The 70,161-nt window shown below is 35.5% G+C and overlaps 2 protein-coding genes across 2 annotated transcripts; one reads left to right on the top strand and one right to left on the bottom strand.

The window, feature by feature from the left end:
• Positions 1 to 11,865: 11,865 nt before the first annotated feature.
• On the bottom strand, positions 11,866 to 31,089 carry LOC145675027 (uncharacterized). The gene is made up of 4 exons (XM_081745393.1): positions 29,980 to 31,089; positions 22,549 to 22,638; positions 19,311 to 19,397; positions 11,866 to 13,768 (listed from the first exon to the last, which is right to left on the bottom strand). Exons 1-4 carry the CDS (start codon positions 30,372 to 30,374, stop codon positions 13,399 to 13,401), a joined length of 942 nt encoding a protein of 313 aa, XP_081601519.1. The 5' UTR covers positions 30,375 to 31,089; the 3' UTR covers positions 11,866 to 13,398.
• A 32,218-nt stretch (positions 31,090 to 63,307) lies between these two features.
• Positions 63,308 to 63,946, top strand: LOC145675378 (uncharacterized). The gene has a single exon (XM_081745779.1). It carries the CDS (start codon positions 63,308 to 63,310, stop codon positions 63,944 to 63,946), a length of 639 nt encoding a protein of 212 aa, XP_081601905.1.
• The last annotated feature ends 6,215 nt before the right edge of the window (positions 63,947 to 70,161 follow it).

Raw genomic sequence — 70,161 nt, 5'->3', positions numbered from 1 at the left:
ATAACTGCAGCTGTTCATCCATTTACTAGTTATTTTCCAAAATATTGGAAAATGTAGAATGTCTTCTGAAACCTATATACTGTAATTTATGTATGATAGTAATAAAATCTTTGTGCTTAAGTTAATGTTTTCAAAAATGTTTCAATCATATTTCTCTTTCATTCTTAAAGTTGTGTTTCATGAAATCCATGAACTCAGAAATATTCTTGATTTTTTTTTTTTTTCACTTAATGCACACAATGGGATTAAAGTGCTCCACAACACTTTTCAACTTAGTCCCCTGGGCGTGCCATCGTTTCAGTAGTGCCTAGATTCCACCGGGGACAGGGAAGGGGGTAATCTTGTGACTGACTGTGTAACTACTCGTGGACCAGGCTGGAAGTAGTAGACATAACATTCATTACTAGTGACTGTACGTGTCGGGAAGTCATCTCCTGCGACTTCATTATCACAGCAGTTCTAATCGACCAGAGTGCGTTGCATCATTCAGCATTGTCACTCCCCTTCTAAACTTTCTGTGCAACTCGTATACTTACTGGATTGACACACAGAGATCCCATGCTGCATCGTCATCCTCCGATGAATCTATTGGTTTTTCATTCTCAGTGATCAAAAACCTTATCATTGTTCTCTGCTCTCCTCTGGAGTATATCTTCATTAGGGTAGCTATCTTGCTGCAGTCCCTAATGTCTTACTTCAGATAGCATGTGTTAATAACAACAACAAAAGAGAATGAATAATTTACACATATTCGATATACAGCTGCCTACTACATCATTTTAATGTTGAGTAAAATATTAGGGGCATTTCTTGACTCTGCCTCGTATTTTTATTTGCGTTAATTTATACTTTTACTGTTGAAGATACATTAGAAGTAAGTTAAGTACGTGAATTTAGTAAAAACTTGTATTTGATGTTTCATAATACTTTCAGACGGAATTCTAAGTGTAATTGTGAAAATTGGAACATGATAAGGTAGAGAAAACGAACTATTTCAACTTATTTATGAAAGTAGTTTAAAATCATATTTTGTTTCTTTCTGCGTTTTGTGTCAATTACAGTTGTTGTCATGCTTCCAGAGAACGGTAAACTAGGGCATAACTTTAAACATTAACATTTGAGGAGGAGTACAAAGTCCTTTATTTAAATAGTTTTTTACATCGTTATAAAGTGATAGATTGAAAACATTATATATGGCGGAACTTTATTAAATGTATTGAAATATTTACATTGAGTACCACTGAAACTAAGATGTGTAACAAGATAAGTTACACTGAATACGGTGATCTTTGTTTCTCAGTTCTTTGTTATACTTTTTAGTTTGTAAAATACCAATTCAAATAAAAGTAAATAACATTACTTGCTCCATACAAAGTATGTTTTGCATAAGAGCAGTACTGTTTGTCTTGATATATATTTTTCTCTTGAATGTGAAAGCTGAAATTAATTGGTATCGTTAGATATATCTTCGAAACTTTGCTGACTGCTTACATTTTCTGTTGATTGTAAATATCCATTTTATTAACTTGAACTCGTGTTGCAGATGTTGAAGACATCAATTTTGATGATGACAATGAAGAAGAAGTGCAAGAAGGTCTGGACGGTGATAATTTAGATGATTATGCTCCAGTAGATGACAGAATAAATATTCATGGAGCAGCTGTGCGAGCACAATTTATAAGAAATCATTTTGCATAAATATCTCTCAGTAGAGGCACTCGGTCAAAAGTGTTAAAAGCTTTTTAAGACCAGCCATCCTGAATGGGGTTTTCCTGGGTTTTCCTCATTCACACCAGGTAAATGCCGGGATGGTACCTAACATATAGGTCCCAGGCCGCTTCCTTCCTTCCCCAATCCTTTCTTTCTTCCCTTTTTCTGGATAGTGCGATCGCCGAGGTACGTCATTCCTCAAACGTGACGGGCTAACATGAGCATATATGCCGAAAGCCCAGAAATCTAAATCCTGAAAATAACGAGTAGCTAACAAGTCATTTGGCAATTTGAACCAGCATTAGTTTTGTTTTTGTTTTATTACATTTTTAATGTTCTTTACGAAAATCGAATTTATTAAGTTAGTATAGAAATAACATTTTCTTCCTTTTGCGAAGCTGATCCAGTTTCAAAATTAGCTTCTTACATTGACATTTGTTGGCTCAAATTATGATGATGCCTAAGTTGTATTTATATATATAGTATTTACGGTAATTCTAGTTATATTTTTTTTTTCCTTGTGGTTGTAATATAACATATATTTTACAAATTAGTAATCGCGAGTGAAGCAGTGTTCAGACATATTCCATTATCGATTCTATATATTTTTCATTATCGAAGGTTCAACTCTTAAAACGTATCGGGCGTCGTCTTGTAAATAGAATTATGTGAGAAAATAGAATTTCTTTTGTCCTCTTTCGTACGTTGCATTGCAGTTTGAAAAATAATATTATATCTTATTTCCGTTTTTAAGGGAGAAGCCTGTTTTTGTTTGAAGTTCATCGGAAGATTAGAGTAAGGATCTAACCTTGGTGTGTATGGGTTCGTTTAAGTTTATTTGTAAATTCTGAAAAGATTTTTGTCACTGCTTCTCAGGAAACAAAGTTAGTTGGAAATCCTTTTTTGATGTTGCTGTTAATAGAAAATGTACCATCTCTTAGGGTTTTCTACTGTGTTTTGTTGCTTTCGTCGTCATTGGAGGCAAGGATCTTTGAAATGGTAGAGCGAGATATCTATTCATTTTTGCAGGCGTTAGGGTACTTAAGGTGAGTTTTATTTTTTTTTTCTGATTCTATATTTGTATATAGATTACAGAATTGCTAAAGTATATACAATTATTATATTTTTAATACTTATTGAGGTTACTTAACATTTGCTGCTAATTATTTATTTGTTAATTTCGTTACTATGGTAATATTTAGTATATTAGAACTATCTATATTTATTAATATTACTTTTTTCTAATCACCAATATTGAGTTCCATGGATATGATAGGCCGCTGGCTAATTTTCATTTTTGTTTATAAAGGGTGGCCCAAAAGTAGGCATACAAAACCATACTTATCAGCTCATTGCATTTTGTATCATTTCTTATTGTTATCCATCAGGTATACTAAGTTTCATTATTATTTGTTCTTAGTGTGTCTTTAAATCTTAAGCTCTGAAGAGCCGAAGCAAATAAACCCATAAACTAGAATGTTAATTGATCAATGCAGGTTTGTATACCTACTTTCTTTCGGCCACCCTGTATATTTACTGTTTATATATAATTATATACTGTTTTCTAATTGTATATATATATATATAATTAGTTTTCATTTTAAAAATGTACAGCGTGTTTATATCATTCTGTGATACTGTTTTTAGAAATTTTGAAGACTTCCTTTTAATTTTAAATGAAAATTGTCTGTTTCGTTACATGGGTAAATTGAGAGTTTTTAGGTATTCTGTATCTGCCACAATTCGTTAGGTGAGGCATGAGTTACTGTGCTGGTATGTAAAGTACTAAACTACTCAGTCCGCATCTTTGCCGGCCACATATTTCATTTTGTAGGTAAATGCTCAACCATTTGGATCACATGGACTGTATTACAGCTCTTGTGTTTGTACAGCCCATCATCTATATCAATGAACACCTATTCAGCTCAGGTATGTTATATAGACATCTAGTGAAAGAATGTTACCATACCTAATATATAAGACCACCTTTGGCATCCAACACCGGTCATATCCAGCTTGGAATTGAAGCATACAGATCCTGGATCATGGGTATGTTGAAGCACTTCATGCCAAACCTGCTGCAGTTCGTGGAGAGATTATGATGATGGAAAATATTACAACTCGAAGAAAACCAAAGTCAGTAGGATATCCTTTGTTGATGATGCTTGTAATAGAAAATGCACCATCTCTTAGGATTTTTTGCTGTGCTTTGTTATTGTCATCGTCGTCACTGAGCCAAGAATTTTTGAAATGGTAGAGATGTTCATTCATCATTGCAAACTGTAAGAAACTTACAGTTACTTATAGTACCTGATTCCAGTGAGGTTTATAGTACATGGTTCCATATTTCTATGTAGATTACATTACAAATTATCTTCTGGGAGCACTGTAGCTCAGCAGTAGTGCGTTCAGACCTGGTATTAATACGTATAAATGTACAGCAACTAGGTATTTGTAAATTTATTTGGCCATCAAGATTTGTTTCTATAGTATTTATAACTACGTATATTTTATTTTCAATATTTATTTTGTTAAATTATTGGTATTTAATTTTGTTATATACCACTTATTGGTATATTATTTAATTATATTTAGTATTCGTTTGTTAATTTCCCTACTATTCTTATATTTGGTATATTTCCAGTTCATGCATTTATTATTATCAGGTGATAATAACGTAATAGACAGCTGACTCTGATTATTATATTTTTAGTGGATGTATTTACTATGTACTTGCTTGTATATAATTGAACGTGTCATTTAAAGAAGGGACATATTCCGTTTAGACAATTTTGAGAAATTAAAAAGAAATTTTCTGATGCCCACAATATTTTTGTCCTTTCAATTTGTGTTATGCCATTGAAGACTTGTCAAAACCATGTTAGTGTAAAGTTTATTCTTCAATGCAATGGATGCGTCTTTTGAATGTGTAGGTATTGAGTATAAACCCTGATTTTAACAAATATTGGAATCTTTCGCTTCTTCAAGTAACACATTTAATTATTTTCTATTTTTTTTCAAATGTATGGTGTCTTTTGATCATTTTCTTGTACTTTGTTTTTAGAAATTTTAAGACTCCTGTTAATTTTAAATGAAAGTTATGCTGTTTGTTTCTTGATTAGAATGTATCGTCCCTTTCAGCAGTAAGACTCTATGAGACGCGGACCTACTGAGCCACATTAGTGAACGTTATGTAGTTTACGTTAAATAAGCAAATGGTAATTTGCTTAGACATTCGTATCTGCCACCATTTATTAAAGAAGACATTACTGAAATTCCAAGAACGAAAATGAACGATTGGACCAAGAATAGCCCGTCTTTCGTTTGTGTCGGTGCGTTATGTTCATACTACCCAGTCCACTTTTTGCCCAGCCACACGTGTTGCATTTTTTTGGTAGATGCTAAACCATTCAGACCATATGGTACCATTCGTAGTCTTGTACTTGTGCAGCCCGCTACCTATATTAGTGAACACTTATTCAGTTCACGAGGTTTGAACAGCTGATCACTGACCTCAAGAATGAAAATGTATGACTGGTTGGGGAGTGGACTGGGGAGCGTAGTAGTTAATGCACTGACATGGTAAACCTAAGACTTTTTTAAACGAATGAAATCGATTGCATACTTGAATTTCAATGCATCATGAACGTATTTTTAGACGTTTATAAAATTATAAAAAATGAGAAATGAAGCTAGCTTATTTTTCTCCACTACACAGTTTTCTGTATCCGTTTCAAATTACACTGTTAGTAAGTGTATGTTAACGAATATGGAACCGAATTATTTTGACAGAGTCGATTGAAAAATTCAAACGAAAATAATAGGTAGAGCAGTGTTGAAAACATCAATTGTTTTTCACTTCTTGAATTCTTTGTGCTGCGTAAGACTTACTGGATTTAGGCCTATGATAATACAATGTCAAAGTTGTTCTTATTTCTCGTCTTGCACCTCCCATCAGAATTTAAAGAATGACTTCAAAGTGAAAAGGTACTGGACATCCCAAAGCGGAGGAAGAGGGGGATAAAGACAGTTTAATCACTGCCGATATGACTTCCTTCTTATAAAACTCTGTATCTGCCATTGGATGAGAGGGAGTGAACAACCTTACTTTAACTGCTAGAAATCATTGAACGATACCTGGTACTCAATTTTTATATAAAGGAATGCTATTCACTTGCACGATTTCAATGCAAAGAGGGATAAAAATTGTTCCTCCTCATTTGTTTGACAGGTAGAAGATCCTTATTTGTTTGACAGGTAAATATACTAGTAATGATGGTTGAAATGTAGCGTTCCTTTTCTGTTACACCTACTATGAAATAGAGGTTACACTTACATCTTTAGATTATAAGACTGTAGATCTAGTTTGAATCATATATACAGAGTCCGACAGAAGAACGGGCAATATTTAACATGTAATATTTCATAAAGTTCAATTATATTTTTAAAAAACGTTTACTTATGGAGTGTAAGAGCAATAAGTAGTCCTGACGTTATACTTGCCAAACAAGAGATGTCCTAAATATAATGGTACGCAGGTGGTAACAATATCCCTCTACACATGTCTGTAACCTAGATGGTAAATTATCCATTATTGTGCAAGCATTTCAAGGAAATCTTCGCTATACCTCACTAGATTCTTTATTTCGGTAGTGGAATACCTCTTGGTTGTGGAGGACTAAACGGTTTCCTAAAGAAAATAGCCATAATCAGAAATATCCAGCGATCGCAATGTTTTGTTTTGCTGATTACCAGTAATTATTATATATAGACTATTAATAACTGTTTTGTGTTCTGATTGTTTCTTTTAGGTAGAGCTTTGTTTCGTACGATATATATCTTACATATCAAGAAGAAATCTAAGATCATTTGTCATGGATATTGAGGGCACGGTGGTTCAGTGTTGAGAGCGCATGTCTAGTGTGAGAGATCCCTGGTTCGACTCCAGGTCATATAAGTTCATGATAGACAACACCGTGTCCTTGGGTTTTAACGATGTTCTCACGTTTCGCTCCACATTTGCATTCCGCCAATTTGCATCACCATTCACTTTCATTAATCATCCGTCTTGTAGCTTATAGGACATATGCGTCGGACGTAAAACTAAAAACTAGGTCATGCGTATCGCTCTCACTTTTAATTTTGTGATGAAGTTAAATAATGCCTCAGATGTTAAAATAAATTGTAATATTGTGTTGGCGTAGCCAGGAGCGCAAACCCAGCTCAAGCCTCCCCTTAGTGCAGTGATATTGAAAATTGATTCTGCTTACATGCACTATGATCCCGATGTTACGGCGTTATGTTTTTGTGATTCAAGAAACACGCACACTGTGTGTTCCACTTCCACCTGCCAGGATGCAGTTATGTGGGCTACGTTCACAAAATTTGGAAAATCACGTTTGCCATCAGGAGTCTTGTCCTTGAAAAGCAAGTATGCTTCATTCAGGTTCATCAGGATCAGTCGTTTTCGCTCTAGGAGACTGCCCATCAGACCATTCTTAGTCACACTTTCCTGTACGCCAGCTGCTCTGGAACAGCGCCTACTTAGTTCCTTCCTGCACTTGTTTCACACCTTTCTCAGATCTGAGCTTTCAGTTGTGGAGCCAGTTCTGCCATCCACGCTTGCATCGGCCAAAGTGCAAGCCTAACCTTATTGCTATGACTGACAAATGGATTGGCACAGTAGAGGCGTGGCAATGCTGACATAATGGAATCACCTAAACAGCAATGCAGCTGTTGAATTGCAGTTACAGGTAATGCTGCACCTGGATCACGGGACTACCCATTACTGACACTCGGAAATCTGCTGTATAGCCACTGTGATCTCTCTGGCTATGCTTGAGCTTGCTAGACACTTGCAGCTAGACTTGTTGTCCAGTTTAGAGCTAAGAGCTCACTGGCATGCAGTGGCAATGTCTTCTGCTTTTATACAGATAGCAAACATTCCATAATGTTCCAGACGGTTCTAGAACTTTCCCAGAATGTTCTAGATGATTCTAGATCTTTCTAGGATGTTCCAGATCTAAAACTTTGTAGAATGTTTCAGATGATTCTAGACATTTCTAGCATGTTCCAGACGAATCTAGAACCGTTTAGAATGTTCACATATTTAGGTCAATACAATGTACTGCGATTGATAATGGAATGTTCCAAAGAGCCCGACATGATTCACATGATTACTGAATTACGGATTGCACCAGGAAAACATTACTGCTGGGTAAGTTACACGTTACTTCACCAATACTGACAAATTGGCACCCCAGGTGTCTCTCCCGACATGGTCACAAGAAAATCATTCTTGGCCCAAGTTGACATTTGACACACTTATGTCGAACATATTGGGCTACTTTCGTACCCAGTTTAAAGGAAATCAAATGGACACTTTCTGAGATATCACTGATCCAAAATTTTCCCGGAAAATTATATTTGATTTTCAAATAAACGTTCCTGACATATCTTGTAGCCTATTCTTTCCTCTTCACAATGGTATATTATTTTTCTTTCTAGCTCAATATTTACGGGAGATATGACCAATTGAAACTAACAAGATTCTACAAAAAAACATCAAATTCGTCCATTTTTTTACCACCCCGTATTCTGGAACTACAGGGGGTACAGGCTAAAATTTGTGCAAGATCCTCTTTTACTCATGTCCAAAATTATTGTCGCATTTCTATAAATATGTTGTTCCAGGAATATAATTTGATAACGAATTTGCTTGGTATTTCTTATGCTAGTATGTGAATAATCAGCAAAGATATGTACGGTATGTGACAAATTTCATGTCAAAAGAGCAGTAAATAAGAACAATAAAGCGAAAATAAAATTTTCTTGTCCATTTATTTTACTCATTATACTTTTCGTATTTATAATTCTTTTCTATGAAATTTACCGCAAATATACATTTCCCGATTATACACACAGTATCAGTATTCAAAGTACCCTGCAAAATCATTATCAAATTATATTCTTACAAGAAGACAGTTATAGATATGCGGCAATCATTTTGGACATGAGTGTACCTACATGTACACCAAGTTTCATCCAATTCTAAGACGACGAGGCATTTTTCCTGAAAATTTGGTTAATTTCACATGGAATGGCTCTCTAGTATAAACGTCATAATTTCCTATCTGCGGATGCGAACAGAAAGCCCCAAAAAGAAGGTAAATTCTTTGAGTTTTTAAAATTATTACTGTCCTGGCCGCTTAGTTTATATATTTGTTGCCACACAGATCTAATAAATGCAAATGTCTATCGCTAAACTAATATATTTGGTCTACAATGACGACCGAAAATTTCGCCTCCCTGTGTACAATATATATATATATATATACAGTGTGGTCCAAAAGGGTGGAAACAATTGTGGTAAACGCTGCAAAATATAAGCAAAGTTACAATGTAGGTAGGGAATAGGGATGAGGAAAAATGTTTCAGGACACATCATAGTGACGTCCGCCATCTGGAATTTTACACAATTTTCTTGGATGGAAACCAGGATGTGATATAACATTTTAACTGCAAATTTTTTGTGGAGATTGAATGGCACTGTTATTTTTGCTATAGCGCTAACCATTACGAAGTTGTGACGTGACACTATCATTGCAGGTTACTTACTAGCGGATGGCCTTGACATATACAGAGAGCATTGAGATTGTACTGATCTCTGGAGAAGCATAAGGATGATCGCACACGAATTTAACCGCCATAATCCGGGACGGACTCGCATCATCAATGTTACTGTGTTCAAAAGCCTGAAGAAAGTCTACGAAGCCAGATCTGTGGTAAATGGACCCAAGATTGACATACAACGGACGGCAACAGACGAGGGCAGTGCTGGCATCATTCAAATGTCCCAAAGTAGCACATCAATCATGTGTATTGCACCCTTATAAACTTCAACTGCAACACTTTACAGATGATGATCCAGATCGTCGTCTGCAATTTGCTCAATGAGCCACAGAGAAGCTAATCTCCACATTTGTATCTGACATATTGTTTATTGATGAGGCAAACTTCTGTGTCGGGCAAGCTCAAACAGAACATGCCGTACTGGTAGGCTAGTAATCCGGCTTCATGCATTTACAGGTGTTTCCGGCAAAGCGATGAGTGGTGTGGCGGGCTCGCGTTGCGGGTCCATTCTTCATCGACATACCCTAATAGCAATGGGTTATACATCTTTGTCATCACTGCTGTTGGAGGATGGGTCATTCTCTACGTTCTTCCAAGACAATGGTGCTCCACCTCATTATGACATCTATCTCCGTTGAATACCTTAATCAGCAATTTCCTAATGGCTGGATTGGTAGGCAAGGTGCGATGGAATGTCACCTCGTTCCCGTTGGAACTGGACCTGTGGGGCCATGTAAAGTATGTTACGTATGCGGTAACTTAGATATGTTCAGCATCTTAAGGAATGAATTGTGAACATGTTCAAACATTACAGACGACCTTGCACAAGGTTTTGTGTGACTGGGAACTCAGAATACACCTGAGAATCAACGACTGAGGAACAATTGGCCTGCCTTGGGCAGCGCTGTATACATTCGGGCAATTGTACGCACTATTTTCAAGGGGTTATATCCCTCTTCTTTAAGATGCACAAAACTCGAAAGGGAGGGCACAAAATGAATCCTAACGATTAATGTAGCTATTTCCGTAAACAGCGTTATGCGAGATTCAATATATGGAATACGCACGATTTTCCATCTCTGTTATGTAAGGTGTAAAACACTCGAGAGATGTTGCACAAAACTGCACAAAATTAGTATTAATATTTGACATAATTGCCGGCATTGTACGCACTTTGCTGCTGTCATGCGCACTATTTTCAAGTGACTATATTTCTGTTATTTGAGGAGCACAGAATTACACAAAATGAATGCTAACGATCGATGTAAGTCGTAAATGGCGTTAGGCGAACTCTAGTGTCTAGCATACGCACTATCTTTGTGAAGTGCACAAAACTCGGTCCAGACTGGTATATATTTTTCCAATTTTTCGGTTGGATGAACTCTCAGGCCTGGCCGATACTAATTGAAACATTTAAATTTGAAACTTTTTCGGTTTCATAAAGTGCACAAAGCTTATAAGTTTTGTTTGAATCGGTTTCTGACGAACTACTCTTACTGACGAATAATATGACCATAATATGCATTTCTAACTAGTAGGAACAAAGCTTGAAGAAATTGAACATTTGACTATTTTGAAAATATTTTATTTCGACAAAGTACTTAGATTAAGTATTCATATCGTCACATAGATTTGTTTTTTTAAATAGATGTAAATATCATATTAGCATTTCCAACAATTTGGTGTCTGAAACTGTGTCGGAGAAATGATGAACACTGGTATAGTTTGCAACACTCTTAAAATTATGTAATTTTAAGAACTTGTAATTACAAGTACCAAAGGTATTTCTGTTGTTATACAGAGGAAATCAAAGTTCGTTTTGACAATTTTTCACAACTACGTCATTTTAAGTAGTATCACAAAATTGACCAATGTTCATCACATCTTCGAACGGTTTGAGATACCATATTACTGTAAGCGCTCCATTACTGTAAGCATACGATCTTCACGTTGATTGATCATCTGTGTGATTGGATTTGATACCTATCAAATTACATTTTGAAATACCTTTTCACAAGAATCAAATTTGCAATGGTTTCTATTTTCTTTTTCCTATTTATTAGAAATATTTCATTTCATGGTCATATTTGACACTTAAATACTTTCGATATGCATTGTCACGTCTGTCCCTCTTGCGTTCTTACTATTGTAAAGGTTTTCATGATTTTAATGTTCGTGATGATGTAACGTACTTAGTTTGCAACACGAAATAATAAATGTGGTATTGTATATTTTGTTTAACATGCAGATTTGAAATGTGTAATAATCTGACGTAGTGTCCTTTGAAACAATACAATTTTATGTTAAGTGGTAGTATTATTAACTGTGTAGTACTGTAAAGCATTTTAAACAATGTTTCCCTGTCGATATTTGCATGTATGAACTTTCACTGATTTTTGTCTGTTAGTGTAAAAGTTACATGAGCGTTTGAAGATAAACGGTCCACCCTGCATATCACTCATGAGATTTATTATTTTAATATATTGAAGAGAGTGTGAATTCTCAGAAAATAAAACGTCAATGAAACATACAATTGGAATTTATTCAAAATTAGGGCACTAAATCATACAAATAAACAAAAACTGTAATACATTTGCAAACCTTTGCACTTATTTAGTTTATATTTCGTCTTGTTTTCCGAGAGACGAACTCTCTTTTGCTTCTGACATTAAATCAATTGACTACGAATCCCTTTTGGAGATACTTTGCACATGATCTACGTAATTACAATGTATAAGGATATTTATTGCATTATTCGAGTGAAAGATAACTGGTGCATCTTCTGAAGATGATATCCTGTATCGTTGAACATTGACAACATTTACAATAAGAATTGTAGTCTTCTATTTATCGCTCATTATAGATGTACATGCTTAGTAGATGAGGATCCATCTGGTGGGAAAAAATATATTTGCTTTGTTACAGTACATATAGACCTGTATGTGTAAATTGTGACCTAGAAAAGCAAGGCAATTCATAATCGCCAAGTGAGAACTTTGAAAATTATATATATATATAGTTTGCAGAATCTCTGTAAAATTTATAGGATGTGTGAACAAATTTAATGCAATGATGGGGACAATTCGAGTTTATGACATATACAGTTAACTGCTCTGGTTTACTGTCTGGTTTATTTATTTTCTCCTTTTACGCTTATTGCTGCACCCCGCTAAGGTAACAAAATAATTTTTACTTATATGTTTACTGAATACATGACATTAGTCATGTATTCATAAAACGGCCGCAGTGACGTTACTAATTTCACGCCGCCATGCATCCCAATTGAAGTTATTGGCAATGACGCCACAATGAATTCCAATTTAAGTTACTGGCAATGATAACAATGATCGTTGAAGCAACTCAGTAGTGAAATATTACATTTTCGTAATGTTCTGATTGAAGGACGACTAATCAAACCCAAACGATATCTATAAATATGAATAGTAAAGAATAGTTATGGGAAACAAAAACTGCCAGACAAACTCTTATGCATTTCCAAATCGAAGAGAAAACAGATTCGAAAACCAGACTCACAGCAAACTTTTCCGTTGAAGCTAGAAATCAAACCCATTAATATATTTTCTTTCTATTTGAAAATTGTCATCCTAACAAAGTATACAATATATATATATATTGGTTGGTTTTAACGTCCCGGGATAATGCACCGAGCCTAAGGGAGACGGTGATGATGAGGTACATGATAATGGTGGAATGACGACCTACGCACATCGTTTGTACACCACAAAGCCTACTTGACGGGAGCTGGGATCGAACCAGGGACTATACCACTGAGCCACCGCACCCCCAAGTATGATTTCGTAAGTGTAGTTAGTTTATGGTCGTTACAATTTGTCCAAGCAATGCCTTTAAACGTGAGTTAAGAGTATCTACTAGTGAAGTAGTACTTAGTTATAAATGTTAATGTATATTCAGTTATATAGTTCAATTAACAATCTCAGAAGCAAACAAAGGGTTCGCCTCTCGGAAAACCAGAGGAAATATAACGAACGACACTTATATTAAACGATCTAAACCTACAAAACAATTACATTACATTCATTTTTCTTTCTCCTGTAGCTGCAGTATTCTTACTTGAATTCGCTCTTTTTGTTGCTGGAAAGATAGCAGTTCCATCTTCATCTTGTGTTCCTCCATTTTCATCCTATGCTCCTCTGTCATCTGTTGCACTTGTAGCTCATGTATTTTTTGGTTGAATTTCATTTGTTCCATAATTCTGGTACTATTTAATTCTAAAAGTTCTTGTTCGTAGCAGGTAAGTACTGCATTTTTAGACCTCTTTCGTTTACGAAGTGTCGCTTTTCTGTTTTGTTGTGTAACTTGAGACTCCGATGAAGAAGGCCTCTCCTGAAATGCATGGTCAGCTGAAGGCCGTGTATCTGCGACATCTTGATTCAAATCATGTCCTCTGCAAGCATCATACAAGAACTCGTTAGACAAATTTAACAGTAACTGATTCTATTATTAAATATATGCTATATATCATTGGATATTTCACCAATCATAATTCCTAATAATGTGTTTCTTGAACAATTAATTTAGAATTATTGACACAAGTAAGTGATCAGTAGTTCGTAAGTTATAACTATTTTCAGATTGATGATACCATAAATCATCGCCTTGTGTTCTCCGCACTCAACTTTCCAGTACCCAATTACATTACATATTATCTAAGTCTTCTCTGTTTCAAACATAGACTTGCAATAATCAAAACTTCTCATGTATAACTTTCCTATTGACTCCAATAGACTTGTATCTCCCAAGACATTTTTATCCCTGAAAGAATTTTTCCGATTTGCATTGCTCACAATTAACTTGTGAAACGTATGTATAATTTATTAATAATATTTTTGTAAATACTTGCTTTTAAAATTATTGTTATACTATCTATTAGTGTTACATAGTAAAATAGCCGCCGCGCCGTATCTATACGTGGCGTGTTTAGAAAGTTTTAAAACTGGACTCTTAATTTAAAAATGGCAGTGCTGACAAGCTATTGTGACGGATCTCTTTCAAAATAGTTCCCTCCTGACTGAACACACTGACTCCAACGGTGTTCTAGTTTTGGAAGCATTCTTGCTTATTTTCTTTGCTATGGGTCTGAGGAACCTTCTCTGTCTTTGCTTGGATGTCTTTAATGGAATGAAATCGTTTGTCTTTCAGAGAAGATTTCACTTTAGAATACAACTAAAAGTCGACATCGGCTACATCAGGAGAAAAGGGATTTCAGAAGTACAGAAACTCGGAATTTGACCGAACATTTCGTGAGTGAGAAAGCACGATGACTCGGTGAGTTGTTGTGAGGGAGGACTCAATTCTTGTCTCACCAGAGTGCAGATCTTCCGTATATTTTCGCGTAAACGTTGAAGGACAATTACATAGACTTATGGTTGACCTTTTGGCACTTAGGAGCAAATTCATGATGCACGATATCCATAGAATCGAAGAAAGAAAACTCACCAATATTGTATTCACATTCAACCGACTATGTCGCGCTTTTTTTCAGTCGTGGCGAACTTAGACCCTTCCACTGCGATGATTGTGCCTTTGTGTCTAGATCAAGCTCATAAACCCATGATTTGACGCTTGTAATTGCCCTATTTAACAATTTTGGGCCAGTTTCGGCCCTTTTAATCAGCGAACTTGCGACACTTCAAACCGATATTATTTCTACTGGTTTGACAATTTCATAATGAATTGCACAGATAATCGATACGTGTTCAAATGTTCAGTGGAAATTGACTGAACAACGTAGAAACTTAAATTCAGTTTTGTTTTCCTTAATTCCAAGTCTACGATGAGAGTATTGTACGCGAGGGATAGCATGAGCTATGACCTTGAAATCCGCAACCACCACTCTTGGAAGGAACAGGCAACCCTAATAGTGTTGCTAACTACCACAACGGTGAACAAGAATTTGGAGATTTGAAGCTGAATATTGTTCAAGGTCAACGACCTTCTGTAAAATCACTGTTGCGAGTGAAAATATTAATTTTAATGAAAGCACTTGGTCTTTACCTAAAATAATCCGTTCCTTAGGATTTATATGGATTAAGGCTGAAAACAATACTTATTGAAAAAGATGAATTTCGGTCAAAAAGATTGGTTTATTTACGAGCTATATATCATTACAGAAGGCAGAACTGCCCTATAATTTACATGGATGAGACCAGTAGCGGCGATTGGAATTTAAAAGTGGGGGGCAAGACATAATCTGAATATTTGTATATCAATGTTAGTTTTCCTGATTGTTTCTAACACTTTGTTTGGCGAAAGGTTGTAACTAAGATACTACCTTTTTCAGTTAAAATACCGTATACAGTATTTCATATTATATTAAATAAATTGACAAGAACAACGCAAGTAAGTACTGGCCCTTTGTACTCTTAAACAACGAAAATGTAAGAAGAGATTTGATTCATTGCTTATGAACATCTTAAAATTCCGTCTGGAAAATTGTATGATTAGATTATTGAATAATAAACTGCAAAATAAATAAATAAGTAAATAGAAAGGATAATATTAATCATAGTAATGAATAATGAGGCTTGTTTCGTAGAAGTTATATTTAAACTGGGGATTAATGAACAACTTCTTATATTTTCAATTCCACACATGCCATTAAATGTATGTTATTACTCTTAGAAAATAAGACAATAAATACTACAAGCATATTGTCGAATGCAGTTCCTGTAGCTTTCTTAACTCCACGGGAAGACAAATAACCAATACGTACTCACGCAACGGCGATTCTACGTACAAAAACTTTACATTTCCAAATGAAACTATATACATTAAGGGGTTACTTCAAACAAAGGGGCGGGGCAACTGACAACTGCCCCTCCTAATCGCCGCCCATGGATGAGACATAATTGCATTCATCGCACACAAAACAATCCTGTGGTGCGATAAGAATAATACAAGTTGACTCATACCAATTTCTAAAGGATAACGCTTAATAATCATGTATGCTGGTGGAGAAAATGGTTTTATTCTAGAAGTGTTAGTCATGTTCAAATTTGGAACGAAATCTTGCGATTATCACAAGAAAAAGGAAATCTTTAAACTTTACGTCCCAAGCTTATGCCGGTTAGGCTAAAGGAGACGGTGATTATGAGAGATGAAGGAAATGGTGGAATGAAGAAAGTGGGAGGAAACGGAGGAACCCCGAGAAAACCCACGAGCACGATGTTTGTCCGCCACAAAGTCCACACGGCGCGAGCTGGGATTGAACCCGGGACCCCAAGCACCGGCGGTGAACGCTCTACCACTGAGCCACCACGCTCCCGATTATCACGAGAACATGAATTATGAAAACTATGAAAAGTGGTTGAAATTGCGGCTGATTCCTAACTTGCCAAGTAATTCATTTCTTTGTGATAGACAATGCACCATATCACAATGTCTATTTAGATCCTTCACCGACACCATCTCGTAAGGATGTAATGATCGATTGGTTTGTAAGACATTATATTCCTTTTAGAGTAGATATGTACAAACCAGAACTTTATAATTTAATGAAAGCCAATAAAGCTCGTTTTAGGGCATTTAAAGTAGATTCTCTTCTTGCTGAATTAAGTTCTTCGTTTGTCCCCGTTTCATCCTGATCTAAACACGATAGAGTTTATTTGGGCTGCAATCAAAGAATATGTAGCAGCAAGCAGGACTATTTTTTCAGTTAACAATGCGATGAAACTCGCCGAAGAGAAGTTTACAATGATAACAGCGGAAGAGTGGAATGCAAGGTGTGATAAGATACGAAGATGTGAACAAGCATATTTGCAAATGGAACCTCAGTTAGACGTTCTTACTGAAAACATTACGATAAATTTAGCCGAGGACAGTCACAGGAATAGTGATCCTCAAAAGAAAATAACGACGAGACGGAAGACGAAGATGGTGATATAGATTGTATGGACTTCATTGAACCTTTATAAATATAACTAGGCAAGGCTATCATAATATATATGTTATGGTAAGTAGTTATTATCCATTGTTTTTACTTATGTTCGAGGTTAGTATCGGCATGGGTTAGAAACACTACCAAAAAGTCTTCCCTCTCTCTTCACTGTCACCCTCGCAGCGGACAGTGTTCTTCCTACCTCCCGCTTCTCATAGCTCATGCTATCTCTCGCGCTCTGTACACTAAATCGCGAACTTTTAAGGTTACATTGCTTTTTGGAATGGAAGGCACACCAGTCAGAGAATCATTTTCGACTGAGTCGCAGCCATCTTTCAATCTGTTGTATCAGATAAAAACATTTGATCGATTCAGTTATTTAACACCGAAAGCCGCTTTCCCGGCTCTAACGCCAAATTTCACACATACATTCATTGTTCCGTTTTTTCACATATACTACGAAATCACAAATCCACTGTGCACGGAACACAAATCTTAACTCACCAAGCTTCCACTCTTAACTGAGCAAAGGACATCGTGGTGATTTTTGCAAGATGTTTCAAAGATAAAACAAGCTTCCTCTTCCACATCCATGAGAAAACATAACCCCTTGAATAAAACAGTGACTGCTCTTGTTTTAGAACTTTCCAATTACACTACATACGACTAAATGAATACAAGTGTGGTTTCACAATATAGGAATTGTTTTTGCTTTTCTTTTCAGAATTAAACAGCACTTTCGTTTGTCCGAAAAGATAGTACTCATGGTTTCTGCTTAGTTTCCTGTAGGAGCATGGGATTTTCTGTATTGACTCAGCAGTAAGAGAGAATTGAGGACTTAACTTGAATGTAAAATAATTTCGATCTAAAGAACCAACAATAGTGGCGATGCTTTGGCCATGCAACACTCATTTGAATATGCGTCATACGCCTCGCCATTGTCTTTCGTAGATTTTGCACTGGATTTAATTTTACAATATAACAAATTAATGTCTAAAATGAAAATTAAATTTACTTAACAATATATCTATGGTAGAGACTCTCAACAATTTAAGTAGTGATATAGACCAAACAGTATTCTAAATTTTAAACTTGTTGAATGGACCTTCATATGATACGTACACCGAGATTTAGTAAAACTTGGTCTACACACTTACCTCAGAAACAATATATATTAATGAAAATGTCGGAAGCTATGTTCTATTTGTTTTCATGGATGACGTTTTCAGCTAATAAGTTCAACAGAGGCACCACCAACAAGGAGTAGAAGGTAACAATTTAAAAATTTCAAATAGTAAAGCAAGCAGGTAGTATATCGTTTTAAATGTCAATGCAAAGCAAATATGTGAGTGCTTTTTTTTTTTTTCGTTTAAATTTTCAGAAATTGAATTACAGACTCATATTTTGAACAGATATATATTAAGCCGAAAAGTTTTTAAGAAAATGTTTGCCTTGCAAAAACCTTTTAAACGATAAATTACTTGATTTCATTTACTCTTTAATATCGTTGAGATTCTTCCCGCATATTCTCTGTGGACGTCCGATTGAATTTGATTAACTTAGTATATCATTCCCACAAACTAATGTAATGTGGTTTCCTGGAATTTACTTTAAACGTAGTTCAAGTGCTTTTCTTTCAGCTTCCTTAATGTTTAAATTCACCAAACCAAGAAGGTCTTTGCTGTTTAGAATACAGTTAAACTATTGGCACTTGTTCACTCGGAAATTCCTATAGTCTACATTGTATAAATAAATGTAGCTGGAGCCAGAAGGAACTAAGCTTCAACACAAACTTTATAGGAGGCACGGCCGCTCCACAGAATTGTATAGCTGAAATTAGAGGATCGGTACAAATGTGTATTTTATCGTAATATTTTTAACCTATGAGATATGAGCCATTTTGTTGGTATGGGCCGTTTAGTTTTTTTTTCTTTTTTTTCCTTGTATCCATCTCCTTTTCGGTAATATTTCCGAGTACACACCAATATTATAAGATTTTAGTCCCTGATTAGTAGTAGAATGGCGTATTAGAACACCGAAGCATACATACCTATGCGAAAAATTTTCTTCGTCATTTACATGAGAAATCTCCACAATTTCAACACAAGAAAGTAATTCGTCCTCATTTCCAAGTTCCCTGCAAAGGATAATAAGTTACTTATTACTATTTAGTTTATTCTAACATATAACTAAAATTACCTTCACGTATAATTATTTCACATAAAATATTAACTGATTTTCATAACTTGAATCCTCAGCAGACCAATTCACTGTTAATGATACTGTGTGTTATAGAAGTAAGCAAAATTGTTTTACCATCATTGGAGATTTCCATTACTTTACCTATTACCAATTTGACTGTTCCATGAAAGTCAAAGAAGTTACGAAGCTTTTGGATTTTTGTAAATCGTGGAGATCGGGTAATTCACTTCCTCATTTCTGACTGATGTTATTTTCGAGTAGTCACAGTGATTGGAAAGCCTCGGAAAAGTACATGCCACATTTCACCAAAACGGACTTTCTTTCGGGACCGGGGGGAAGGGTGGGAGTAAGTATGTGTGAACATCCTGGAACATGCAAATTCAACCTTTCGTTCTTAACAGACTTTAACCCAAAACCAGTGGTTATGGAGTCATTGTAATCAGAATATCCAACTCAATCTCTTCATGAGAAACGGTCAGCTCCCATACAGGGCTAACAAAGAGAAAGTTTCTTACGTCTGCCCTATCAAGCCAATAGCGATAAGTTTGGAGACTATCTTAAACATATATATCAAGCTTCAAACACACGAGAGAGAGAGAGAGAGAGAGAGGGAAAAATGAAATGAAATCTTTTGAGTTTTACGTCCCACGGTTATGCCGGTTAGGCTAAAGGAGACGGTGATGATGAGTAATAAATGAAATGGTGGAATGAAGAAAGTGGGAGGAAACGGGAGAACCCAGAGAAAACCCATGCACATGGTGTTTGTCCACCACAAAGTTCACTTGGCGGGGGCTGGGATCGATCCCGGGACCCCAAGCACCAGAGGTGAACGCTCTACCACTGAGCCACCGCGGTCCGAGAGAGAGAGAGAGAGAGACAGACACACATACATACGTATACCTAGATATATTTGTCAGTGAAACACAAAATATATAATTAATCATCGCAATTTACTTTGTCGCCTTCAAAATATGCACCATTTGAAGAATATACACATGCCAACAACTAACCCTATCATCAAAACACTTTTTGTAGTCTTTTTCCGGAATAGCCTTTACTAATTTCTTCAGCGAACTTCGTTTAATTGACTCAGTTGTGTCAAAACGAAGTGGTAATCTGAGATTTGGAAACAGGAAAAGTCAGATGGGACCATATTAGGTGAATACGGATCAAGAATCGTAGAAGAATTAATCAAGAACATTCGTTGAACCTTTTGCCAAACATTCCGTCACAATAATTGCCTTGTGTGATAGTGCGTTAATGGTGCAATTGTTCTTCTATGGTTCGGTTCTTTTGTAAATATTTTCACGTAAATAGTTCATGATGCTCAAGTAGTACTTATTCCTTGTTGAATGTTTGTTCTTCTGGCAGGAATTGTGAATACACAACACCTCAGTAATTGAAAAACAAAAGTCATAACTACCTTGATTTTAGGGCGACTTTTTTTTTTCTTAAGCAGTTTTCCCTTTGCACCAAGCAGACTGTTAACTTGTCTGCATGTCAAGCTCGTAAACCTATGTCTTGTGTCCCGTAATAATATATTTCATGAATGTAGGATCGGATCTCAACCGATCGATCTTATCTTTAGCAACTTGTTTCCGACATTCGTTTTGGAGAAAATTTCTTTCTGAACAAGTCGAACGACGACGCGTCTCATGCAATGTTGTCAGATTCAGAACTACAGACTTCCCGCCCAAAGCCCTGAAATTTCCCGATCGCTTGCAAAATTTCCCGCCAAGAAAGAATATCAATCATTAATTAAATAATTAATCAATTAATCATTATATTAATGATATCAAATTAAAATCAAATAACTATGAACAATCAATCAGAAGTACATCTTTTCCTGCGGGAGGAGAAATCTATTATAGGGCTATCCTTCAATTTTCTATCTGTAGTTTATTTGATATAGAGAGAAATATACATGTTGTGTGTGTGTGTGTGTGTGCTACCTCCAAACATTATATCTTTCCCTCCTTCCCCTCTCTTCTCCCTAACATTCTGTGAATGACTGCCCGTAACAAATATAGTGAGTAAAGAGCCATAAACCCTTCTTCCCTTCTTTCTTCTCGCAGAAAATGGATTTTGGCCCGATTAACAATCAGTTTAGTTTCATTTGGTTCGGTTTATTCCTCTCTTGCTGTTTTCTAATCTTCAAAGACGGTTCTAATCCATGTATTATTCCGTGTACTCCAGAGATAACGACAAGAAGTGACAAAGAGAAGACATGAACAGGAAGATGATTTGACAGAATTTCCCATTTTCAACCAGAATTTTCGGCATTCCAATGCTAAGAATTTCCCGTTTTACGGGAAATTTCCCGCCATCTGACAACACTGGTCTCATGCCCAAATTATCAATAAAATAGTACGAAGAGTTTCGTGTGAAATGCTGAGGAGGTCCAGGGCCATCTCTCTCAAGTTTACATGACGATTTTCCATCAAGATTTCTTTCACTTTGTTGATGTTTTCATCGATTGAAGATGTTGAAAAATGACCGGAGCAAGGCAAATCTCCATACACTTCTTGGCTCTTTTGAATGCTTCGTATCACCGATATGCTTCAGTTTTGAATGAAACTGACTCACCATAAGTCTTTTCTAGCATTTTCAATGATTCCACAGACGGAATTCCGTACGCAACCTACAATTTCAAGGAAACTCTTTGCTCAATCTTTTTATTCATTATAAAAATCCAAGACATACTGTAGGTCGACAAACAAAACCAGCATATGTAAACAAACTAGTTCACCAATCACGCTCTTATTGTACATCATAACTAAGCATAATGCTGCCATCTTACAGCAGAACAAAATAAAGAATATTTTACACGGCATTTTTAAATTAGAAATTCCGGATACTTTCTTGATAGAAATTTATATATATATATATATACCATTAGATTAAAAAAAAATTTCAATTCAATGAGCTACTTGGCATCTCTTTAGTACGTATCTTAAAATAAATATATGTTTTAGCATGAATATACCTAAGTTCGTTTATGTGATGTAATTTATAACAGGGACCAGAAGGTAATATATACACACTTAATATCTAACTTGATATCAAAATAAAGACAATTATTTTACCGTTGCAATCTGTCATCTGTTCCTTCAGGAGCTACAATGTTATCTTCGCCACGAGAGCAAACTTCATTCATGTGTAGCTGTTCAGTATTCCTGCAAAGTAGGAGATTAAGTTTGAAAAACACATCATACAATATTCCTCTCCAGTATACTATATTTCAAACATTTCTAACTGTATAAACCGATATATCAGTGCAATTATTACTATAAAAATAAATTCTAAGTTAATATCAATTAATCTATTATAAACCAAAGAATATACGTGAATGAAAGATGTCAGTTTAAGAAATTTAAAAAATGACACATTTTTGCAATGATTTAAGATACCAATAACCATATTATTCAACGGCTTCATGTTCATATGAGCGCAGAAATTTGTACTCGAAGTTTAACATTTCTTTTCAGCAGAGATGCTACGCGAATCTTAAGCCAACAATGTAACCTGGAATCGTATATATACTATGGAACCCAGCGTTAACAGCCCTCCCTGCTGGTCTAGTGGCTACCGCGCACTGCTTTCAAGCACCGGACCCTGGGTTCAATTTTCAATTCACTTGTACTCTGAGTTTTGAAATTCGAACCTAATATCCACAAACTTAAGGGCATTACTTAATACAAACTTAATAGAAAATACTACTGTATGAAAGAATTTGTGATAAATAACCTTTAAGAAAAATGTACATCGGAACTATCTAGTCACCATAGTCGTGACTTAAAATCTTTTCATTGACTTCCGATGATGTAAAACAACGCTCAGGAATTCTAACTACCTTTCCACTTACAGATTTCTGCTATTCCGTAATACATAAATGAAATTAAATCCTTCAGTTTAACACCCACGGTATGTCCTTTAGGCTAAGGGAGATGATGATTAAAGCAAGTGACTGATAAGGGAATTGATGGAATGAGAAGTGGGGGAGTCAAAGGAAATATCCCAAAAAAACCCACGGACACACTGTTATCCACCACAAACTTACTTGGCCGGGATCGAACCAAGGACCCCACGCTAGAGGTAAGTGATCTACCACTGAACCACCGTGCCCCCAATTCATTTGTACCTCGAGCTTGCGACTTTTCCCTGGAGTCTCGGTCACGAAGGATAAAACAGGAACAAGAAGAAAAAAGAAAACATGAAGGAACAATACAAAACGAAGCGAAGAGTGATGCTGGAAAACAGTTTGTCAAGTACAATGATTAAACATCAAATGCTAGTTAGGAAATGAAGGGTGTGAGGCAAGAACATGGTAAACAACAAATTTTCAATTGCTGAGTTATGCAGCACCCGATTGAGAGGAACGCATACCGCTTCGTTTGAACTTGTCTGTTTCATCTTTAAGGTATACTCTTATGTGAAAAATCAGCTTTCTGACTTTTAAAATGAAATGTGCAGCAGAAAACCTCTAATTTCTTAAAATAGTAACATTGTGGGTTACCATGTTCTTGCCTCACACCCTTCAAACCTGCAATAGTCGATCTGGCGGAGTAGACTTGTGCGCTCTTTTGTGCAAGGTTGTCAGGTCGTGCTATTATTTTTATTGTTATGACAATGGTGTGTGACTTCTGTAATTACCGCTTCCCAATCATAGCTAAACCAATCCTTGTCCAAATTTTATTTTATTCTTTTAAAATAAATAAATTTTCAAATACAAGTCTGTCGTCTCCTTCATTTCTGGCCTCCAATACCCAATTTAAGAATCATTACACGGATCCCAATGAAAAATCGGGCATTTATGAAATAAAATACAACTGCCATGAGAGTCGTATAGGCAAAACCAAAAGAAATCTAAAGGTTTGTTTCGAGGAGTATATTCAGGATTCAAAAACGTAAAACTCGGTGTCAGGTCTGCCGAAACATTTGACAGTAACACTACATAAGGTAGAAGATTCAAAAAAAATTATCAGGGGCCAGAAATGAAGTACAGAGACTCATATTTGAAACTTTATTTATTCATTTAAAAAAGCCAAAATTAAATTTGGACAATGGCTGATTATGCGAAGAATGGGAAGCAGTAATTACAAAATGCGCACACCAGTGTCATAACAACAAAAATAATAGCACGAACTAGCAACCTTGCACAAAAGAGCACACGAATCGACTTTGCCATATTCGAGATTTCATCACCGCCATTTCATGTTTAATCGTACCCGACAGTGTTTTCCAGCTCAGCTCTTAACCAGGTAAGTCTGTTAAATTTTATTTTTATTTTTTCCGTGACCAAGACTAAAAGAAAGTCGAAAGTTCCGAAGCACAAATAATATTCAGGAATTGCAATAATCTGTAAGTAGAATGACAGTTAATCGACATTGATATGACTATGTCTTAACGTAAGTAATTTTACTCTGAAATTTAACATCTCCTTTCATCGTAAGGAGATGGGGATAAAGTTGATCTTAAAATGCAAAGTGCTTGCCTAGAAATTGAAAACCAGACTGACATGCACAGATAGCAAGCATGGTATTGCGGCCAATCCAGAAGTTCCGGGAGTGACTGTCTGACATTTGAAAGCTAAATATTTTAAAAATCAAGGACTGTTAGGCTAGTTTTTGTCATTACAATGGTAAAATATTTGTATTCTACTATCTTCAAAATATCGGCTTTCAACTCAGATTTAATTTCATGTAAATAATAATAAAATCTGCGTTCCGGATGTGACGCACATGGCCAGTGAAATCATGGATACCATTCTTCAATCGCAAAAATCTGTAAATATTCACACTGTACAAATCAAACACTTTAGAGCAAGGAGGATATTTCAAGCTTTCGTATGATGTATATACTTTCGAGAAAGCATGCGGGTATTTTCCTCTTAAATAATTAGAAAAAGGATCCGGGTGTGGCCTCTGAGCAGACCTTACAAGTTAACTCTGTTTAATACAAACATACCTACTAGTTTGAGCAAACGGTTTAAAAGGAGGTTTAAACAGCCTTTTTTAACACCAAATTTGAAGTATATATAAGATTGTTAAATATTACTGGTATAGAAAACAACTCTTCAATAAACTGAAAGTGCTTTTCAGTGAATTCGACTTACATATTATTAAAATAAATACATTTTAAGTAGTTACTAATTAAGCACTTTAAATTAAACTAGTTTATCAGTTTATTCCTAGAAAAAATGGCTAAAAATTATCTTGTAGTACACTGTAATGTTAAATCGTTATTGTGTCACACAGGTACACTAGTATCACAAAACTGCCAGTTTCTGTGTTACTTTTGTAACACAATATTTTACACAGGAACTCCTGTAAAAGTATGCACCACTCTGTGTAAGCCTTTCATTTCAATTTGCGGAGGAGAAACTATTTTTCTACTTTCATTTAAAGAAACCACTCACTCTTTATTACCAGCTGTGTATTTCGATGGATCTTCCAAAAGGTTCAAGAAATATCACTTTCATCATTTTCGTTTCAGACCCGCCCGACTGGCAAGTGCAAACATATTTTTTCTTGGTGTTAGTTCTGTTAGCAAGCAATTCCACCATCAGGAATTTCCCTGCCTGCAAATCCTCTTCACTTACTTCAGTATCTAAAGGAATGGAACAAAATTCAACTTCATCGCTTGACTTGTTGTTAGAATCTGGGTAAACATCTGCAAGATCCAAAGGCGAAACATTTCTGACGGAAGAACGAGAGGAAAAAACAATGGTTTTGGGTGGGGAACTAATAGTAAGGGAGATTTTGTCACTGCTGTAGAACACATGAAGCGACTTCAAACTTTCGATTGGGTGCAGATTCTTCAGCGTTCGTTGAGTATCGGCTTGCAGGCTTGAATTTCTTCCTTCGCAACCGGAATGCAGCAAATATTTCTCATTACTTCATTGTCATATACCGTAAAAGAATTTGCGTCATCAACAGTGTACTTTTTTGAATGAACAGCAATTCAAACTGACATTTTAACAATCCTGCCAACTCCGTCAATTGACACTTTGCCGTGGAATGTTGCGCAGAGACCAAATTGCTGAGATGTACAAGTTTTAAGAAAAGCTACTCTCAATAAGCTTACCGTACAGAACTGAACCCGGCGTCAAACCTATTTCATTAATCTGAAACTTATCAATAATTATCAATATTGATTGGTGATTAATAATCATCAGTTATCAATAATATGGATTAGCTAGGGATGGGTGAAGATTTCAGGTATTCTTCGGAATTAAATTATTAATTCCGAAGGAGACCTGAAATCTTCAACCATCCCTAGCTAATCCATATGAAACACTTATAATAAGTATCCTCAAATATCGCGGTTGGATTTACTTCGAATGTTTATGTCGTTCAGGCTTCAAATTATCTTCCAATCTTATGAATTAACAGAAACGAAGCGCATACAACAAAGATGTCACAACCCGGAATTTAATATATTGGTCTTATTTTACAATTAACAGTATCGTCAGAGAAAAAAAAAATAGACATTGACGTAGGTTTGAAACGTCATAACACTCATTCTCGGGTATTTTGCTGTTAAAGTAATTACTTGTTTTCGAGTAAACAAAAATTTTAGCAATATTTGGTTCCGGGTGTGACACGGACAGACAGATCACTTTAAAGGGCGTGAATTTTACAATAACTCATCTCAATTTTCTACAACTTTAAGGTGAAGCAACCATTAACACAACTGCTTGACACCATACTATTTTAAAGGGAAACAAGTGAATATCTATTCCACCCAGCATTTCCGAATCAATCTTATTTTTCTTTGATAACGCTGATCTTCCACTAATGTCATACAAATATGATTACAACTCGAGAAAATCATTCAAAGTTTTAAATTTTTACGTTAATTCATCAAACTAGAGACATATACCTTCTGTATTTTGCTGTTTAAATGTTATTCGGAATAATTTGAATTTTTAGTGTAACAGGATTACTTTATTCTAGATTGGCTCACTAACCACTTGATTATTAGGAAGCTCTTGACCTAAAACAAAGTTACAAAATTACGATACTCTCGTCTATTTTTAATTTTGTTACAAATATGTGTTTCTTAGTGGTAAGCACAGCTATATACTGTCATGAAAGTTAAACATGATTAATTACCTTCAAAATCATATAATTTTACCTGACTCACCCACAGTAAGTACTAACAGCAGTGATAATCCATGAACTGTAAATATAAAACTAAACGTACAAGATATTTCTCGTTAAGTTTCTTCATTGTATTTTGTCAATATTTTCAAAACTTCCTTCGAATTACGGGGAGAAATACAGTAATTAGTTAATAGAAGTAATGTTTAATGAAACAATTAAAATGATAGGTAATTGCTAAAGCATATACTGCGATTATGCATAGTTACGTACGCAAGAACTGCCACTATATTTTGACCAGCAAACACCGTGTGCGTGGGTTTTCTCGGGGTTCTCCCGTTTCCTCCCACTTTCTTCATTCCACCATTTCATTCATCTCTCATCATCACCGTCTCGTTTAGCCTAACCAGCATAACCGTGGAACGTAAAATTCAAAAATTTCATTTCATATTTTGACCAGCTACTGGAAATATGTATTATTTTTACTAATATTAGGAAGCATAAACTAATCTTTAACCAAAATGAAATTTATCAAGTGCCTTCTATCCTTTCACTCGGCTTTCGCTAGGTCAACTTAAAAGTATGATAACGTTATAGAATTCGACAAAATATGCTAACTTGCATGAAACAGTGTGAACATAAAAATAGTTAAAAGGTATAAGCAACACTAAAATATATGAACATATCTATAAAGTTTAAAAATTGGGTTATGCTTTTCAAAGTTTACTCACAAACAGAGTGCTACTATTCTCAAACTTCAGAGTGCTACTATTTCCAACATCAGGTTTAACGATTACAACAGGGGTCCATATATTTATAAAATGTACAGAAGAAATATATACTATTATTTTGATAGAAAACTGTGTAAGTGAAAATATGTCGGCATCTTCTTGTGAGATGCATACTTACAGCGAAAAAGAGGAAAGAAGATGGAAATGTTAGGCAGGAAATCCTCCGTAAAGAATCTATTATGTAGGGTATGCGAAGATAAAGGAAGTGAGTTAACTCATGATGCGCGACTATAAAAGCAGCGGAGAAAGAAGTATTCTTGGACTGACAAATTATTTATTATGTAGATGCTGCACTTTTTAATAATAACAGAACAGACAGATTGTCTAAGCAGCTATCAGAATAAATACAAGCGCAGGTTACTTCTTCTTGAACTTGGAAAAGAAAATACTTTATTATGTAGTGCAATACCGAACTTTAATTCTTATTGTTTTGGATTCAAAGTGAGAATATTTGATGAAGTATTTACATGAATTTAAATTACCAAAAGACAATGATAGGTGCCAGAAATGTGACAAGACTACGAAATGAATTAAAAGAACCGATAAACTTGACGGTTTAACATAGATGTGCAAGATTACGTCAAGTAAAGAAAAAGAAGTAAGTTAAAAAAATGGAAGAGCGTAAAAACGAACTCTTGGTGCATTTTCATACATTCTGGGATTGCTGGAGGAGTTATCGCCAGCACCGACTTTGTTACTGGCAATGCTTTCTTATGAGTGGACGCACACGAGGCCGGGCGGTGACACAGCCAGAAACACCAATCAACCTATGCTAAATGGCACAAAAAGGGCAAGGTGCTAGGACACAGGCTCCCTTCCCATTTAGCTGTAATAAAGACGGAAAACAACGTGCCCTGCGGAGCTCTAACCCACCTTCACTCGCTAACGCTCGCTCCGCAATACTATGTAAATTGAATATTACACTTTGGTACAGAAAGGATCCAACCTAGCTACTAATCTATATGGAGGACCTCTGTTCTAGAACCTTCCCCACAAAAAGCAAGAATTTGTCTTTCGCACCTGCGCACTACGGATACACTACGTACGGGACGCTCGGGCACTTCTGTTGACTCACATAGCATTCTAGCTCCCACTGGCCACCTAGCACAAGTTGGTTTATGCTTTTTATGACATACGTTTGGACGCACATTTATACTAGTATGCGAAAGCCCTCCTAGAGTGATTTTGCACCCATGAATGAAACTCCTACCCTAAGGAACAACTTCTAAATGAATTTCGGGATGAAACAACTGTGTATAGTAATAGGATAGCAAAGAACCATTTTTGATTTGTGCATGCACCAGGGTAATGGCAGCCCAGAACATCTTAGGGGATCATTTAAAGCATGAAAAGCGAAAAAATGCCTTTTTAATTTGATGAACTATTCTTAATCTGCACCAAAACCCTTATATTTTGATTACTTTTATACGTCTTTTTTAAACTCAAAACATATACTTCTTTTGACAAATACAAATTACACAAATTACAAATCTATGGTTGCATAAAATGTGTTGGAAATTATATTTAAACTAAGGGGGTACTAGGTACTACTTTTCATTCAATAATGATGCTCAACACTAAACTGACTACTACTGGCAATATGAAAACTAAAGGCACTTACCGCTCACAGCTATCACAATCAAATTCATTGCTGTCCTTCTCAAACTCTTCTGGAATCAATTCAAATATTTTCCAATCTAAATCGGGTGGGGACTTGGGAGCTGGACCGCCACCTGTAGCATTTTTAGATCTCTTGTAAAGGCTGATGGACTTTTTTGCTGACACTTTCATTCGTCTCCATTGTTCCTTAATGCGAAGGAGGCTGCGCTGTGTTCCATAAACTGCTGAAAAGGATTCATGTATTTGCTTCCATAAATTATGTTTTTTCTGTAATGAAATTTGGTCTCCCGATTTGCTTTCAATTCCGCTGACGTTGCAGCGAATCAAGTCCAACAGTAATTCCTTCTCTTGAATTGACCAGTTATCGGACCGATCGCGTTTTTTCCTTTCTTGCATTTTTCGAAATTACTCTTATATGAATTTAATTTTTCGTTTATGATTAACATATAAACACACAACGTGAATAACAACCACATCGAATTTCGCGGTTCATATGTTTTTCCATTACACAAACTGCGCACGCACAAAGTAATTTGTCCACCGTTGCCACATTTATTTTTGTCCATCTACGTATACGGGTCTAACTAGTAAATCAAACCCGAATAAACCGATTAGTTTAACTCCAAATGGACTCTGAATACCAAATAGTTCACCAACCTTAGTAGAGAGCTAGTATGCCACTAACTAGTAGGTGACTAAAAATCGATTAACGAATTGTCTCTGAATACCGCCCATTGTTCTCAAAATGGCGTGTGAGGTTGTGGTGGTGTAAACAGCAAGAGCTCAAGAACAACAACTATACAAGATTGTTTTGATTTTTATGATCAAGTGCTTCAAGAATTAATAAAAATGTTCAGTTGGGCTGGTGGCAAAATGTTGTGTGTGTGTGTGTATATAGGTTTCCATCAAACAAACCACTAAAATTGTAAACACAAACGAGTTAGAACAATTTGCCCGTTTGTTGTGACATAGTCTACCAGATGTTAGCTATTTGTAATGATAGTGGTAACGTATTCTAGAAGGTGCTGGTCAATTTTAGGCACATCACATGTTGCAAAACTTTGGCTTAGGTACACCACATTTTCCAAATTTACAGTTAAAGTTGAACACTGAACGGATAGACATATTTCTGAGGAACAATTTCTGCAAATGACTGATGTAAATAATACAATTGATTTTAAGTTCGGAAGTGTAGCATTACTAGTGTAAAATTAAAGTGCGGTGCAGTTTTACTATACGGGGTCCATGTTCCGTTAAGGGGGTCCAGAACTACACTGGACCCCCTTAAGCTAACCTATCCTAACCTGACCTAAGCTAACCTAACCTAACTTAACCTAACCTGACCTGACCTAACCTCACCTAATATAACGTTATATTATGTAATCAAACGAAAATCAATAGAAAGAAGTGGTGTCAAAGACACTGGACCCCCTTAACGGAACATTGACCCCATACGGATCCACAGATTGTGAAGTGTACGAAAAAATTTGGGGAAGTCTTTAACTTGCCCATTTTATGACGAGAACAGAACCCAAAGAACCGCTGCGGGGCTTCGAACCCGTTCCTACTCCTACTCCTATTACTACTTATACTACGGTATGGATCCGTATAGTGAAACTGCGCGTGAAGTGCTATAGTACGGTTTAAATAAGTAAGTGCATATAAAAAGGACGCCATTACTCGAGCAGACGGTTCTACCTAATTTTGACATATTTCGTACACTTTGACGTTAGGTTTGAACTTTTGTATTTCTTTTAGCCAAGCATGAGGTATATGAGAAACTCCATTACTACTTGGAGATTGTTTTCAGGAAGGCTCAGGAAGTGTGGACGTATGACAAGAACTAGTGCATAAAACGAACCAACTTGTGGTAGGTGACCACTAAAATCCACGAGGTAAGAGTGCACTTTGTGTAGAACATCCGTAAGAACCAATACTTAACATTAAAGTACTCGCGCGGGATGTACACAAACCCCCAAACAAATAAATTTTGTGTTGCTAGCCAGAAGTCCTGATGAAAAATGATGAGTTTTACGTCCCACATAATGACGCTTAAGCTAAAGGAGACGGTGATGGTGAGAAATGAAGAAAGTGGAAGGAAATGGGAGAACCCCAAGGAAACTCACGCACACGGTGTTTGTCCACCACAATGTTCACTTGGCGGGAGCTGGGATCGAGCCAGTTACCCCATGCACCAGGGTGAATGCTCTACCACTGAGCCACCGCGGCTTTCCCCTGACGAAGAATTGAACAAAATGTCTGAAAACAAGTACAAAAAGTCCAATTGCAGCAAATACTTTTAAAACCGTGTCTAGAGTTATGCTACATTGTCTTAATTACATAAAAAAATATCAATTGGGGGGTCTATTGAACCCCCGCGACAGTACTGCTGTCACAAAAATAGGGTGCGTCTACTTACCAGTTAAACGAGCCATGCGCGGCTTTCGCTAATCTATCTTTCTGAAATATGCAGTACTTTTGATCTTATATTTTTGGAAGATTGGGGGAGAAACTAGATGTTCAAAATCATTTGCTCTGCACAAAGTGTACTCTTACCAACCACGAATACTATCTAACCGAGTCAGAGCAGGAGCGCAGCAAGGGGTCCACGCGTTAGCGAGGTGGTGGGCCTATAGGGAGGAGGCACGTCAGCGATGGGGGGGATACGCATAAACGAGGATGGTGGAAATGACACTTTCACTAGCACTCAAAATTAATTTCAGTATACTGTGCACGGACAGTATTTACTTATATTCACAGCTCCATTCCTTCACAAAAAAAAAAAAAAAAAAAAAAAGTTTCACGTTGTATTTTAAACATCAATTTGGTAGAAACGTCTTCTCGAGGGAACCTAAAAGGGCTGTATTAGACATTATTTTCTGATAATGTAGTACTTTTGCACAATGTACAAAAGCTGTATTTTTATTTTACAGGTGAGCGTTACTTAGTGTCAAACCACTAGAAGCGTCATAGGAACTGTCACTGAGAAAACCCTCGTGTTTTCACTATCTACGCTTGCGCGCATACTCACCATCGCTGACACGTGTGTTCCGTACGAAGCACTCCAGCGCTTTCACGGGAGTGCAGCATAATCGCTCTGCCTTGAATCGATTCAATACTATTCCAGTTTTTTATACGCCACTCAGCACGGGCTGGTTGTATTTTTTTTTTCTGTAGTTTTATGGCTTATGACCGGACACTGTATTTATACGCAAATTGTGAAAGCATTGTAATTTTTAGCAATTACATTTGGCGGCTCACTTGAAGTTCATCTAAAATAATGAGTGGGGTATTGTCATGTCAGCTAGCGCAAATCTTAGGGCAATACACACACAAGATGCGCATCGATTAGTAGGGCCACTTTAAAAAGGTATGGTGGAGTAGGGTAGGGTAGAATAGACTAAGATATTGATGAGTAGGGGGAATGAACGGGTTAGCTTAAGGTTAGTGGAGTTTGGATCCATTTTCATAAAATTAAGTGTAATTTCTTAATTCTGAGTGAGTATACCAGCTGAAGCGGGAATTGTAAAGTTAACCCAAGAAATTTTCTGAAATAATTATAACGTTTCAACATATATTTCGAGTGCTGTGTATATACTTAACCTGCACGCTGCTGTAGGTAATAAGGACTTAGGCAATGCACTCCATTTTTCATATTGGTATGATACTGGTACCCAGTATGTCAATAACTAAAAAATTCCATACCGGCATTAGAAACATGGTTAGCACATGTAAGCATAAGGTTAAAAGGAGGGAGTACCACTTTTTTTTTTTTTTTTTTTTCGGACATTGGTTATCCAGTTGTCACATTTTACAGTGCAGAAGCATAACGAAAAAGTTCTATTTTGTACACTTGTGCCTATTATTTCTTGTTTGTGTAGTTTCACACGCCAGAATGAGATGTACTATTCGTTTTATTTTTATTAAAATTATCATCTAATTACCTGATAACGAAGACAGTAGTTAATCTATAAATATTAATTTTATTTAAATATTATTTGAAATCTTAGGTAATAAAATAGGACGGGTTGATACTATGTCATGGTTTACATTTTATTATACCTGTGCTAGCATACAACAGAATACACTTTTACAGAAATTAAAAACGTTAAATCAAGATAGGTTCATTAAATTTAATTTGTAATAGTACCAATTACTTGGCATTAATAAGAAGTGCGTTAAAGACAACATCCGCAAATTACTATTTTTGATTGAAAAGTAGAGATGTTTTAAACAATTCGTGTGATGTTAGTCGAAAAGACAATTAAAAGTTGTTGCTAAATAGGTATTTCATTCGAGTAGTTTCGTGAATCCTGTAGGAAGGAAGATTTTTATGAAATGAGTGAGTTTCGTTCTTGGAAGATGCATATGCAAATTCGAGAAGGAAAACAGCACAGGAAGGCCAATATATATAGGTATAGAATTCTATTTTTTATATTGCAGTAAGTTTTACTTGATAAGTATTTTCTGCAAAACTGTACCTGAGTAATACACAAAATACAATCATAGGTAGGAATGATAATTTTACTATCCTGTGAAGTTTAAAATTAACTGTATACGTAGAGATAGAAGGTAGATGTTGATATGAAGGGATTTATTTTCTTTGTTTTCTTGAGTTGACTTGATTTTGCATTTAACGTCCCTTTCTGCAGCGAGGCTTTATGAGACGGGACCTACTGATTAACGCGGAATCCGAACCACATGAGCTCCTACCGGGATTTTTCTGTTTTCTGTTTAGTTGATAATGTCTTTACTATAATTTCATTTGTTAAAATAGGATAGTTACTTCAGAAAACTTTTACTTAAGTGTAAACGCTGCTTTTTTATTTTTTTTTTTTTTATTTTTCCTAGAATCAAATTTCTGGCCCAGCTGTTAAAGAAACAAATTACTCGTCGTTTGCGAAGAGAGAGAAAGACAGAGAGGAAGGAAAGAAAGTGATTACTTTAGTGCTTACGTGAGCGTCTTGAGGTAAAATTGAAATAATAACAATATTATAGTTTGCTTTCGAGGATTTATTCATATGAAATTTGTTTTTAGTCCATTTGCATAGATATTTATATAAAATGACCCGTCTGATTCAATACAAAACACTATAACGAGTTCTCTTCTTAAGGCAGAATATGTGTAACCTTACACGTGTTAGATATAGATAGAGAATCTGTATATCTTTTATGAGGATTTAATAAGAAGAAAATGTCGGGGCCGCGGTGGCTTAGTGGTAGAGCGTTCACCTCTGGTGCTTGGGGACCCGGGTTCGTTCCCAGTTCCCGCCAAGTGAATTTTGTGGTGGACAAACACCGTGTGCGTGGGTTTTCTCGGGGTTCTCCCGTTTCCTCCCACTTTCTTCATTCCACCATTTCATTCATCACTCATCATCACCGTCTCCTTTAGCCTAACCTGCATAACCGAGGGTCGTAAAACTCGAATATTTCATTTCATTTTTTCAAAAACAAAATGTCTTAATTCTTACTATCATGCAGGAACATCTTTGGCATTCGGATCCTGTTCAATGGAATGTTATATCACTTTGTATACAAAACCTGCTGCAATTTGTAACGTAATGATGTTCGCCAAATTATGAATTAAATACTGGTAAGAATTGGTAATTACTTTAATATAGATAAGTGCATCATCTCAATTTCTTTTTGCTCACGTTTGGTGTTATTGTCATTCATAAATTTCTTGTAATTTTCTAGTTATTTTGTTCATCTTTTATCGATTGTTGTGTTATTTATTATCATTATCATCGTTAAGGAGGAAAACATGTTTTTGTTTCAACTTCATTGGGAGATCGTAGTGACGGAAAACGGAGTGAGGTTCCGACTTTGGATATGTGCTATTTAATTTTTGAATAAGTTCTGTAATGATTGTCGTCGCTGCTTCTCAAAAAACAAAGTCAGTTGGGAATCCTTTTTGATGCTGCTATTAATAGAAAATGCACCATCTTTTAGGGTTTCTTGCTGTACTTTGTTGTTTTCGTCATCGTTGGAGGCAGAGATCTTTGATATCACAGCGAGATGTTTTTTATTTATTATTATTATTTTTTGTAAGATTCAATAGTTTTATATGGATTACAGATTGTTTTCTTATGCTTAGGGGTAGAGCGCACACATGTGGTATTAAGACATATAAATGTACAGTGACTTGCTATTTTTTAAATGTATAGATCCATTTATATTTGCTGCTGTAGTATTTATAACCATATTTTATTTTGCTTCTGATATTTATTTTTCGTTATGTAATATTTGTTGACATATTATTTGATTTTATGATAAAAAAAGCCTTGTGTCCATCTTAAACACACATTAAGAATTTAAATGTTACGACAATGGACATATATATTGAATTTTAAAGAAAAGTGATTCCTGATTGGTAGAGATAACAATTGATGTAATATTATTTAAGATTTCAGTTGGATTAGTAGTCTGAAGAAGGAAGTGATATACTTCCGAAACTGTAACATTTATAATAAACATTATAGACAGTCTTGTAAGAAAGTTGTATTTAGTTTGTGATTATTTGATTGTTAATTTCGTTACTGTTGATATTTTTGATGTATATCCAAATTATATGTTTATTATTATTAATACTGGGTGAGAATAATGTGATAGACAGCTGTTTTTTATTTAATTATATACATAAAGCATCGATTATCAGAAATAATTGGAGACTAGTGGTGTTCGGATAACCAATCATTTACGAAAAAACTTGTATCAGTGTCATAGAAGAAAGAGGGAACCGAAAAACACAACTTTACATAAAGAAGTTTATTAAAGTAGACCTACAATTTAGTAAAGGGAGTTCAAACTTTTAGTGTGCTTCAGAGCTGACACTTTTCGATTTATTTTTTCCCCGCTAAATCTCATACGTGTTTTAAAGACAACATCATATTCTTGTTTCTAACCACTTCATAGTCGTCTCAAGGCAATGAATTTGGCGACGGAAAAAGGATTGTTAAAATTCGAATAACAAGAAAAAATATTGGAATAAATTTGAAGGCACTACACTGGAGTGCTTTCAGTTAACCGTTGTTTTGGGAATTTGAAGCATGCAAAATTCTGCATCATGTTCAGTGGAATATTGAATTGCTCATCATGTGAAAGCTGCTGCAGTTCCTTGGAAGGTTATGGTGATGGAACACAGAGTTTGGATTCGGCCTGTGTGCAAAGTAGGATGAGTGCTGGTTTGCACAAGTTGAGAGATTGTCGCCACTGCTTCTCGAAGAACACCAAGCCAGTTGGAAATCCTTTCAGATGATGCTATTAATAAAACATGCACCATCTCCTAGGATTTTTTGCTGTGCTTTGTTATTGTCATCGATTTTGAGGCAAGAACTTTTGAAATGACAAAGAGAGATATTTATTTACCAGTGCAAACTTCACGAAACTTCAGTTAAAATCTATTGTACATAATGTTTCTTTACTGCCTCCATATTGATATATAAATTACAAATTATTTTGTTATGCCGATGGGCACCGTAGCTCAACAGCATAGCGCTCAGAGCTGATACTAAGACATGCATAAATGTAGAGCAACTTGGTATTTTGTAAAATGTATTTGTCCATTTATATTTGTTGCTATAGTATTCATTACTGTATTTTATTTTCGATAGATATGTTATTGTTAAATTTTTTTGTTATTTAACATTTATTGCTATATTATTAGTCTTCCAAACTATGCTATGCATAAGTGTCGCAAGTCTTATAGAATGCCTTTGTTCGTTCGTCCGTCTATCGACAGGTATCAAAGAAAAATTGGTAAGAGATATATTGGTAGAATGGTTTCAACATTAATCATAGTTTTAACAAAAGAGACACTGACCAAAGCTTAAAACTTTACTTTATTTTAAATTATAATTTGTAACAGTTACAAATTATAATTTAAAATAAAGTTTTAAGCTTTGGTCAGTGTCTCTTTTGTTAAAACAATTAATCCAAAGCCATGAATAGTCTTATTAATCATATATCGAAAACTGTAAAAGATAGCGAGAAGCGGTTTATGCCAACGATTCAGCATCTCAATATAACATGATTATCAACAATACTCTACCAAAACCAGAAGTGGTTTAAATTTACTATTACTTCCGATAGATATGGAGATGCTGTTTTATGCAATAGATTCAGCTTCTCACGAATAGTGTCTGTCTCCTCCATTAACCAACTATTAAACTGGAAGTGGTTCTAATTAACCATTTCCGGTTTCAACATTCATCGCAAGAGAAAAAATATAGTAGAAAGTGAAAAACGGTGTTCTGCAATTGAGTCAGGGCCTCAAGACAATGTATCATCACAACCCGGAACACTACTAAAACCGGAAGTTGAAATTTACTATTACGTCCGGTTTCAATACTGATTTACACAGAGCAAAAACGGTAAGAGATCGATATATGGATTTTTTTCAGTTGTTTCAGCTTACCAGGAATAGGTTCAATCTTTTCCGTTAACTTTCGGTTCAAAGCGGAAGTGTTTCAGATTTATAATTTTCGATTTCAACATTTGTCCCCATTGAACAAAAACAGTAAGGTATAGCGAGTAATGGCTTTTTGGTATGGATTTCGGTTCTGAGGAACAGGTTGTATCTTAAATCTTATTACTCTAATGCATCCATCAGTTATAGAGGTACTACTTCAAATTTGAGTATTGAATTCCCATAGGTTGGTAGTCTATCAAAGGGGCACAGTGAGAACGAAATTCTCTTACTTATTAGTTTCGTTACTATTGTTATATTTGATGTGTTTCCAATATATATATTTATTATTAATAATATTGGGTGAGAATGGTGTGATAGGCCGCTAGCTCTGATTTTATTTTTTTTGTTAGTTTAAATATATATTTACTATTTATTCATTAATAAATAATTAAGTTTTCATTACTTTTAAAAACGTGTGCAAGGTGTTTGGATTTGTATTTGTTTATTAGAAACTTGAAGTCTGTCCTTTTAATATTACGAGAAAGTTATGTCGTTTACATTACGTGAACAAATGGTGATTTACTTAGATATTCCGTATCTGCTACAATTAATTAAACGAGACATTACTGAAGACAATTTCGCCACTGCCGATGTGATTTCTCACTTGTAAGACTCTGGAGTCTCCACTGGATGAGGGATGCTGAAAATTACGAAAAAGTATTTGGTATTCATAGCTATGTTTGTACACAGAGAATTTATACCATCCACTTACGCGATTTCAATGGAAAGGAGCAATTCCAGAGTGATAGAAATTTCCCCTAATTAGAAGATCCCTTATTTATGTGATAGATGAATATACCTGTAATGGTATTTGGAGTTTAATGTTCCTTTCCTGCTACAGCTATTATGAGATTGTAGACCTACAGCTTAAAGTACGATTTGAGTTGCATGTACAGGGTCCACCAGAAGAGAAAGCAATGTTTAAAGTTTATATTTCATAAATTTAAATTATTTTAAAACTTGTGCGTATGGAATGCGTAAGGGTATTAATTAATATTCATGTTACATGTGACGAACAAAACAAGTCTTGAATACAATGTCCTGCAGTTGGCAACAATCTCTACACATTTCTAGAACTTCGGTTACAAATTATCGATTACTGTACATTTAAAGGAGATCTTCTCTATATGTCTTTGGATTATTTGTTTCGGTAGTGGAACATCCCTTGATGGTAGGGGGCTAAACATTTAACTTTATAAACATATGTAAAAGGAAATAGTCACGAGCGAAAATATCCAGGGATCGCGCAGGCCAAGACAAGTTACCATATTTTGAAATGATGTGATTGGAAACACTCCTGACACCGACTGTGAATATTTAACCTCGTTTTGTTGAAACCATATTTCTCCGCTAATTTTAGAGAAAGTTGCCTATTGTGACTTCAAGAATGTATTTAACATCGCTGTATAGTTCTCGTTGTTATCTTCAAAGACGTACAGACAATAATCCCTAAGTAAGAAATAGGTAGAACATTACACTCTTACTTTTTCACTATATAAGGGTCCTTGATAAAGTTCCTCAGGTTAATCTTGCACCAGTACCGAATATTTTGCTTATTCACGTATATCGATAAGTGAAAACGGCCTCTTGTTATGAATAGCATCTGTTTTCCCCCAACTTTGGTAGTAATATTTGGCAAAATTTGACTCTGTTTACATAATTCTTGGTTAATGCATGCACCTGCATTCCATCCTTACACTTTATAGGGATGGGATTCCGTAATTACGAATGCGTCTTTCACTTGCAGCGGATATTTCAATGTATGTAGCTTGACGAGTTCAAGAGCATTGCAGACTATGCTGGTTGGCTTATCTCATTGCAATAATGTTCTTAGGTATCCTGAGGTTTTTCCAATAGTGCGGACTCTATTTCTTTGATATCCGTTGTATGATCTGCAGGAACTGGATTGTCGTGGTGAAATGCGAACTGTTGAGCTTGAGTTGAATTATCATTCCTGTGTTATATATTAATAACGAAAACACGCAAGTCGTTTGCTTACCCCTTTCCGCATTCCGACTTAATGTGTTTGGATTATAATGTAATGTCAGTGATCTAAGCTTCCTACATATACACTTGTACAATACCTAACTACAATTGCGCCAATTTAGAAATCTCGACTGAACAACTCCGGAAATTATAAATGGATATTTTGGAATCCTGATTGAGAGCTTCCTTATGATGTTTTTTTTGTACGATATATATGGTGCATATTGATAACAAATCTGAAGTAATTTTGCATGGATATGGTTAGTTAGTGGTGACATGGTGACTTAGTGGTAGATCCTCATCTCTGACGCTAGGAGAACCTGGTTCAATCTCAGACCATATGAGTTTGCGGTGGACAACATCTGTTCGTGGGTTTTCTGGCAATCCTTCTGTTTCTTCCAATATCCTCGTTTCACCAATTCTCTCATAATCATCCATTTTCATGGATCGTCTGTCTTCCTTAGCCTATAGAGCGTAACGCTGGACGTAAAACTAAAATCATACTTATTGTACTCACTTTTAATTTATTTTGTAGTTAAATGATACTTAAAATTTATTTTACAAAATCCATAAAATTAAGTAAATAATACGGTAATATTACACCTTATTTTAACATCTTACTAAACTTATACAGGTAGCAAATATTCTCTAGAAATATGGTTAGAATTCCTTATGAGAACGAACTAATCGCAAGTATAATATAAGGTGTACATAAATGATTTTATTTCAACTGTACTAGTTCAGTTACCATACGGTACTGCTGCTGTTTTTCAGTACTAGCTACTATCACCTTCTAAGCTAAGTACCTAGAAGTAGTGAAAGTTTTTTTTTTTTTTTTTTTTTATATATAGATAGGTTAGAAATGTAAAGGATTTTCTATTAAAATGCGTACATATACTCTTACTTTTATTCAAGCTCTAAAATCTTGATGTCAGTTTATTGTGAATACGCGCCCATGTTGACAATGAAATTTAGAAATGTCGTGTATTTTTCTTTGCTCTTTACCTAATAATCACTGGTTAAGCGTAGTACGGTGTGTGTAAAGACTCATAACTATGTTCAATATGTGAATTACTGGCTTTGTAAATTATGAAGAATTTAAATTCTTAGTTGAGATGATAAAAATAACGTTAATCACTTTTTACATAGCACATGAAACATTTTGTTTCAAAAACTGTAAAAGTGTTTATATATTTATTCCCAATGAATATATCATATACACTAGAAGTGTGTTGTTAATTAACATTAAATAATTATTAGTGTAGTCACTCACGAATAAATGTACACATTTTGTTTTACGCACTTCTTGTTGATTATTTGTGTATTTTGTCTCAATTTGTTGTGAAATTGTAAGTAATATAGTATAGTGCAATTTGAATGAATTTGACGTATAGCATACTTTTACTACTTTCCTTTATTTGACTGGTAGCGTTCGAATTTGTGGTTGTAAACATTAGACTAAATCAGTAAATAGCTTAACACTCAACCAACTAATGCTGTAATATGTAAATGCTTAGAAGAACAGCAGTGATTTATGATAATTTCTTGATTTATACGGAGTGTATATGTAAGTCAAATCAACTCTTATGTCGAATTGATGTAAATGTCAGTTGTGGTTTCACTGCTATTCCATAACGTAACAAGTATAAGTGTACGGATTTTCTTTTAATTGTTATTAATTTTCATCATTTAATTCAATACATTTCAGTAAATGATGTTTTGTTGATAGAATGAATATTAACTATGAGTATTGTCAATTATGGATAGAATAATAGGCAAGTTTGATATTAAAGTTTGCAAGGTTTCTGAATTTGTCCAGAAACTTCGCGTTAAAACAAAATTCCGAGATAGCTCCTAACTTAGATTTTTTCTATTCATTCAGTACAGTAGACTTCCGATAATCCGGCATGTTCGAGACCTGGTCAACATGCCGCGGTCACTACACACTAAATCCTAGACTGAAAACAGCTAGCTATCACATGATATTTGGCACCAAATATTGTTACCAGGAACGATAGGATAATAATTTCAACTCAAATAACCAAAACCTAATTTTAATTCTACATTTTAAAAGACAGCGGATTGATACAGAATTACTGTAGGCCAATAGCTTGTATACTAACAAGATTTTCATTTAAAAGATTCTCTAGTGCCCTTTTTTCTACAATCAATTTCCTGTTTTTCGAAAACATATTCCTTATAATATAAAAATAAATAAGTTCGGCATAATTATTGATTATTCTGCAAATTGATTACTGTACCGTACTGATTCACAATAAATAACTAAGCATTCTAACGGTACGCGCCGAACATTTCTAATTAGTCTTGAATCACGTCGAACGCGAAAGTTTGGAGACGTGGTCGTTTGATGTGACTTGTGTACATGCATTTACAGCTAAAGGTAAAAACGAAAATCTCAATCATGCCGGTGGCGGACCATCGGGCATTCCGGACTAACGAAAGTCTATTGTAGTTAGTATTTATAGTATAAGTTAAAACGGAGTCAGGATTGCAAGCGGGAAAAAAAAAAAACCTTCATTTTGCAAGGCGAAACTACCAAGTTTGATTTTCGTGTGTCTATGCAGTATAAATCAAGAATTATGGATAACGGGGTTGAGGCCAAGCTTAGGTTTTCTTTTGTTTTTATTACTTCACTCTTATCATGCCAGAACAGCGATTCTCAATCTTTAAACTATAAGTGACCAGTGGATCAAAAGCTCTCGTATCAACGTATACGCTTAGCTTTAACTTTTTGGATGACACTAGCATGTGAACATGACATTTCAGATATAGCATCATAGCTTTATATCCATGTTGTGTGTGAATACGCTTGGCATCAAACAAAAGCAATGTGCTTGTTCAATGTTAAAGTGGATAGTGTTCTAGAGGTCAGTATGGAAAACCCAGATTCTGCTCCTAGGAGTACAAATGATTTTGACTTAATATATAAGTTATAGGTCCATGTCGTATGTTGCCTTGCTTGTCAATTAACACTCAAATATTAGAAAGTGGATAATACTGATTTTGTTTCTGAAGTAGCATACGCCTTTGTTTGTTTGTTTATTTCTATTTCCTAAATCCGTGAAGTGTTAACATTCCTCGGTACCTTCCAGATAATATTGACAAACATTGTACTGTAATATTGGGTACATGCATTATTGTATTAAACTGTTGAGTAAAATGTTTAGAACTATTTTCTGTGAAGTAAAGCTGTAATAATTTGCTTTATTTTTGTGGATTCTCTTTAATAAACTATTCTAACATTTTCTTTTTCTTTTGGTTGTTGACATTCTGAATAAACATACAAGGTGTCTCAAAGTCCTCTAACATAGGGTAACTCTGTTATTATCAGAGTTAAAACAATATGTAAGAGGGAAAACAGTCTCCAAATATGATGTTTTTAATCTAAAGCCAGCTCCCGCCAAGTGAACTTTGTGGTGGATAAACGCCGTGTGCATGGGTTTCCTCGGGGTTCTCCCGTTTCCTCCCGCTTTTTTATTCTACCATTTCATTCATTTCTCATTATCACCGTCTCATTTAGCCTAGCCGACATAAACGTGGGAAGTAAAACTGAAAGATTTTTTTTTTCAATCTAAAGCCAAGATTTTTTTTTTCAATCTAAAGATTTTAAATCGGATGAGCCGCTTGTGCTGTACACTCTTTATGTGCCCAATGTTAAATGAAAATGCAATGTGGCAATTTACTTGGACTCTCAACATATGAAGTTACTGTTTGAAATGAGGACTGACCATCGTTATGTTAACGTAAAAGACAGTAACTAAATTCACTTCTGTTGTGGGTCCAGGGAAATGTCAACGTTGCATTTTCATTTAACATTGAGCGCATAAAGAGTGTACATCCCAAACGGCTAGTCCGATTTAAAAAAATATCCTTTCCTTTAGATTGAAAACGTCACATTTGGAGACGATTTTCCCTCTTACATTTTGTTGTACGAGTTACTCTATGTGAGGGGACTTTAGGACACCCTGTATATACTTATATGTGGATACAACAAAATATCACAGTGGTTTATTTCTTTGGAATGTTAATAATCTATTGAGATTCAGCACTAGCAAATGTGATTTTTCATTCTGTCTCTTTCAGCAACAAACTTCACACAGAACAGCACAAAATAATATTACATCATCCATGTTCACCGAAAAGTAAGTTAAAGCCCCAATTGTACATTAGTTTGATCTTTATTACAATTCCATTAATCACTTGTGTTACTTATATGGAAAATGAAATGATAGCTAAATAATTGTACACATTAAATAAATGTAGTCTTGTTCAAAGTCCTGTGAATTACCGACTCTTCTTTGGAAAGTCCTGTACTCTAATCCAGGTTAGGATTTAGATTTCTGGGCTTTCGGCATCTAAAGCCATTTAGCCCTTCACGTTGTGAGGGATGCCGTCCCTCGGCGAGCACACAATCCGGGGAAAGGGAAGGAAGGAAACGACCTGGGACCTATAAGTTAGGTACCACCCCGGCATTTGCCTGGTGTGAATGAGGAAAACCTCATTTAGGGTGGCTGGCCTGAAAAAGCGTTTTACACTTTTTCGACCGAGTGCCCCCACCGGGAATAGAACCCGGGACTACTCTAATCCAATGATTTCCAAGCAGTAGGTTGCGCAGTCCCACAAAGTACGTCGCGAAGTTTTAGAATTGAACAATCAAGAAAGCACGAAAGTACCATTTTCTAAAATTGTAAAAAGATATGCTTTTCGATACTGGTCGAATCCGAAAGGGTTATGTTCTTTTAGGTGTCTGTGACTAACATTTTAAATCCTATCTGATGGAGAAGCGCTACATAGAAGTAATGGTGCTCATACAAGATTCTCAACGACCTGAAAACCCGGAAAGTTGAATTATCTTTTTCGTAAAAAGTTCTGGAAAGTCAAAGAATTTCATGACAAGCTTAAAAATCTAGAATTTTCAGGGAATTTTTCTTTCTGAGAACTCTTTTTGCCTTACCCGGCTATTTGGTATATTAGTATGGGATATTTTATAAAACAAATTATAAATGAAATGAAATCTTTGAGTTTTACATCCCACGGTTATGCCGGTTAGGCTAAAGGAGACGGTGATGATGAGTAATGAATGAAATGGTGGAATGAAGAAAGTGGGAGGAAACGGGAGAACCCCGAGAAAACCCACGCACACAGTGTTTGTTCACCACAAAGTTCACTTGGCGGGGGCTGGGATCGAACCCGGGACCCCAAGCACCAGAGGTGAACGCTCTACTACTGAGCCACCGCGGCCCCAATATAAAACAAATTAGTTTGTTTTGAAAAACTTCTCTACCTACACACAATATAGCTCTGGAAAACTGTAAATCGTGACCTTGAAAAGTCAGGAAATTAGTGCTCGCTAAGGAAGTGGGAACTCTCTCATTAAGAACACAAGATGCAATAGAATTTATGCACGAGGTGTGGGAGAAGATATTTCCTGCTGTTGGCCTAGCTTTGAAGAAACAATTGAATACTACAATGGAAGCAGTTAGTGGTTCCCGCAATCGGAGTCTAATGGTGGGAGGTAAAGTGGTATTAGCCGTTCGTAACGCAATTAATAAAAATCATTTTAGCTTTTTAATCAACTTTGTTTTGCAATAGGCTAACACGCAAAAGATCAATGTTTCGTCGCAGTAAAAATGAGTTGTGTTCCACGTACTTTCCCATCCTTCATGTAATGTTTCAACATTTTTTTTTCGAGTCTTACTTGTTGATTGATTGAATAAGGTTAAGTGGGGACGTAGCATCGTGGCTATTTGTTCCTGTTCCAATCAACTCGATTCCTCCAAACACGGACTGCCGCAAAATAGAAAATAGTCAACAATAAATAGAAGAAAATAACAATAAAGAAAATTTAACAACAAATGTACAATGTGGAACAATAATAACAAACAGGTTACATGAGAAACAAAAAAAAAAATAAATATTCAACAATAACAACAAAGAAAAACAATAGAACAGTATCAAGAAATACGATCAATATTGAGAATAAAGAATACATATAACAGTAAAAAGCAAGAAATCAGAATAAAATAATAATCTTTTACTGTCTCTTACTTTTGTTGCACTTTTATTGTTATATTGAGGACGGGGGCATCGAGGCCACCGGTCCCCGTCACGACAAACACAGCTACTCGAACACGAACGGCCACAAACAAAACGTACCCAGAAACAACACCCACAACCCATCTGAATATAACATGTTTATCCTGGTGTCACCAGTCGCCAGAGCCTCGTTAGCCTGCATTACAATGAATGCAGTTTCCAGGGTGCACTACGAGGAAGCGAGGTTGGCATTTGGGCACCCACAATGGAGCGCCCCTTACACCCCGAGCCTTACTCGTATTGATGTGTAGGTGAGGCATTCACTTTTACACAAAGATTTTCATATTCATTTGGAAAAACAAACTACTTTTTAAAAACATTATTATTATTATCATTAATATTCGTTTATGTTTGGAATAATAGAAGCTATGCAAACACTGTTTTCATAACGTTTCACCTCTTATACAGAATTCTACCGGCAGTAAAACACAACCTTGACACGTCATAACCGAAAATTTTCAATTATACTCCAATGATTTGTTCCATGCAAATATGGATAATATTAAGATATTTTTAAAATACAGTATACATTAAAGTGATTCTTTTTTTCCCTTGTATCAGATCTAATTTTATTGATGACTGTTACAGTATTATTTTAAATTAATATTATTATCTCTTATATTACTTTGCTTCTCAATGTTAAACATTGAACAGTTATATAAACATTTACATCCATTGAAGGCAAAAACAAGTTGGCATGTCCTTTGTCTTATTGCAATTTCTAAATTGTATACAGAAACAGCGGTAACTCAGTCGTAGAACGCCCATTTCTGGCACCTGAGGGCCTGGTTTCATCCCAGCTTCTGTCAAGTGAATTCTGTGGTGGACAAATATATGCGTGAGTTTTCTCGAGGTTTTCCCATTTCCATTTAATACCACTCGTCATTTTTCCATTACCATCCATCTTATTACTACCATCATCTTAGTCTCGACGTTTAATTGTGGATATTAAGCCAAAACAAACACGTATATGAAGTCAGCAATATCATTTTGAAAAGATGAAATAAAAGTTATATATTAAAAGAAAGACCTTTTTGTTTTATATAAACAAGTATCCTGTAGGCTTAAAGTTTGTATGTCTTATCAAGAGTGCATATGCAAATATTATATGTGATGTATAGACGAAACAACCAACTTTAGATAACCGTCTTCTGTAGGTGAAAATATAATTATATACAAGGAGCGAAAAAATGCACCGGGAAACTTTCCATGTGCTCTGATCTCAAGTGAAGGAATGTATAGGTATTCAGGTAGCATAGCGGTTAACTCCAGAGCATGGGAAGTCGGAGACCGTGGTTCGATTCTGTTCAGTCGTTCATTGCTTTGCTTTCTACTTAATTTAATTTTCACCTATATGGGTAAGATATTATTGATTGTTTCGTCAATTTATGACACGTAATATGAACTCAACCGTCAGAGGTCTTTAAAATGTGGAAACAGGGTTCTCAAAGAGCATCAATTGTACAATCCAGGCTGAGCACAAACTTCAAACATGACGGAATATGTAGTCCTTCAAGGAGCAAATTAGATAGCATAGTTGTTAAAGTACGGTAAAGCGGAGACCTAGATTTGGCTCTCGGTTTATTCATGTTATGTAGGCTTGTAATTATTTCGTAAGTCGCAAGAAAAGACTACACCATTCCACACAGTAAGCTGTTTGTTGTTTTATATTTCCAGAGATTTTGGGTTTTCACGCTGAGACCCTTTCTTTCTTTTTTATGTGTCCTTATCCATTTATATTCTCGCTTACATTTTTCTCAGTACACGGGACGAGTTTCTGAAAAAGGGAATAATCTCGTTAAAAATGGGGCGTTTGCACACACTTTTTTTTTTTTTTTTTTTTTTTGAGAAATTCAACCCTTAGTCCCACCCATGACACAAAATATAGATATATTTAATATTGTGAATTATCAATTTTGAGTTCACGGATGAAAACACACATATGAGCAGTTTTCCTTTCTGTTTATGGGTCTTCCTAGATTTCTTCAAGAATATTACCTAACTTTCAGATGAAGTGTCCCATCCATGATACATTATGCTTGTCTACTCATGCCTGTTTGGCGCAGGAGACTATTACCTATTAGATTAGACGTTCCCCCTCCCCTAGTCTTCACTTATTTCACTTTCTCGATGTTCGATAAACAATAAACAGAAAATATCACATATTCACTACGCAAGTTAAGTTTTTCAGGAACCTTGCACCAAGTAGTTCCCTCCCCTCGACAAATAATTCTATGCTCATAACCGTTTAGACAAAATATAAGCACAACTTGAGCTCTTACATATTATCAAGCACACAAACGAGCAAATTACCCATTTTTTTCCTGGTAAATTTTCAAAATTTTGCTAGAAACGAACGATTAACTTCGGAATTTAACCAACAACAATAATAATCTTCATCATAAATATTTCATACCGTTGTATAAAAGGCAAGATTCTGTACGAGACGAGCAAATTATAGTTTCCTTCCCGGTATATTTACAAAGGTGGAGTGAGTATTTTAGAGTAATTCCGAGCATTTCATTATCACGTATTTTACTACATGTTAAAGACTAAGCCCATGACTTACAAAAGCCATTTATTTCGCTAAGCCTCGCCAACTAATGAACATGATAATAATTACTGATGAATAGGTTAATTTAGGTCATTTGAATCCTTTCACCTACTTGTTTGGGCTAGCGGGGCTTATTGGAACTTAACCCTTATAAAAAATTGCACTTAAAATTATGAGCGTCTGAATATCATTTTTCGATTGAAATAAATGTCTGACATTACTGTAATTAGTGGAAAACAATTAAGTTACATTATGAAAATAGAGGCAATTAACGGTGCTGGTGTAGTTTTGGCGCACCACATTTTGGAAGATTTACAGGTAAAATTAAATATTTTGCATGAAAAGATATGTTTAGAAGTTAACATATTTCTGCGCAACAGAATTAAATACAAAGGGGTTAAGTTCCAAACTTGGTCGTCAGTTTCTAGCAAAATTTTGAAAATTTATAGGGATGAAATGCATAATTTGCTCGTTTGTGTCGTTGTTAATATACAAAGAGAGCGAAGGTTGTATTTATATATAAAAGTGGTTCTAAACATGGAACTATTTAGGAATCGAAGGGAGCTATTAGGCGCAAGGTTACCGCATGGTAGGATTGTGAGAGAGTAATGAGGATTTGTCTTATACACATGGCTGCAGGTGTACAGACACGTTCCCCTGGATGTCAATTTAGAGTTTCTGAAACAATGCAGTGATAATCAGAAAAATCTATTAACAGTATGCTGAAGTAATCGCTTAATATACCTAAGAATAAATTGCAGTAAGTAAGATAACCAAATAACTGCAAAGAAACTAGAAGAAAGTTATACATTTCAATGTAACGGTAAGTAACATAACCAACATGGCTACTAACCCGCCTTCACTCGCTGTCGCTCGCTCGGCATTATGTTAATTGGTAATTAAGCTTTGGTCAAGTAAATTAAACTAAAAACTAACGATTTTTAAATTTTCGTTTAACCTTTATTACCCTTTTGGCCAAAAACTAGAAAGATAACCAATTTCGGAATAAATGCAATACAAAAATAGATGTATTTAAGGTTTACAAGTATAGGGTTATTAGTGTAAGAATCATTACAAGTGCTTTACGACGGATAACTAAGTGCATAGGAAAGACGACTCTATTAGATTGTATCTTCCATCGGTGTTATATTTCTGTATATTATCTTCACAAGTGGAGCGTTGCTAGATGAAACCATGACAAGTGCTATTGAAACTTGTATCACTGTGAAAAAAAGTATTTTTTTGACTACACTCGTTTATGCGCATACCCACATCACTAACGCGCCTGTTCCCTTCAGACGCACCTCTGCGCGAGTGCACAAGCTTCGCCCTACTCTGCCTCGGTTAGGTAGCAATCGTGCTTTTTACGGGAAACTTAGCACAAATTAGTTTGTATTTCTTTGCACTGTAGTTCTTATGCTACACATCCGGAAGCCACTTTATACGCAAATCTTAAAACAATTCTTCCTACTGGTGCGCCAGAAATAAACCAGTAAACAATTAATTATCTATCTTTCTTTCATTCCTTACACCGTATCTGGAAAATTAACTATGCTCTAACTACTTAACCGCAAACATTGTCGCTAACATTGACTTCTACATATTCCCCCCATAATTTTATCGATTTCACAAATATTTACAAACATTTCGGTTCGGAATTCGTGTTTCATATATTTTCATTACAGGCTACGCATGCGCACGGCCAGTTTTACGTAGTTGCCACGTTTATTTTTCTCATCTGATTTATTCGGGGTATATTAGTTAATCATACCCAAATTAACTTTTTTGCAGTACTCAAAGTAGACTCTGAATACCAAAATGTTCACTTTCCTTAGTAGACAGCTAGTACGATACTAACTAGTAGGCGACTAACAATCGATTAACGAATTGTCTCTGAATACCGCCCATTATTATTATTTCTTGCCTCTATTATGCCACTTATATTACTAAAATGAAGAGACGTCGTTAGACTTGAAGTTTTCACCCGGCCCCATGCAATTTTATTCATGGAGTCGGGTGAATTTGGTTTTCCTGTGCTACCCATGGCATCGCTATTGCTTCCTTACTTTCAAATTTACTGGCTACGTCTTTATCAACTATTTCACAGATCCTGGTACTTAATTCATCCTTACCCTTTTGATTGAGATGCATACCGTGCTGAGTGTACATTTCTCTACCTAACATACTGATATCATTCATAGGAACCGATACTTAACCCTTAAGTAAGCCTATGTGGACTTACTGTACCGTTTTTGAAACAGTTACTTTCATAAGACATATTGGGCCGTATGCAGAGTCATTTTCACATGTGATTAACTCAATACTAAGGGTTTGACTAAGGTGTTTTAATCAAAAGTGTATTCAGAGTCTCTGATTAGAACATAGTAGAGGACTCAGTTAGTCTCATGTTACTAAATAATTTAGAGCAGCCTGAACCCTAGTCTAGCCACAGTTTAGTATAGTAAATTGTATTCAAAATGGTGTGAAGTTGTGTTGGGTGTATAGAGCGGGAGCTGATGCAGAACAATTTAACAATATTATTAATGATTTTTGTGGTTAACTACTTCTAGAATTAATAAAAATGTTCAGTTGCGCTGGTGGCAAAAAGTATATATATATATATATATATATATATATATATATATATATATATATATATATATATATATATATATATATATATATATAGGTTTCCCTAAAACAAACCACTAAATTGCAGGGACGTAGTGTCCATTAAGGCTATAAGGCTTAGCCTATCCATTTATTTATACATCAACCTCAAATGTTGCTTTTGGATATTGATACAATTAATTTTATTAAAATGGATTTATTTTATAATACGCTGTTTAACATCAAGCGAGTTGAAGCAAAGCTTCTGCAAGAACGCATTGAAGGCTATCGGCTGCTAGCCTTCCGCTTAACTGATAGAATTAGGAGAATGGGGCGGTGACAATCACTTTCCCGCCAGCCTCAGCAGACGAAAACTGCTTGAGCTATACACAAATTCAACATGATGCATCGAAAGTGGACGAATGTTCACGAAAGGCTAGCCTTAAGGGTGTTTGGTGAAACAAAAGAGACAGGATGCGGTCTTGGAAGAAACTATAGAACTGAGACTATGAAAACTTTAGAAGCTCACAATCAGTAACTAGTTTTGATCAAGAAAAAGAGAGACAGAGAGAATAAAAATGTTATGTTATTATGAATAGTATCAATTCATCAGCGACCTTATTGCGTACTGGTTTGCGTTATCACAGCGTAAAGTTTACACTTTAGTTTTCAATAATTGACATAGCAGTTATGTTGTATTTTTTGCGTTTCGTTGCTATCCGCAAGTTTTTCGAAGATCTACACTGAAGAAGACCTCAGATGATTTATAGTTTCTTTTGTTTTTACATACTTTCAATCTAAAAATAGCTTTTTCTGGAAAAAAAAAATCATCATTTGACTGTGAGCTACAGCTTCACTGTTTTCCATTAGTATGCTGATATGTGTTGATGTGGGAGAAGTGCTCAAGTTTGTCTATGATTTCGGGAAGTTACACTTAAGATCGTCCTATTCCTATCCGTTTTTATTTGTTTCTTTGAAACAGTAATACAGTGTATGTGTGATATGTGAGTATTGCATATGTAAGGAAACCGTATGTGTAAGGGAAATATGAAGCACAATCACTCTTATACTTTTTCTTGCATTTTATGAAAAATATATTGCATGAATTAGCATTTTTCTATCAAGTATTACAGTGTAGTCCGAACACTAAGAAGTGATCGTTTAAATAAGGGCGTTTGTGTGTGTGTGTGTGGGGGGGGGGTTACAAATTCACTTTTCACTCATATATACATACAACAAACATTGCAAGTTTCAGGGTATTTGGCCCCTCCTAGCCACCCTATAGCTACGAATCTACTATGATGTAGAAATGGTAATGGAACACATAAGAAACGCAGATCACGGTGTATTCACACTTCATGTTGAGGTGTGAATACAACATGATCTAGGTTTCTTGCGTGTTCTGGTACCACTTCTAAATGTAATAAAATCATTTTTATACGTAGTGCAGCAGTTGGAAGTAATCCACGCGCACTGAAGATGATGAGAACCCCTTGTATACAATTACGCGAATCTAATTTGAGCCTACCCATTTCTAAACTTCACGCTACCTTACTGCTAAATTGTAAACAAACGAGTTAGGACAATTTGCCCGTTTGTTGTGACATAGTCTACCAGATGTTACCAATTTATAATGAAGGTAATGCATTCTAGAAGGTGCTGGGCAGTTTTAGGCACATCACATCTTGCAAAACTTAGAGATTTGGTTTAGTTACACCACATTTTCCAAATGTGCAGGTGATGTTGAACACTGAACGGGTAGAGGAACAATTTCTGCAAACGACTGATGTAATTGATACAGTTGATTTTAAGTTCGGAAGTGTATGCCGCTGCATGGTAACTTTACTTTGGGCAAGGCAGTGATATCCTGTCAGTACATAATATTGCCGAACGAGCGTTAGCGAGTGAAGGTGGGTTAAAGCCCCGCAAGGCACGTTGTTTTCTGTCTTTCCTTCTTGGGAATTGTAACTATAATTGCGAGAACAGGTTCAGGTGACTTAGTTATTTTCACTGCCTTGCCTAAAGTAAAGATTTGCCTGTAGCATTACTAGTGTAAAATTAAAGTGCGGTGCAGTTTTACTATACGGATCCACAGATTGTAAAATGTAAAAAAGAAAATTGGGGAAGTCTTTAACTTGCCCATTTTATGACGAGAACAGAATCCAAAGAACCCCTGCGGGGCTTTTAATCCGTTTCTAATCCTACTCCTCTTACTACTTATACTACGGTATGGGTCCGTATAGTAAAACTGCACGTAAAGTGCTGTAGTACAGTTAAAATAAGTAAGTGCATATAAAAAGGACGCCATTACTTGAGCAGACGCTTCTACTGAATTTTGACATAGGCTATTTCGTACATTTTGACATTAGGTTTGAACTTTTATTTCTTTTAGCCAAGCATGAGCTGTATGAGAAACTCCATTACTACTTGGAGATTGTTTTCAGGAGGGCTTAGAAAGTGTGGACGTATGACAAGAACTAGTGCATAAAATGAACTAACTTATGGTAGGTAATCACTAAAATCTACGAGGTAAGAGTGCACTTTGTGTACAACATCCATAAGAATCAGTACTTAACCCTTAAATACTCGCGCGGGACGTACCCCCCCAAACAGGTAAATTTTGTGTTGCTAGCCAGAAGTCCCGAAGAAAAGTGAAGTCTTTGATTTTTACGTCCCACGTTTATGACGGCTAAGCTAAAGGAGACGGTGATGGTGAGAAATGAAGAAAGTGGAAGGAAATTGAAGAACCCCGAGGAAACACCACGCACACGGTGTTTGTCCACCACAAAGTTCACTTGGCGGGAGCTGGGATCGAGCCAGTTACCCCATGCACCAAGGTGAACGCTCTACCAGTGAGCCACTGCGGCTTTTCCCTGATGGAAGAATTGAACAAAATGTCTCAAAACGAGTACAAAAAATCCAGTTGCAGCAAATACTTTTAAAAACTTCGCTCAGCTATGTTTTCTGAAGTAATCAGTACTTGTGATCTTATATTTGAAAGATTGGGAGAGAAACTAGATATCCAAAATCACTTGCTCTACACAAAGTGCACTCTTACCAACCAAGAATACTATCTAACCGAGTCAGAGCATTAACGCACCAGGTGGTCCAAGCGTTAGCGAGGTGGTGCGCCCATAGGGAGCAGGCACGTCACCGATGAGGGGATACGCATAAACGAGGATGGTGGAAGAATACACGCATATGACATTTTCACTAGCACTCAAAATTAATTTCAATATGCTGTGCACCGACAGTATTTGCTTATATTCATAGCCCCATTCCTTCACAAAAGAAAAAAAAAGTTCACATCATATTTTAAACATCAATTTGGTAGAAGCGTCTTCTCAAGGAAACCCAAAAGGACTGTATTAGACATTTTTTTCTGGCAATGTAGTACTTCTGCACAGTATACAAAAGCTGTAGTTTTATTTTACAAGTGAGCGTTACTTAGTGTCAAACCACTAGAAGCGTCATAGGAATTGTCACTGAAAAAAGACCTCGTGTTTTCACTATCTACGCTTGCGCGCATACTCACCATCGCTGACACGTGTGCCCCGTACGAAGCATTCCAGCGCTTTCACGGGAGTGCAGCATAATCGCTCTGCCTTGAGTCGATTCAATACTATTCTAGTTTTTTATACGCCACCCAGCACTGAGTGGTTGTATTTTTTGCACTGTAGTTTTATGGGTTATGACCGGACGCTGTATTTATATGCAAGAATTGTAATTTTTAACAATTACATTTGGCGGCTCATTTCAAGTTCATCGAAAATAATGAGTGGGGCATTGCCATGTCAGCTACCGCTAGCGCAAATCTTAGGACAATACACACTCCAGATGCGCATCGATTAGTAGGGCCACTTTAAAAAATATGGTGGAATAGGGTAGGGTAGAATAAACTAAGATGTTGATAAGTAGAGTAAGAGATTATGAACGGGTTAGCTTAAGGTTAGCGGAGTTTAGATCCATTTTCATAAAATTAATAGAGTGTAATTTATCGATTCTGAGTGAGTATACCAGCTGAAACGGGCATTGTAAAGTTAACCCAAGAAAATTTCTGAATTAATTATAATGTTTCAACATTTATTTCGAGTGATGTGCATATACTTAACCTGTACGCTGCTGTAAGTAATAAGGACTTAGGCAATGCACTCCATTTTTCATATCGGTATGATACTGGTACCCAGTATGTCAATAACTAAAAAATTCAATACCGGCATTAGAAACATGGTTAGCACATGTAAGCATCAGGTTAAAAGGAGGAAGTACCACTTTTTTTTTCGGCCATTGGTTATCCAGTTGTCACATTTTACAGTGCAGAAGCATAACGAAAAAAGTTATATTTTGTACACTTGTGCCTATTATTTCTTGTTTGTGTAGTTTCACACTACAGAATGAGATGTACTATTCGTTTTATTTTTATTAAAATTATTATCTAATTACCCGATAACGAAGGCAGTAGTTAATTTATAAATACTAATTTTATTTAAAAATTATTTGAAATCTTAGGTAATAAAATTGGACGGGTTGGTACTATATTATGGTTTATATTTTATTATACATGTGCTGGCATACAACAGAAGAAACTTTTACAGAAATTAAAAACGTTAAATCAAGATATATATTATGGGATGTCATAAATTAGCTTCCATAAATTTAATTTGTAATTGCACCATTTACTTGTCATTCATAAGAAGTGCGTTAAAGACAACATCTGTAAAGTACTATTTCTGATTGAGAGGTAGAGATGTTTTAAATAATTCGTGTGATGTTAGTCAAGACAATTAAAGTTTTTGCTTAATAGGTATTTCATTCGAGTAGTTTCGTGAATCCTGTAGGAAGGAAGATTTTTATGAAGTGAGTGGGTTTCGTTCTCAGAAGATGCATATGGGAATTCGAGGAGGAAAACAGGACAGGATGGCCAATATATATAGGTATAGAGTTCTATTTAAGTTTTTATATTGCAGTAAAATTTACTTGATAAGTATTTTTTGCAAAACTCTATCTGAGTAATACACGAATTACAATCATAGGTAAAAACGATAATTTTACTATCCTGTGAAGTTTAAAATTAACTATATACGTAGAGATAAAAGGTAGATTTTGATATGAAGGGCTTTATTTTCTTTGTTTTCTTGAGCTGACTTGATTTTGAATTTAACGTCCCTTTCTGCAGCGAGGCTTTATGATATGGGACCTACTGATTAACATGGAATCCGGACCACATGAGTTCCCGCCGGGATTTTTCTGTTTTCTGTTTAGTTGATAATGTCTTTCCTATAATTTATATGTTAGAATAGGTTAGTTACTTCAGAAAACTTTTACTTAAGTGTAAGTGCTGCTTTTTAAAAAAATACTTTTTCTAGGATCGAATTTCTGGCCCAGCTGTTAAAGAAACAAATTGCTCGTCGTTTGCGAAGAGAGAGAGACAGAGAGGAAGGAAACAAAGTGATTACTTTAGTGCTGACGTGAGCGTCCTGAGGTAAAATTGAAATAATTACAATATTATAGTTTGCTTTCGAGGATTTATTCATATGAAATTTGCTTTTAGTTCATTTGCATAGATATTTATTTAAAATGACCCGTCTGATTCAATACAAAACGCTATAACGAGTTCTTTTCTTAAGGCAGAATATGTGTAACCTTACACGTGTTAGATATAGATAGAGAATATATGTATATCTTTTATGAACATTTAATAAAAGAAAATGTCGTGGCTTCGGTGGCTCAGTGGTAGAACGTGCACCTCTGGTGCTTGGGGTCCCGGGTTCGTTCCCAGCCCCCGCCAAGTTAACTTTGTGGTGGACAAACACCGTGTGCGTGGGTTTTCTCGGGGTCCCCCCGTTTTGCCCCATTCTTCATTCCACCATTTCATTCATCACTCATCATGGCCGTCTCCTTTAGCCTAAGCGGCGTAATCGTGGGACGTAAAACTCAAATATTTCATTTCTTTTTTTCAAAAAGAAAATGTAATTTTTACTATCATGCAGAAAGATCTTTGGCATTGAGATCCGGAATGTTGTATCACCTTGTATACAAAACCTGCTGCAATTTGTAATGTAATGATGTTCGCCAAATTATGAATTAAATACTGGTAAGAATGGGTAATTACTTTAATATAGATCAGTGCATCATCTCAATTTCTTTTTGCTCACGTTTGGTATTATTATCATTTCATAAATTTCTTGTAATTTTCTAGTTATTTTGTTCATCTTTTATCGATTGTTGTGTTATATATTATCATTATCATCGTTAAGGAGGAAAATATGTTTTTGTTTCAACTTCATTGGGAGATCGTAATGACGGAAAACGGAGTGAGGATCCGACTTTGGATATGTGTTTATGTAATTTTTGGATAAGTTCTGTAATGATTGTCGTCGCTGCTTCTCAAAGAACAAAGTCAGTTGGGAATCCTTTTTGATGCTGCTATTAATAGAAAATGCAGCATCTTTTAGGGTTTCTTGCTGTACTTTGTTGTTTTCGTCATCGTTGGAGGCAGAGATCTTCGATATCACAGCGAGATGTTTTTTTATTTATTTATTATTATTATTTTTTGTAAGATTCAATAATTTTATATGGATTACAGATTGTTCTCTTATGCTTAGGGGGCCACTGTAGCTCAGTGGTAGAGCCCACAAATGTGGTATTAAGACATATAAATGTACAGTGACTTGCTATTTTTTTTAAATGTATAGGTCTATTTATATTTGCTGCTGTAGTATTCACGACCATATTTTATTTTACTTCTGATATTTACGCGTTCACCTTCACCTATCGAGAGGTGTTGCATTATCAGAGTGCAGACATAGTCTTTTTCACCCATATCCTTGGAATTGTAAGCGGAGTAACATTGTATTTGATTGTTAATTCCGTTACTCTTGATATGTTTGATGTATTTCCAAATTATATGTTTGTTATTATTAATACTGGGTGAGAATAATGTGATAGACAGCTATTTTTTGTTTAATTATATACATAAAACATCGATTATCAAAAACAATTGGAGACTATTCTTGTGACCACCTTTTGATCCGAGCACTTCGGTTTTCGTCTGCTACTGGCAAAGGACTCGCTGAAAATCCCAGCGCTGTTTAACGACAGTGTATCCAATTCAGCAACTTTTCTTCCAAGTCATCTTACGTTCGCTATCAATTATATGAGTTTTCGAAAACTTATAGTTTGTGATACAACAATTTGTAAATAGATTAAGGATATTATTGATTAACGTTCTATTATTGAAAATAATAAATACGAAAATTGAGGGGATTGTAGCTTCGCCATTTTTTTCTTTTTTCTTTTCCGTAATTAAAACATTTTCTAGTATTTATAATTGCAAATAAGAAGGTACATAATATTATGATTTTTGTAATTGATTTTTTTAAATATGCTAAATAATTACAAGATAATAATTAATTAATAATTTAAATTTTTTACTTTGAAGCCCAACGAAGGAAATTCAATCAACCAACCCTGCAAATAATGACTAAGTTACTCTTCCTCTATAGGATAAAATAATTTACAAAGCATCATTTACACACAGTCACTTAATATTTAATTGAATTAATAGAATTTTTAGGGGATCAAGGAATTAAAATGAAATATAGTGTGATTGTTGGTAAATGAAGCTTTGCAAATTATTTTATCGTATACAGGAAAAGTAATTAATCGTCTTCTGCAGGGTTGGTGCTTTGAATTTCCTTCCTTGGGCCAAAAAGTAAAAACTTTAATTAGTAATTAATTATTAATTATCTTGTATTTAATTAGCATGTTTTAAAAAGTTTCAATTACAAAATTAATATGTTTCTTTATACTCAACTATAAATACTAGAAAACGGGTTTTAATTCAGGGGCGTCATTTAGGGAGGACAGGGAGGGGCATTTCCCCCTGAGTTTGAGATTTATATAGATTTTATCAATAAAATAGTAATAAGTCAGTGAAAAACGCGAAATTTTACTTATATCAAGGGGTCTTGCCCCCCCCCCCCAAGCCAAATCTGAAATGCCGCTACGCTTTTAATTTCGGACAAAGAGAAAATCAAAATGGCATGGTAAAAATCCCTTTAAGCTTCTCAGTGTTGTCAATTCCATTTCCATGGGTGTCAGCGGACTTGTTCTTTCGAAGTTTGTACAAGTCTGTACAATTACGGTATATTTAGTAAATCTGCTCAAGAATACCCTTCGTGTAGTAAGCTTGTTAAAAAACAAATTTTACAGAAAATAGGACGCTGAAGGAAATGTGTTCCTTATTTTGTTTGGTCGCTTTTTTTTTAACACAAGGCTTTGCATCTCCGTCTGTTTACAAACATGATTGTCTCAATATCCACTACTGAGAAAAACATTGGTTGAATTTTCGTTCAGCACATGCGAAAGTACTAAGAGCTCAGACAAATTTAGAGCACTTATAGTCAGCGTCTTTTCAAATTACGACGAAGAAGTTAAGATTATTTAACTTTTCGGAGGCATATGTGGTTTAAAAGGGTGCACAATGAATGACACAAGATAATTCCATTGACTGAGTGAGTAAAACCTAATGTCCTGGCGCGTGATTTAATTCCATGATCTCCCGAGTGCTAAGCCAAGGCTATACCAGCTGAAAGTGAAAATGTTTAGGATTTTACGTCCTTTTTCAACAGCGGGGCTATATAGAGACGTGGACCTACAGTTTAAAGTGAGATCCGAACCACTTCATTCAAGGTTGGCTCCCGGCGGGAATCGATCCCGCGACCACTCGGGGGAGTCCGCGGAGCAACGAAAAATTAATTTGTACTCCATTTATAGTTTCATTATTAGTATGCACCTGGACTTTCCATTCGTTTTTTTTTCCCCTTTTTGCACTTCTTTTCAGGTTTTCAGCAGATAAGGGATTTTGTCGTGAAAAATGTTCTTGTTATTTTTCTGCAGAACTTTTCACACTTTATAAAGAAACCTTTTGCTACGAGATCCACTGTTATCCATAGGATGAATAGTGTCTTCGTATTCACGCTCTTATCATTTTATACAAAATAACTTAAATCTAATAAACCTACTTACCTATTTTCTAAATTTAAATTTCTTAGAGATACTTATTGGCTAATACCCTCTTCGAAGGAAATACCACCTTGCTGTTCAAGTCTTATTATTTTTATCAAGTCCTTTTTGTTATGAAAATGTTCTTTCAGTTCGAAAAACGCGTCTACACTATCGCGTTTACATAAGAAAGCATTGATTCCACTTGTAGCTTTTTTTTTCTGCTGCTCTTGAAAAGTTTTGTCTGATGCTCAAGTGCTTTTTGATTCGGACGTCTTCAAATCAAGATTTTGACTGAAGTCAACGTCAACACGATGTTTCACAGCACAAGCTTTATATATGAAAGAGACGTATTTCTTTAATTATTTTCTCTTTTCCTCTTTATATAGTTTTACATCTATAACACGTTCTCTTGTTTCTCTTATCTGTCCATTCCCCCCTGGTGAAAAATCATTGTTTACTTTGAGAATGAATTTGTAAAATAAATAAATAAATAAAAATTGTGGAAATGGTTGAGTGAAAGAAAATGTCATTTTATAACTCTGCCATTTTTAAATAAGGAAATAAAATAACTCATCCAAGAGAACCCTCGTTACTTCAGAGCACTCGCCTTCAGTGCACGTGGGAGAGGCCGGAATTCTTAGCCCGGGCCCGGCCCGGCTCGTGAGTTTATAATGTGAGGTCCGACCCGAGTCCAAAATATGTTTTAGCATTTAGGCCTGAGCTCATGTGGTAATTAAATGAGCCCGAATTACATAAACGTTATAATTTACTCAAAATTGTATATATATATATATATATATATATATATATATATATATATATATATATATATATATATATATATTTACAGCAATTAGAAGTTTAACTTTGCAGTTCTGTTTTAAAAGTTCTTCAGAAAGAACGGTCCAAACGTCCAATAAATATCGTTGTACAGTACATTTACAAAGTTAGGCCCCAAAAGGCCCGAAAAATATGATTGTATATTTAAAAATTTACGGCCCGGCCCTGGCCCGAAGTGATATATGCTTTGTAGGCCCGAGTCCGGCCCGCGGATTGCAGTTTAACCTGTAAGTCCATTCTCTATATAGTCTCGCTGTTGGCTAAAGACGTTTAAAAACCTAACAAACGAATTTTACCTTAGAGTGTATTCCTTCGTGGCATGCTTATCATGAGAATTGCTGTCTTATGAAGAATTTGCCATATGAATTTCATTTAGCGCTATGAGAGTAATAAACTTACCGTTAGCGTTGTTTTCAAATATTGGAATTGATGATACGATTCCAAATGACTAAGAACAGTAGAATTGTATCTTTTCTTGTATTCATTTGGGGCTCCCACAGTTCGATTCATTGGTCATAGATACGAGGATCTGAAGAAGAGGAGTAAGCAACACTACAACTCATCCACCCCCAATGAGAGGATGACAACCTTTGTTGCCAAATGTAAACGACCGCTGAAGAGCCACTGTACTGTTCTAGAGAAAGCGATCTATTGCCTCGTTACTTTGCTTATATCCGTGGAAAATATTTAGTAATATTTATTTAAATATATCAATTGTACTGTGTATATATACATTATTTGTTGTTTTTAGTGCAGAAGTTATATTTGCAGAGTTTAAGTTATTGTCGTGTGATTGTGTGTGTATATAATTGTGTATCGTCTCAAGATTTGCTGTGTGTGTGTGTTCGTGTTTGTGTTCCATCCCCCTTTTATGCTTCCTGTATATAGTATTGCTTTTTTTGTAAATATTTAATTGTAAATAATGGAACCATCAACATCTGTGCAGTCACCCGAATGTTATAAGATTGGAGGGAAAAAAAGCGTATTCTTAAAAGTGGAAAGCGACAAATTATTCTTAATGTTTATTCATATTTCCGCTCACAAGAACAGGAAGGGGGAAGAAAAACTTCTGTGCGGGAAGCTGTGGATAAAACTGCTGCGGCCACTCTCGTTGCAAAACCGATTGTATATGATATAAGAAAGCAGCATTTAATGAACAACGGGAGATTAGAAACCCCACGCAAAGACAGAAAAAGTGAAAAGCGAATGACACGTGTTGACATTTACGACAATTTTACCCGGGAAACTATAAGGAAAGTACATGAATTTTTCAGAAAGAATGAACTCCCAACAGTGCAAAATGTGTTGGAAATTGTGCAGAATGACCCTCAGCTCCCAAACATTTCACGATCCACTTTGTACCGCCTACTACGAGAAATGGGTTTTAAATTTTTAAGAAATAAAAGAAATTCGCTCTTAATCGACAGGGAAGACATTATTGCTTGGAGACATAGGTACCTAAGAGCCATAAGAAAAGCAAGGCATGAGGGTAAAAAAATAATTTACACGGATTAAACTTGGTCGAATCAGGGGCACACCAAAAACAAAAGTTGGGTTGATACGAAAATAAAATCTGCGGAGCAAGCTTGACGAGAGGGTCTTTCAACGGGAGCGAAAGCTCCCTCTGGGAAGGGAGGAAGGGTGATACTGGTTCATGCAGGATCAGAAGATGGTTTTGTTCTAGGCGCTGAACTGATTTTTCGAGGCCAAAAAGATAAAAAGAACCAAGAATATCACTCGGAAATGGATTCCAGGGTATACGAAAAATATTTTAAAGAAAGGTTACTTCCTAATATTCCCCCTAAGTCTGTGATAGTGATGGATAATGCCCCCAGTCACTCGGAGAAAAGTGATAAAGTGCCGTCAAAAAGAACTAAAAAAGCAGACATTCAAGAATGGTTGACCGAAAAAAGTATTTCCTGGGATTCATCTCTGAATAAATGTGAACTTCTTGAAATAGTGGATCGTGAGCGTACTCGACACGTGACGTATAAACATGACGAGATAGCTCAAAGTGCCGGACATGAGGTATTGCGGACTCCGCCGTATCACTGTGAGTTAAATCCGATAGAATTGATATGGGCGTCTGTGAAGGGTGAAATCGCGGCGCGTAACTCAAAATTTAAATTGGCTGATACAGAACAATTGATGAAAAACGCTGTACAAAATATCACGCCAGAGCAATGGAAAAACGCTGTACACCACGTACAAACGGTTGAGGATTATATGTGGGAGACCGACGGACTTGCTGAAATACTGCATGACCGTGTAGTGGTTAATTTGGAAACTGACGACGAAAGTGATGAAGAAATTGTGAGTGAGTGCAGCGATGATCTCAGTGTGGATATCTTGGAAGAGGACAAATCAATAGATGAACAGTGATCAATATAGCTGCTATTTGTAAGTACATTTTTTTTTTCTAATTTAGTAGAAATGATGTTTTGTACATTTGGATTTCTCGATTCTCGAAAAGCAAAATTAGAGAAATGATGAATTGTGAACCATCCAGGCCCGTAGCCAGTCCCCAAGATTTAATGAAAGTAGGGGAATTTAGGATGGATACATTTATTATTATTATTATTATTATTATTATTATTATTATTATTATTATTATTATTATTTCTCTTCTCTTTCTGACCGGTGTCTGATTCCCATATACACTTTACATATTATAAATTGGCTTTTATGCGGGTGTACCCAAGAAAGGTGCTTTATTTATTCGTTCGTTCTTGCCCCCAGAACCAAAATTAATTCTCCTTATAGCGTCTTATTTTGCTTAACTGAATTAAATTTCTTATCGAGCATTACATAGCATTTCATAAGAAAAGTACCTTCAGTTTTCTATAAAGTGGATCTCAAATCATTGCGCTCAATAAATTACAGTTGAATCGAACTCGATCACTCTATGCACAGCAGAGCCTCAGCCAGATCGCTCTCTCTCCCTCGCACGAGTAGCTACACGAATTGTCTAAGTCTACGTTTATGACGAAGTGACAACGCAGCAAGTTGGCGAGTGGGTGAAGAGGAGCGGCTTCGAGGCACGAAGTGCTCTGATGAAAAGGTGGAATCCAGTATAGTGGTGTTCGGATAACCAATCGTTTACGAAAAAACTTGTATCAGTGTCATAGAAGAAAGAGGGAACAAAAAGACACAACTTTACATAAAGTAGTTTATTAAAGTAGACCTACAATTTAGTAAAGGGAGTTGAAACTTTTAGTGTGCTTCAGAGCTGACGCTCTTCTATTTATTTTTTCCCTGCTAAATCTCATACGTGTTTTAAAGACAGCATCATATTCTTCTTGTTTCTAACCACTTCATAGCCGTCTCAAGGCAGTGAATTTGGCGACTGAAAAAGGATTGTTAAAATTCGAATAACAAGAAAAAATATTCGAATAAATTTGAAGGCACTACACTGGAATGCTTTCAATTAACCGTTGTTTTGGGTGATCGATGCTCTACTGTATTTCTTGTCACTCATATATATATATATATATATATATATATATATATATATATATATATATATATATATATATATATATATATATACATTTCATTGCTTTTAAAATATACAGCTTCTTTGGAATTTAAGAGACAATTTTTGTAATTTTAAAGTCTTAATTTTGTCGGTTAGGTTCCATGGCAAATAGTGATTTGTTTTGATAACGTATGACACTGACATTTAAAGAATGGAAAATGTATGACTGGACTGAGAATTAAAGCCTGACCTCCTCCTCACTATAACGGTGGGTTAACTACTACATTACACTACCGCTTCTTGGTCAGCCAAACATATTTTCTCATGTAGATAAATCACCAAATGGAGTGTATCACAACGTTGTGCTTGTAGAGCGCAGCACGTATATCAATCAACACTTGTTCAGCTCATGTATGTTACATGTACATCTAGTAAAACAGAGAATGTTGTTATGCTTAATACTACTCTTGGCATCCAAAACAGTCTACAACTAGCTGGAAATTGAAGCATGCAAAATTCTGCACCATGTTCAGTGGAATATTGAATTGCTCGTCAGGCGAAAGTTGCTGCAGTTCCTTGGAAGGTTATGGTGACGGAACACAAAGTTTGGATTCGGCCTGTGTGCAAAGTAGGATAAGTGCTGATTTGCACAAGTTAAGAGATTATCGCCACTGCTTCTCGAAGAACACCAAGCCAGTTGGAAATCCTTTCAGATGATGCTATTAATAAAACATGCACCATCCCCTAGGATTTTTTGCTGTGCTTTGTTATTGCCATCGATTTTGAGGCAAGAACTTTTGAAATGACAAAGAGAGATGTTTATTTACCAGTGCAAACTTTACGAAACTTCAGTTAAAATCTATTGTACACAATGTTTCTTTACTGCCTCCATATTGATATATAGATTACAAATTATTTTGTTATGCTGATGGGCACTGTAGCTCAACAGCATAGCACTCAGAGCTGATACGAAGACATGCATACGTGCTGAGCAACTTGGTATTTTGTAAAATTTATTTGTCCATTTATATTTGTTGCTATAGTATTCATGACTGTATTATATTATTTTATTTTCGATAGATATGTTATTGGTATTTTTTTGTTATTTAATATTTAATTTTTTTGTTATTTAACATTTATTGCTATAATATTAGTCTTCCAAACTATGCTATGCATAAGGTCGCAAGTCTTATAGAATGCCTTTGTTCGTTCGTCCGTCTATCGACAGGTATCAAAGAAAAATTGGAGGATGGTTTCAAAATCAATCATAGATCGAAAACTGTAAAAGATAGCGAGAAGCGATTTATGCCAACGATTCAGCATCTCAATATAACATGAGTATCAACAATACGCTACCAAAACCAGAAGTAGTTCAAATTTACTATTACTTCCGATAGAACAAAAACGGTAACGGATATGGAGATGCTGTTTTATACAATAGATTCAGCTTCTCACGAATAGTGTCTGTCTCCTCCATTAACCAACTATTAAACTGGAAGTGGTTCTAATTAACCATTTCCGGTTTCAACATTCATCACAAGAGAAAAAGTATAGTAGAAAGTGAAAAACAGTGTTCTGCAATTGAGTCAGGGCCTCCAAGACAATGTATCATCACAACCCGGAACACTACTAAAAACGGAAGTTGAAATTTACTATTAGATCCGGTTTCAATACTGATTTACACAGAGCAAAAACGGTAAGAGATCGATATGTGGATTTTTCAATTGTTTCAGCTTACCAGGAATAGGTTCAATCTTTTCCGTTAACTTTCGGTTCAAAGCGGAAGTGTTTCAGATTTGTAAGTTCCGATTTCAACATTTGTCGCCATTGAACGAAAACAGTAAGATATAGCGAGTAATGGCTTTTTGGTATGGATTCCGGTTCTGACGAACAGGTTTATCTTAAATCTTATTACTCTAATGCATCCATCAGTTATAGAGTTACTACTTCAAATTTGAGTATTGAATTCCCATAGGTGGCTCTGTGGTAGATCGTTCACCTCCGGTGCTTGGGGTTCCGGGTTCGATCCCAGCTCGCGCCGTGTGGACAATGTGGTGGACAAACACCGTGCTCGTGGGTTTTCTCGGGATTCTCCCGGTTCCTCCCACTTTCTTCATTCCACCATTTCACTCATTTCTCATTACCACCGTCTCCTTTAGCCTATCCGGCATAACCGTGGGACGTTAAACTTAAGGATTTCATTTCATTTCATATTTGAATTCCCATACGTTGGTAGTCTATCGAAGGGGCACAGTGAGAACGAAATTCTCTTACTTATTAGTGTCGTTACTATTGTTATATTTGATGTATTTCCAATTTATGTATTTATTAGTAATAATATTGGGAGAGAATGGTCTGATTTTAATTTTTTGTTAGTTTAATTATATATTTACTATTTATTCATTAATATATAATTTTCATTACTTTTAAAAACGTGCAGGGTGTTTGGATTTGTATTTGTTTATTAGAAACTTGAAGTCTGTCCTTTTAATATTACGAGAAAGTTATGACGTTTACATTACATGAACAAATGGTGATTTACTTAGATATTCCGTATCTGCTACAATTAATTAAACGAGACATTATTCAAGATAATTTCTCCACTGCCGATTTCTCACTTGTAAGACTCTGGAGTCTCCACTGGATGGGGGATGCTGAAAATTATGGAAAAGTATTTGGTATTCACGGCTATGTTTGTACAGAGAGAATGTATGCCATCCAGTTACGCAATTTCAATGCAAAGGAGCAATTCCAGAGTGATAGATATTTCCCCTAATTAGATCCCTTATTTATGTAATAGATGAATGTACCTATAATGCTATTTGAAGTTTAATGTTCCTTTTCTGCTACAGCTATTATGAGATTGTAGACCTACAGCTTAAAGTACGATTTGAGTTGCATCTACAGGGTCCACCGGAAAAGAAAGCAATGTTTAAAGTTTATATTTCATGAATTTAAATTATTTTAAAACTTGTGCGTGTAGAATGCGTAAGGGTATTAATTAGTATTCATGTTACATGTAACGAACAAAACAAGTCTTGAATACAATGTCCTGCAGTTGGCAACAATCTCTACACATTTCTAGAACTTCGGTTACAAATTATCGATAACTGTACGTGGTGTACTTTGGTTTACTATTCTGTCTATGTAATTAAAAAAATCTTGTTAAGAGCATTGGCTAACCAAAATGCCTGTCACTGCTAAATAAGGTACACCTTTAATTACATTGGAAACAAATTTAAATGATGTTAAAAGGGTTGCTAGTACATTTAAAATGATATATAGAAATATAATGACAAATTAAATGTAGTTACAAAATTAATAACTAATAAAAAAGTGAAAGCTAGTTAATTGAATATTTATGAATTAGATGGGAGACATTTCCTATTACATGGTAAGAGTTCTTAACATTTCCTATTGAACATTACAATTCAACATTTCTCCAAACTATGGGATAAGTAGAAGGATCGTCACTTACAGTATAATTCGGCAGAAGAGACCAGAAGTTCCAACCTTTGACGGGCAGGAGAGATCCATCTCAATGTTCCGTACGATGAAGACTTCCTTAAAACAACTACCTTGCTTCTCCACTGTACCAACTGAACCCCGAAGCAAATTTACGGCAGTCTTTTATATGAATCGTGTAACTGTGGTTAAATTCCTCTTAACCTATTTCTGTTGTGACCTACTCACCTACAGAAGTCACGTAGCATAGGACAATTTTTAGAATTTTTACTGTTAGGTGGAGACTTCTGGTCTCTTCTAATTCAATGAGCATAGAGAAATAAATTAATCTCTAGTTTTTCCACCTGTATGAATAATATTTAAAATATATCACTTTTTTTTTCGACTGTGATTTTTTACCACAATATGTCTTTGGATTATTTGTTTCGGTAGTGGAACATCCCTTGATAGTAGGGGGCTAAACATTTAACTTTATAAACATATGTAAAAGAAAATAGTCACGAGCGAAAATATCCAGGGATCGCGCAGGCCAAGACAAGTTACCATATTTTGAGATGATGTGATTGGAAACACTCCTGACACCGTCTGTGAATATTTAACCTCGTTTTGTTGAAACCATATTTCCCTGCTAATTTTAGAGAAAGTTGCCTCCTGTGACTTCAAGAATGTATTTAACATCGCTATATAGTTCTCGTTGTTATCTTCAAAGATGTACAGACAATAATCCCTAAGTAAGAAATAGGTAGAACATTACACTCTTACTTTTTCACTATATAATGGTCCTTGATACAGTTCCTCAGGTTAATCTTGCACCAGTACCGAATATTTTGCTTATTCACGTATATCGATAAGTGAAAACGGGCCTCTTGTTATGAATAGGATCTGCTTCCCCCCAACATTTGTAGTAATATTGGGCAATATTTGACTCTGTTTACATAATTCTTGGTTAATGCATGCACCTCCATTCCATCCTTACACTTTATATGGATGGGATTCCGTAATTACGAATGCGTCTTTCACTTGCGACGGATATTTCAATGTATGTAGCTTGACGAGTTCAGGAGCATTGCAGACTGTGCTGGTTGACTTGTCTCATAACAATAATGTTCTTAGGTATCCTGAGGCTTTTCCAATAGTGCAGACTCTATTTCTTTGATATCAGTTGTATGATCTGCAGGAACTGGATTGTCGTGGTGAAATGCGAACTGTTGAGTTTGAGTTGAATTATCAATCCTGTGATATATATTAATAACGAAAGCACGTCGTTTGCCTACCCCTTTCCGCATTCCGACTTAATGTTTTTGGATTATAATGCAATGTCAGTGATATAAGCTTCCCACATACACACTTGTACGATACCTAACTACAAGTGTGCAAATTTAGAAATCTCGACTGAACAACTCCGGAAATTATAAATGAATATTTTGGAATCCTGATTGAGAGCTTCCTTACGATTTTTCTTGTACGATATATATGGTGGATATTGATAACAAATCTAAAGTAATTTTGCATGGATATGGTTAGTTAGTGGTAGATCCTCATCTCTGACGCTAGGAGTCCCTGGTTCAATCTCAGACCATATGAGTTTGTGGTGGACAACATCTGTTCGTGGGTTTTCTGGCGATCCTTCTGTTTCTTTCAATATCCTCGTTAG

The sequence above is a fragment of the Thermobia domestica genome, chromosome 18 (genome assembly GCF_964235325.1).
Source record: "Thermobia domestica chromosome 18, izTheDome1.hap1.1, whole genome shotgun sequence".
NCBI classification, from domain to species: domain Eukaryota; kingdom Metazoa; phylum Arthropoda; class Insecta; order Zygentoma; family Lepismatidae; genus Thermobia; species Thermobia domestica.
The sequence above is the reverse complement of the archived record's forward strand: the minus strand, read 5'-3'. Positions and strand labels throughout refer to the sequence as shown.

What these genes read in the sequence shown, in the direction of transcription:
- LOC145675027 (XM_081745393.1), bottom strand. Translation starts at nt 30,374, where the DNA reads ATGCAAGAAAGGAAAAAACGCGATCGGTCCGATAACTGGTCAATTCAA. An exon ending in GATTGTGATAGCTGTGAGCG is followed by an intron (nt 22,639 to 29,979) that starts GTAAGTGCCTTT and finishes CCTACTTTGCAG; the next exon opens with GAATACTGAACAGCTACACA. An exon ending in GAAGAAAATTTTTCGCATAG is followed by an intron (nt 13,769 to 19,310) that starts GTATGTATGCTT and finishes TGATGCTTGCAG; the next exon opens with AGGACATGATTTGAATCAAG.
- LOC145675378 (XM_081745779.1), top strand. Translation starts at nt 63,308, where the DNA reads ATGGATTCCAGGGTATACGAAAAATATTTTAAAGAAAGGTTACTTCCT.